The sequence below is a fragment of the Cucumis melo genome, chromosome 6 (assembly GCF_025177605.1).
Source record: "Cucumis melo cultivar AY chromosome 6, USDA_Cmelo_AY_1.0, whole genome shotgun sequence".
In the NCBI taxonomy this organism is placed as follows: Eukaryota; Viridiplantae; Streptophyta; class Magnoliopsida; order Cucurbitales; family Cucurbitaceae; genus Cucumis; species Cucumis melo.
In genome coordinates this window covers 26,056,174-26,115,503 of record NC_066862.1, presented here as the reverse complement: position 1 = coordinate 26,115,503, position 59,330 = coordinate 26,056,174, and the positions used below count along the sequence as shown (strand labels likewise).

General features: G+C 31.8%; 3 protein-coding genes across 3 annotated transcripts; 2 read left to right on the top strand and 1 right to left on the bottom strand.

The window, feature by feature from the left end:
* Positions 1 to 5,703: 5,703 nt before the first annotated feature.
* On the bottom strand, positions 5,704 to 9,588 carry LOC103500129 (chloroplastic group IIB intron splicing facilitator CRS2-B, chloroplastic). The gene is made up of 9 exons (XM_008463335.3): positions 9,397 to 9,588; positions 9,028 to 9,255; positions 8,747 to 8,831; positions 8,588 to 8,655; positions 7,223 to 7,273; positions 7,057 to 7,130; positions 6,296 to 6,354; positions 6,122 to 6,198; positions 5,704 to 5,969 (listed from the first exon to the last, which is right to left on the bottom strand). The coding sequence occupies exons 2-9, from the start codon at positions 9,247 to 9,249 to the stop codon at positions 5,853 to 5,855; spliced, it is 753 nt and encodes a 250-aa protein (XP_008461557.1). The 5' UTR covers positions 9,250 to 9,255; positions 9,397 to 9,588; the 3' UTR covers positions 5,704 to 5,852.
* A 22,344-nt stretch (positions 9,589 to 31,932) lies between these two features.
* LOC103500128 (plastidic glucose transporter 4) lies at positions 31,933 to 38,206 on the top strand. The gene is made up of 14 exons (XM_008463334.3): positions 31,933 to 32,312; positions 32,537 to 32,798; positions 33,871 to 33,985; positions 34,179 to 34,246; positions 34,502 to 34,634; positions 34,713 to 34,812; positions 34,914 to 35,026; positions 35,657 to 35,750; positions 35,869 to 36,022; positions 36,713 to 36,859; positions 36,962 to 37,035; positions 37,120 to 37,208; positions 37,305 to 37,419; positions 37,769 to 38,206. The coding sequence occupies exons 2-14, from the start codon at positions 32,552 to 32,554 to the stop codon at positions 37,949 to 37,951; spliced, it is 1,632 nt and encodes a 543-aa protein (XP_008461556.2). The 5' UTR covers positions 31,933 to 32,312; positions 32,537 to 32,551; the 3' UTR covers positions 37,952 to 38,206.
* A 6,372-nt stretch (positions 38,207 to 44,578) lies between these two features.
* LOC103500127 (glycosyltransferase BC10) lies at positions 44,579 to 47,249 on the top strand. Its single transcript, XM_008463333.2, has 2 exons — positions 44,579 to 45,270; positions 46,496 to 47,249. The coding sequence occupies exons 1-2, from the start codon at positions 44,656 to 44,658 to the stop codon at positions 47,150 to 47,152; spliced, it is 1,272 nt and encodes a 423-aa protein (XP_008461555.2). The 5' UTR covers positions 44,579 to 44,655; the 3' UTR covers positions 47,153 to 47,249.
* The last annotated feature ends 12,081 nt before the right edge of the window (positions 47,250 to 59,330 follow it).

Sequence of the window (59,330 nt, the reverse complement as noted above, 5' to 3'; positions counted from 1 at the left end):
GTTTAAATTTGATTACACGATTGTTTAGATTTGATTGTTTAGATTTAGACCCAAATCTAAACAATTGTTTTTTCAAATTTTGGTTATAGGTTTGGCTAAATGATTTTTTTTAATTCTTTTGCTACACGATCGCTTATTGTTTTCTACACGATCGTTTATATTTGTTTACACGATCGTTTAGTTTTGGCTAAATGGTTTTTTTAATTCTTTTGGTACACGATCGTTTAGATTTGTCTACCCGATGATTTATTTTTTTTTACATAATCGTTTACATTTGGTTACTCCAATCTAAATAATTTTTTTTTCAAAATTCTTTATACACGATATTTTAGGTTTTGCTATTTTGTGTACACGATCGTTTAAATTTGGTTATCTAAAGTTAAACAACGTAAAAAAGAAATCAGAAAAGAAGAAAGATGATGAAAACAAATCACTGTGGAAAAAAAAAGAAGAGGAAAAAAAAGAAAGACGATGGAAAGATTAAACGACATATAGAATACGAGAATTTCCACCTTCCGTAAAAAAGAATCATAAAAGAAGAAAGACGAAATCGCAGTAGAAAAAAAGAAAAAAGACGATGAATCGCAACGAGGAGGAAGACGATGAAAGAAGGAAAATAAGAAAGGTGGAAGAGAAAACCTGCAATATTTAAAAAATGGCTAATTTCAAAGGTTTTATTACACGGGTTGTAAATTGTTTGGCGTTTTGTTACATTTATGAAAGTTTTTCCTAATAATAATACTAATGTTGCTGTTATTGGGTTAAATATATTATTCCTATATTCCTTCAATCTAGGGCTTGTTTTTCATTATGACAGTCATCATTTTCTATATTCTTTTTCTTTTTTTCTTATTATTGCAACTTCCTCAAATTTATCATTTAATTAAACAAAATGCATTGAAAATTAAATGTATGATTCTTGAATTGCAAACAAAAAGAATAATAAAAATTATAACAACAATAACAATAACAATAGCAGTAACAACAACAATAGTAAAATTAGAAAAATAATTTACCTGGAGAGCCTACTTCAATGCTGAGAACTCTTTTTTTCTTTGTTTGCACAGAGAGAGAGGGTGTGCCTTTCCATGATTTTTTCAAAAAAAAAGAAAATGAAATGCTTCGAGAGGCATTTCTATAAGAGGAAGAAAAAGAAAGAGGTGGGAAATATTAAAATAGGTGGGAAATATTAAAATAATGTTTTATGAATTAAAAAAAGGAAAATTTTCATAAATATAACAAACTACTAGAATATTTACGATCAGATAACAAATCTCATAAAGTTAACCATTTTTTAAATATTTCAGGTTTGTCCTTTCATCTTTCTTTATTTTTTTATTGTTTTTACTCTTTTTTTTTTTCGCTGTGATTTCTTTCCATCTTTCTTCTTTTCCTCTTCGTTTTTTACGTCGTTTAGATTTGGTAACCAAATCTGATTTCTTCCTATTGTCTTTCTTCTTTTTCTCTTTTTTTCGTTCACTACATCGTCTTTCTTCTTTTCCTGCTCTTTTCTTACGTTGTTTAGAATAGGATAACCAAATCTAAAAAATCGTATATAAAGAATGTTGAAAAAAAATCGTTTAATCAAATATAAATGATCATGTGCCAAATTTTAAACAAAAAATCGTTTAAATTTAGTGTAGTTAAATCTAAACGACCAAATCTAAATGATTGTGTAACCAAATCTAAACGAATCGTGTAACCCAATTAATTAAACGATCGTGTAACCAAATTAAACGATAGAATTGAAAAAATAAATCATTTAGATTGGTTATCCAAATCTAAACGAACAAATATAAACGGTCGTGTATCAAACAATAGTCAAATCTCGTGTATCAAATATATTACGCGCGTTACCAAATATATTAAACGCATTGTTGACATGGCATTTTTTGTATTTTCTATGGTGGACCTGTGGACGTTTTCTGTTTTTAGAATTGTTATAGACAGTCAAAATATTTTGCCGCTTTATTTCATTTTTTAAAAGACCCCTAAAAAAAGTCTTTTATCTTTTTTCTTTTATTTAAAAAAATAGTCATATCATCCACATATTTTGGTTTAATATTAGTCTGGCCATGATCCTAATAAGATTTTACTCAGAATTTTGTCATCTCAAACTCAAATATTAAACTTAAACATCATTGAAATGTAGAGTGTTACATTTTGAAATATGTTTTTTCTCCTCATTTTTTTATTTTTAAAAGCTAAAAACGTGAAATTCTTAGATAACTTTAACTCTCTGTTTGTTTGTGTATATTGTTTCTAATAAACATAAACTTATGTGGTACCTATAATTGTATTTCACTTCTGGGAATTTTTTTTCCTTACATTTCTGTTATTTTATTGTTTAAATATAATTTAATTATATAAAATTAAAAAAATATCTCATGCATCAAAATAAAATAAAAGACAATTATAAAAATTTACATTATCAAATACAATTAAGTTCAATGTAAAATTAATATCAATTTCTTGTATCTTTGGATCTTGTTCAAATTTGATTTGCACTATTATTTATCACACCACTTAAATTAAATCAAACTCAATTATATTATTATATAAATATTATTGTTGTAAGATATTAAAGGTGGAGCTAAATTTACATTTAAACAAATAAAAATTTTATATGGTAAAATTTTACTTAGTTTCAAATCTACCAAAACATTCCAAATTCCAAATTAAAAATTAAAAATAATATATAAACTATTCATATTGAAAAATTCAAAAGTCTAAAATTCAAACCATATTTAACATAAACATTGAAGATTTGAAATTTAAAAAACTTGAAAATTGAAATAATGCATAAATCTAAATGTTAGAACTTTTAAATATTAAAACTAAACTAATATATAAAAGGAGTTTTGACCATTTTTTTCATTTGGTTCTGAGCTACACATGGATTTTCCTTTAATGCATTAATAGCTAAATCTCTTGTCTTAAGCATTGATTCCACCTCATTGTTTAGTGTCTTTCGATCTCCATACGATAACAGGGGAGGGGGTTCGGCCATAGACAGCTTGAAAAGGTGTGGTCTTAGTGGATGCATGGAATGTAGTGTTATACCACAGCTCAGCCCACGAAATGAACTGATCCCATTTGTGTGGCTGTTCATTACAAAAACACCTTAAGTAGGTCTCTAGACACTAATTCACCCTCTTGGTCTGTCCATCTGTCTGTGGATTGAAGGCTATACTTCATTTTAGAATGGTTCCCATTGTTGCAAAGAGTTCCTTCCAAAAATTACTAAGGAAAATCTTATCTCTATCCGAAATGATGGATTTGGGGATACCATGCATTCTGACCACTTTATCAATGAAGGCTGCAGCTACTTGCTTCGCGGAGAAGGGGTGTTTTGAGGGTAATGAAGTAGACGTACTTGCTCAAGCGATCGACTATCACCATGATTGCATTTATGCCGCCAGCCATAGGTAGTCCTTATATAAAATTCATTGTCCAGTCTTCTAAGATTCTCTCTGGAATTGGAATAGGTTGTAGTACCCCAGCCGGTTTAGTTGCTTTATATTTATTTCTTTGGCATATTTCATACTGTTCCACATATCTTTTGACATCTTTTTTCATACCCTTTCAAGTAGCTCCCCACTCATTCCCTTTAAGTTCTTAGGAACCTGAAATGGCCTTCCAATATAGAATCATGGAAAGTATGTAACAAACTGGGTATGAGGGAGGAAGTCTCTTTGATAACACCAATCTTCCATCCTTCCACTTATACTTATTCTCTTCTTCCGGGTCATTCTTCAATTTCTCGATAATTTTCTAGAGCTCCTCATCTTTTTCCACTTCCTTCCACACTGTTTCTATGTCCACAAATAGTAGTAGTCATCGCCTTTAGTTCTGGCGCTGATTCAATCCTTAAGAGAGCATTAGCAGCTTTATTTTGCAAACCCGACTGGTATAATATCTCAAAATAATAACCAAGGAGTTCGGTCAGCCATTTTTGAAACTGTGGTTGGACCTCTCTTTGTTCTAACAAGAATTTCAAAGCTTTTTGGTCTGACATGATGGCGAACTTTCTTCCTAATAGATAATGTCTCCATTTCTGCACAGACAGCACTACGACCATTAGTTCCCTTTCGTATATATATTTGGTTTGAGCTCTCTTTGATAGTTTTTTACTGAAGAAAGCTATTAAATGTCCATTTTGATTTAACACAGCTCCTAATCCACTTCCTGACGCATCAGTTTCTATAAGAAAGGGTAGAGATTGTTATGATATATGTATATTTATATTATATGTCCATTATCGTAATTGTACATACAGTCTAGGGTTTCTTTGTTCTCTCTATATATATGTAACTTTATTTTGACTCTAAATGATAATAAGAAAAATACTTTTCTCTGACTTCTTGAGTACATGGTATCAGAGCCTTTAGGATTTCGAATTTCGTAGTTGGTGGTTTTCTTCTCCATTAGGGCTTAAGTTTAGGTTATCTTTAAGTGGTCGTTTGTTGACACTGCCCAACTCAGAAGAAGGGTCATCGTCGTCCGCTGCATACTGTTGTCGATCGCTAAGAAACGCCGCATGTGAGCTTCACGCACCGTGGAAAGATTCCTGTATAGTCGCCACGCATCGGCGCGTGGGAGCGCATGGGTCGTTCGTTTTGACTTCCGTCTTCTGGGATTGCCTCAAATCTTGTTTTCCAGTCATTCTATGCAGTTGGGTCCATCAAAGATCATTCGATTTTGACGGAAATTGAGGATTACTACCTTGTTCTAAGGTTGTGGTTGGTTTTGTTCCAATCTTGCAGCTATTTGGATTGATTTGTTGTTTTGTTTGTGTGGACTACAATCAGTTTGTCTCCGATATGGCCAACATAAAGAGTATGATAGTTTCTAATGTTATTCCCCTAGCCTCTAAGATCATCGAACATAAGAACTCAAGTTTAAGGTGGGGGAAGAAGTGTACTTGAAACTGAGGCCCTATCGACAACGCTCATTGGCTAGAAAAAGATCTGAAAAGCTGGCACCAAAGTTCTATGGACCTTACAAAATCATAGAGGAAATAGGGGAAGTAGCTTACAAATTGGAACTTCCCCCAGAAGCTGCCATACACAACGTTTTTCACATATCTCAATTGAAACTGGGCAAACAACATGAGGTACAACACCAACACCCTATGCTAACTAAAGAGTTTGAGTTACAATTATGGCCAAAAACTGTCCTAGGCATTCGCTGGAGCAAGGAGTTAGGGGCCAATGAGTGGTTGATCAAATGGAAAGGATTACCCGAAAGTGAAGCGACATGGGAGTCCGTATATCAAATGAATCAACTTATCCCTTCCTTCCACCTTGAGGACAAGGAACTTGGAGCAACGGGGTATTGTAAAACCTCCTATAGTCCACATGTACAAAAGAAGGGGTAAAATGGTAAACAAACAGGATAGCAATGATGAGGGAATAAAAATCAAATGATCATGCACAGTGGCACCCACGGGAAGGACTGTTGTGAGGCCTATATATAGCATCTTATTGGGAATAGGGTAGCTAGGTTTTGTTGGATAACTTTTGGGATTGTAAAGGCTGCTGTGGCCTGGAGAATACCCAAGCTCGTAGAGGAGAGGGTGGAATGCTTTCTTGTTATCTTATTGATCTTTCCTTATTTACTAGCTTGTGACTGTTATATTTTGGCATTTATATATATAAACAGAGAGTACTATCTCTGTTTCTACCATTAACTAGAGAAATATTAGATAATACTTGTTAGAACCTTAACAAGTATTATATATGATCAAATAAAATTAACTTGATTATATATCCAGTCCTACACTTCATTTTTATCAGAGTTCATTATCACTTACTCATATGATCAAAACTACAACTTTCTTTTCCTGATGATCAAACCTTATGATACTTGTATTTCTGGGACAAATTGAATCTGTTTACTCTTTGGCTAAATCCATTCAGTGCAAGGGTTCTCACTGCCTCAACCCCTTGTTCAAGAGCTGCATCGATCTGTTGGGGTGCACAAAAAAAAGTAAAAAGAAAATGCACTAAGCAATAGAGTTCTACCACCAGGCAAGTACAGTTTCGAAGTCATCAAGTAAGGCTGTGATGTATGAAGTAATGCAGAGAGGAACTGTATAAGAATGCAAAGGCAGTCTCACCTGTTTTCGCTCAACCGAACTGAACTTCTGCAGGAGAAAAGCTTTCATGTCCATAGTCCCAGGTGGGTTTCCAATTCCTAGATATAGTAATAACAAGAGCAATGTCATTGTTTACACTTCCTGAAGTAGAAACTTGATGAACGTTTTCAAACTAATGTTAACAGAGATGCATACCAATACATAGCCGAGGAAACTCACGTCGACCATCCAGGTGTCCCATTACACTCTTCACCCTGTATAACAAATATAATCAATAACTTTTTATGCACATGCTGCCATAAATTTCTCGACTATAAAATGACAAATAAGAGAGGAACACAACTTCCCACTTGAATGGCGAATAAGCGAAGAAAAATGCATGTTCGATCAAATCAACTATAAAATGCTAATATGAAACACATTCATCAAGTCTTCAGTGGGAAGTTGTTGGGTATTCAACAAGAAATAGTCCATTGAGCTTCAATTTTCTAAATGACTTAATAAGCTTGTTAAAGAATTTCCAACACATGCCCCAATAGAATATACAATACAGCAAGGTGCTTATACTAAAAGATGTTTGAGAGTGCTTTTAAAGAAGATATTTTAATTATAAGGCCTTCAGCAGTGCTAATTTACAAACTAATTTCATTTTTAGTTCTACACTTTTAAATTTGTTGTCAAGTGTGCTTGCTGGTCTAGCAATTGGGTCAAAAGCACTCTGTAGAAACTTTTTCGTGAAGCACTTTATATACTTCTGACATTTTCCTAATGTACTTCTATGTTACTCTCAAGCATGATGTTTTAAGTGCGAAGCACTTGTGGTGACATAAAAAGTAGTTCCAAACATTACCATAGGTCCATAAGAAGGTTAGAAAAATTGAAAGTATGAGGTACCAATTAAAACTAGAACAAAAATAAAAGTGAAACCGAAATTAAATAATATTAAATAAACATACCCATTATGATGGCCATGTCCTCCTTTTGGCTGCAGCCTAAGAACGCCATTTGGCAAGCTCATTTCATCGTATGTCTACAATGGTAAGCATGTACAGAATTCCATTTCAATCTAGTCATTTTGTACGGTAACAAATAAGAATTACTAAGAGATATTGCAAATTATACCAACAAGATGTGCCGTAAAGGTATTTGGTAATGTGCAGCAAGAGGTCCAACCTATAAAGTGATGTGAAGGGAACAACTATCTCGTTATTATGACAAAATAATTCAACTGATGAAGGAAAGATTCATAGCATTAGCAGCTGTATAACAAAACATCCATATGCAGGGTTCTTAAGATATTGAGATTGACAACTCATTACATTGTCAATTGGTTTTGTGATGAAATTTCATGTATCTAATAGACTATCGTAGCTTATTTACCCAAACGAGCATTCAATATTCGATCCAAAAAACAAAACATTGAATCCAATTTATGAATGGTGAATTTAAAGATTCATCTTGAGGGGACATCTTGAGGATCCTGCATTCAACAAGTCAAGGGACACTCGCAACATTTATAAAATAAATGAACTACTTCTCTCATTACCGATTGATTTTGAGATGAAACCCCATGAATCTAATAAAATCATGTAAATTATTCATAGATGGCAACAATAACCACTTCATAGTTCAATCACAATGGCTTCCTCAACGAATTTGTTTTTATCCTTAGCTACGGAACAACAAAGCTCTACCACAAAATGCTATAGAGTGCATACCTACAAAGTGGTGCAGATAAATACAGCCAGATGTGGTAGGAATTACAATACTATAGCCTTATCCAAAATCTAATACATGAATCAGCTGAGTTTTCTAGTATATGTAACCAGTAAGGTTAGAAAAATTCAAAATCTAAGTATCTTCAGGCCATCATCACAATGAAACCTATCCAATCAAAGGTTTAGTTCACTTTGAGCAAACCACAGTTATCTTTGGGCCTCTCTCTCTCTCTCTTCCCCCTCCTCTTTTATTTCTAACAGTTTACATCTCTTATCTCTCGAACAAATGCTTTGCTCATTAAGAAAACCTTGACTAATGGGACTGAAAAGGGAATTATGTCATTTTTATGACTATTATCATAGCTGTTCTGAAACCTCCAAAACCATTAGTAATTTGAGTATTTTAACACATTTCAAACAAATCGTTCAAAGTGCAGATAAATGACTCCATAACAATCACACTCAGACAAAATTAAAGGTTAAGTAGAACATCTAAAGGCGTAAAAAATATCCAAACACACAGAACCCCTGTCCATATACTTATCTAAATGCGACATTAATGCTATGTCATTGTTTCAAATGGAAAAAAGACTAACAATCTGTCCATATGAATATAAGGTCATACAAGGAGCTCAGTGAGCTTCTTATATTTTACTTCAAACTAAGCTTTGGATCCATACACTTCAGAAATAAACAAACCATCATTCAACTGTATGCTTTGTGCCATGCTTATTGAACAACAGAAGAAAAGAGAGACGAGAAGACAAACCGATTCTCCACAGAAATTCATGTAAGTCTGAGGCTTTGCCAACAAAATTGGTACTTCTCCAATTGAACCTGTACTGATTATTCAAGAAACATAATGAACTTCAAATCCACGTAACATGGAAACCCAATTCAATAACATAGAAGGGGAAAACAAGCCAACCTATTCCAATTAGAGCTTTGGATTGTATTGTGTTCATCAAAATTCCCTGCGCTTGAGCAATGCTATCAATCATTTCAAAACCAACCTGAACAATTAAACCCAAGAGGCCAAAAAGACCAATGTTATTTAGTGTCATTGCGCGTTAAGGGTGAGTTTGGAACACTTCATAGAAAGCACTAGATAGGAAATTTGCTTGATTTAAGAGTACTACTACACTATGAAAATTCCATCCAAACTCATTCTAAAAGTTCAGTACACAGAGTTAAAGAATGTCTGATTACATTGTGCCGAGTCCCATGATACTTGTTTCCTGGGTTACCCAGTCCAACAATAAGCCAAGGAGTATACTCCACTTTAACGCCATTATTATTATCACTATCAGGCAATGAAGCTCGTACGGACAGCCTTGTAGAGACTAGAGGCTTTGTGGAAGGAGAATGGTAATGAGCAGTACTCGAATTAGAAAATAAGGAAACACTTTGGAAGGATGCTGCATATAACATTGAAACCTAAAGCAGGAAAAAAGAAAACCCATGAAGAACAATGTTGTTTCGTTGAACTTCAACGGGGAAAACCGAGAAGAAAGAAAAAGCGAAAGCAAAATTTAGGAAAGCGAAGAAGAAGAAGAAGAAGGAAATAAAATACTGAACCTGCGTGTAAATTGGATGGTTTAGTAAAAAGAAGAGTGGATTTTGGAGCAGAAGAAGTGGAGGATGTTGTTAAAGCCGTAGAAGAAAATGAAGAACCTCCCTGATGAGGAAGAAGAAGGGGGGTTTCTTGGTTGTTTGGATAGAACGTAGAACCCCACATAGAACCCAAATCGCTTCAATCAAATTTTAATTAGCCTAAACCAAAGAATAATAATTAAAAAATTTAGACGTGAGAATTTAAATTCGATTGCTTGTTGCAGTTGACATACAACATGAATAATAATGTTCAACAAATAACTTAAAACATATCAATAAGATTTGATGTCTTGCGTTGTTGTTTGTCCAAGTAATTATCATGTAGATGCACCATTTATATCCTATACAAAAATGTTGTATAAGATTGGTCTCCAAATTAATTAATCCCTCTTTATAAATTCGTTAATTGATGATATTAATATTTCATAAAATGGTTGTATGTGACTCAAATCTTAATCCTAAATTTATGAACTCTACGTGAAAGTTCGATCTGCTTATATTGATTATATCTATGAACACAGTACTTGTCCAATAGTGGATAAGAGTTCGAGTACAAGTCTATAATAGTTTACCCTGTAATTAATGAATGAAGTTTAACTTAAGAGTTTAATGAATTAATTTTAGATCATTGGATATTATAATTTATAGGTCCATAAAATTTCCTAACTAGGTTACATAGACAAACAAGAATTAACTTGAAGGAACCCAATCCAAAAAAAAAGCGATTCATCGCATGGTGCAATTAACTTTGGTCTTGAAAGAAACAATTATAAAGATACAAATAAACCTAAACCTAAACCTAAGCATATTAATTAATCTATAGATCAATAGAATAAAGAGAACAGCTGAATTATAAAGATACAAATAAATCTAAGCATGTTAATTAATATATAAATCACTATAACAAAGAGAACAACTGAATCATAAAGACACAAATAAACATTAATATATAGATCAGTAGAATAAAGAGAACAACACTCACCCTTGTAGACTATCTTCTCCTCATTTCTCCAAGCTTTAGAATCTCAGCACGAACTCTTTTCAGAGTCTCCTTGTCACCAAAGAGAACATTATATTAGGGGCTACCTTATTATTGTCTTAAGAAATATCAAAGGGTTGGTGAGAACCATTTTTGTCCTTCTGTGAAGGGAGGATAATTACCTAGATGCAAATCTTTCCTTATCGTGAAAGATTTCTTTTAACAGCAATTATACTTAAAAATAACACACACCCTTTCTTATGCAGACACACATCATATATTAGAGAGAGATGAGATGAGAGGGAAAGTCACCGCTACCCTGCACCTATTAGGAATGTAAGAATAATTCGAATAATCTGATGATTCGGACTACCCAATCCATATTATATGAGTTGGGTTGAGTTAGTTTAAAATGTAGGTTGAGTTGGATTTATAATTTTGGTTTTTTTCGGGTTGGGGTTGAAAAATTCGATTCAACACAACTCAACCCGAATTAATAATATATATATATATATATATTAGGGAAAATACACAATCGTGTAGGTAGTATCAACACGATCATGTAGTTCTTTTTAACAATCGAAAAAAATGCTTAAAATCTAAACGATCATATTGACCACGTTAAACTATCGTGTTGACTATGATAAGTGATCATTTTTAGATCATATCCACACGATCATGTAGTTCTTTTTAAACGATGGAAAAAAGATTTCAAATCTAAACGATCGTGTTGACTAGGTAAGTCATTGTTTAAATTATATCTACATGATCGTGTAGTTCTTTTTAAACGATGGCAAAAGTGCTTCAAATCTAAACGATCGTGTTGACCATGCTAAACGATAGTGTTGACTTTGTAAGCGATAGTTTAGATCATATTCACATGATCGTGTAATTCTTTGAATTTATGTATATTTGAAACTTTGAATTTATGAATATTGAATAGGTATAACAATTTTAGACTTTACAAACATTAGGAATGTAAAAAAAAAAAAACAACCTGACAACCCAACCTAACCCATATATTTACGGGTTCGGTTGGATTGGTTCGAAAAATTTATTTGTATTGTCAATCCAACAAACCCTAAAATATGGACTGGGTTGAAAATTTCTCCCAACCCAACTTGTTTACCCCTGGCACTATAGGTAGTTTTCTTTTAATTAAAATGAAATAAAATATAATTTAATTTTAATCAAATAATAATTAGTTAATTTAATTAATTAATTGAAAATATCATATATTTAAATTAATGTGCATTCGAATCATATTCAACTGTACATCTAATATGAATCTCATTCACATGAATTGAACATATAGGTTTTAATATGAATCTCATTGATATTATTTAGATATTGTTCTCTCTTTTGTAGGTTAATTTTTTAATCTCTTTGAAAATCAACTTTATAATTAATCTATCTATATATATTATAATAATTGTAGCTTATACAATTAACGTATATTCCCTTTAATTAATTTGAATAATTCAAATTTTTTTTAAAACTTCCAATCCTTGTTTTATTCCATTAGTGAACTAGTAGAAGGATCTAATAGGCCTACATATTAAAAACTTCAATGATTTGAATGTTGAATTAATGTCTTAAAACTCGTGGTTTATAAATGTTAAACATTTTATGTTATTCAGAAAAGCTATTATTGAGGTATTGTTCAATAAAGAGTTATATGAATCATATTAAAACTCGTGGTTTACTATGAATCATATTCAACATATAAAGAGTTATTGAATTTGTGGTTTGTACTTTATAATTTTGAATTCAATAAACTGAGGTTTTCTTGGACATTTAATTTGAATTAATATGGATTGAGTTTGAATTTATAGTCTAAATGGTTTATAGTATAGGAATAACCTTATTCTGAAAACATTATGAATGCAACCCACCTAGTATTTGATACAAACGATATGAATCTAAAATTGTTCATGTAAAGAAATGTAATGAGATTGTATAAGACAAGACTATGAAATAAATCACTTTTGAAGGGATTAAAGCCCTATGCAGTAGAATAATTTTACAAAATAAATTCTAAAATTAATTAGGATTTAAGAAATAACCATACAATGACAAAATTAAATACAAAGAACCTAGATTAAGCGTGTTTTTACAATAAAAAAAAATGTAGAAATACAAAGAATTCAAAACTTATGTTCATTGACATCTCTGATTTCTTCAAATCTCAAAACTGGGAGTCACGAACACCACCACTCACTTGGAGGCTTCCTTATTCTCTAAGGATTTGAGGTTGTGATTGGTTTGTGGGAACGATTTTGGAATTAGGAATTAAGAGATTTTTTTTAGATAAACTGTAAAACCAAAACCAACGAACAACTCTATCTTTCTCTTTTATGTTTTGCAAATGCCTGATATGTAAAAGACCGAAAGAGAGCAGCAGAACATGAGAATCATCCACGTTTTAAGTAATTCCCAAACAGAAGTTAATTTTAATATTATTTAATAAAATAATAATTAATTAATTTAACCATTAATAATTAATTAGATCAATAATTAATTAAATCAATTTTAATTAATAATTCATTTAAATCAAATTTAATCAACAATTTCATTTAAATCCTACTTAAAAGAACATCTCACACATAATCTATAGTTTTAATTCAACTAATTTAATTAAATCAAAGGTTAATTTTCATAAATGTAACAAAGCACAAAAATATTTACGATTCGTGTAACAAAAAGCAAAAGTCCATGAAGCCAGTACAATATTTTCATAAATTCTAGATTTGCCATTGAATATAACAGACGATTCGTCATTTCTCTTTCTTCTTCTTTTTGATTTATTTCTTTTCTCTTCTAGATTTCTTTATCTCATTTTCTATATTTTCTTTCTTCTAGTTTCTAAACGATTCATTCTTCTGTTGAAATCTCTTATTTCATCTTCACCGTTTTGGCAAGATTTTTTTGAAGATACTTCATCTTCCTCATACTCAAGAATATCAAGATCGTTTAAATATCGTTTTGACATTATCTAAACTACCATCGTCTCGTTTACCATTGTCAACACGATCGCTTGCCATGATCAACACGATCGTTTAAATTTAAAGTTTTTTCCATCGTTAAAATGATCTAAATGATCGTGTTGGCATGATCTAAACAATCTCTTACCATAGTCAACACGATTGTTTAACATGGTCAACACGATCGTTTAGCATGGTCAACACGATCGTTAGATTTGAAGTTTTTAATGATCAAACACATTGGATTACACGATTGCTTACCATAATCAAACACGATCGTTTTTCATGATCAACACGTAGATTGTTTGTCATGGTCAATGCGATAGTTTAGCATGGTCAACACGATCATTTAAACCTTTTTCCCCATCGTTAAAAGAGAACTACACGATCGTGTATCATGACCTAGAGATAGTAGATTATTCATTTAGACTATAGTACATGAGGTATATGATTGTTTAGAAGAAGATTACTCGCGTGCGTGTGGCTGATTAATCATGTGTTGACTAAGGAATTTTTGGTATTTCTCATTGTGGGCCTATGGGCTTTTTTTCATTTTTAGAATTGTTTATATAATATAAATATTTTACCAGTTTGTTATATTTTTCTTTAAAAAAATCCTAAATCAAATTTAACTTAATTTAATTTAATTAAATATTTAATTAACTTTCCAATTAAATTAATTAATTAATTAATTAAATTAATTAATTAATTAATGGGGATTTTTAAAAAATAGAACAAAATACAAAAATATTTACACCGTATAGAACAATTTTGAAAATAGAAAAAGCCTAAAAGTCCAAAAAAGGAAATAACAAAAATACTCTGCGATTAATAGGCCACACACGAATGCAAAAAGCTTGGCACATGATCGATTAGATATTGGTACACGATCATTCAGATCTTGGTAAAATGATTTTGATAAACGATCTTGTACCAAATATAAATGAAACAATCGTGTACTAATATCTAAACAATCTATTGTCAGATCTAAATGAGACGATTGTGTACTAATATCAAAAAGATCTTGTACCAAATCTAAACGATCTTGGTACATGATCTTGTACTAAATTTAAATGATCTTGTACCAAGACCGTTTAGATATTGATACACGATCATTTAGATCTTGGTAAACGATCCACTTATCTATCTAGGATAGTGATTGATCTTGGTCTATCTATCCCGGATAGACAGAGATAGATAGTGATAGTGGTCTATCTCTATCTATTTCTGTCTATCTGGAATAGATGATTGATCGTTTATATCTTGATATACGATCGTGTGGTGAAAAAAAAAAGAAGACAAAGAACACAATACCCAATAATGAAAAAAAAATAAGGAGATGACAAAGAAGGAAGAAATTCTTAAAGAGGAGATGAAGAAATTGCAAACTAGAAGAAGTGAGAATATGAAGAATGAGAAGTAATAATATGAAAAAGATGCGCAGACATTTAACAGAAATTCAAAACCAACAAGGACAAATCTAGAATTTATGAAAATATAATGATGACTTTGTAGGCTTTTAATTTTTGTTATACAGTCATAAATATTTTTTAATTTTGTTCTATATATGTAAATTAACTATTAATTAAATCTCCAATTAATTAATTACCAAGTTAAACATCACACATTCAACTTAATTTACAATTTGAATCATATTCATTTGTATCTCTCTTATAACTTATAATCTTAATGTGTATCATATACGCATTAAACTTTAACTTGTAATTTTAATATGAATTTAATTGATATTAAATTAATATTTGAACTCATTCAAATATTTTATTATCTCATAAATTAATTTTGAATCATATTTAAATTTAAATTTATTTAATAAAGTTTAATTTATATTATAATGTATTATCATATACTATATTAATTCCCTAAGTAAATTCAAACATTTCAAATTACAGTCAATATACAATAACCTCAATATCCTTTACGAATTAGGAGGGAGACCTAATTGACCTACGAATCAGAAGCTACAATGATATGAGATTAATTAGCAAAATTCACTAACTACATTAATCAATATTTGTTAACTGTGTGACACTCTACTAAAAGCTCATAGTTGAACTCTTTTTATTGTAGATATATTTAAGTATCTAGAAACATAGACCAATAGCAACAAGTTAATCCTTCATTGATCTTTTTACTGTACATTAGCAGGGTCAAATTACCGTTTTACCTCCAGGTTACTAAACTTAAGTTTGTGTACAACACATATTAATAACTAGAATTTCTTAAAACTCGAATGTTAAATATTAAAATCCAACATATCTATTACAAACTTCATAACAATATGTGTGAATTATATAAGTTATAGTATATATATTTTATTGATATTAGAAATTTGGGTTGGTTTGGGTCAACTCGAATTTTTAAAAATGTAACTTGAACCTAACACAACCCGAAAAAAACATAAAATATACAACATAACCCTTACAATTTGGGTTAGAGTTAGGTTACGTAGTATGGGTTGTCAGGCTATTTAACACCTCTACTTCTTAGTCCTTATATAACACTGTTTTTCTAATGAACAATCTGTTAATGGTCCAACTGAAGGGATGAGAGCCCTTGCACAACGGAAGAATTACAGAATCATTATTCAATTTAATTTAGAAACCTAAAAATACCAATACATTGACAAAAGAAATTACAAAACTAATTTCTATGGCTATGGCTAAGCATGCTGTATTAAAAAAAATTACATAGAAGAGGAAGAATACTTACGATCGTTGACGACTCTGGATCTACAGAACTTCAAATTAGCGCACCACCACTTGGAAACATTCCTATTCTCTGAGTTGAGATTTGGTTTGTGGGAACCAATTGAAAGAGAAATTTTTTACAGAGAAAATTTGTTTTTGGAGAGAATACGCAGAAGCAGAAGTTGTCAAACCATTCTTTCCTCTTCTGCCTTACATATTACTTTTGTTTAATAATATTTCATTTAATCATATTTAAATGAATATCTCTCACATAACCTATAATTTTAATTTAATTAAATAAAATTAAACAAAATTATTAATTGATTCTCTAATTATTAATTGCTAAATTAAGTATCATATATTTAATTTAATCCAAATTTGAATCATATTCAAATATAAATTTCTCTCGTAACCTATAGTTTTAATATGTATCATATACACATTAAATTTTAACCTATAGCTTTAATATGAGTCTAATTCACATTAAATTAATATTTGAACTCATTCAAATATTTTATTCTCTCATAAATTAATTTTGAATCATATCCAAAATTAAATTTATATAATAAAGTTTAATTAAAATATAAACTTTATATTATAATGTATCACCATACATTATATTAATTCTCAAAGTAAATTTGAACATTTCAAATTACAACCAATACAATTAAATCTCATTATTCTTTTTGAGCTAGGAAGGAGACCTAATGGATCTAAAGATCAGAAGCTACAACGATATGAGATTAATTGGCTAAACTCATTAACCACATTAATCAATATTCGTTAACTGTGTGTACACTCCACTAAAGACTCATAGCTAAACTTTTCTCACTGTAAATATATTTTTGTGCCAATGGATATAGACCAATACAGTAAGTTAGTCCTTCACAAGTGTTCGTAACACCAACTTGGTCAAATTACTATTTTACATGTAGGTTACTTTTAGTCTTTAAATACCAGTGCTCCTCTAATGAACAACATGTTTATGGTCTAACCACTAAACAGAAACTCTTATTGTGCCATAGAGAGGGTAGGATCCTTTGTTCAAGTCTCGGAGACACCATTTAAGGGAACACTTATCTACTTATCTTAAAGTCGAAAAAGAGTGAATTTCATCTTGTGTGATTATGTTCGCAGCTCTCCACTCGATATTGTCCCCAAAATGATAAGCATATTGTGTCGACAATCTGGCCACTCTCACCCATACAAATCAAAGGACAATCCTTCATGAACAGGAGTTCATAATACACTCAGGATTAAGACTAAGTTACCTAGGTCATCCTAGTGAAATAGAAACCCAATTAGTTAACGGAGTTACATCTAGTGGTTACTATTTCATAGTCCAGTCTTATGCAAACTCATTGCATAGGATACATTCACTCGCATGTCAATTACACGAATGTGTTGGATCATTGCGTTTGTATCAAATACAAAGTGAGCTGTATCCATAGTGTTTACCAGGTTAAGGTACAACCTTATCCCTATACTATAGACCCTTTAAGTTGTATCTCGAACATTGATCCATGTATGTTTCTACATACTGTTCAAGACTCATAAAACAGTTTAGGATGTTAGTTTATTGGGTTTAGGTTATTAAGACAAAACTAATAATATAATCAATAACACTGATAGAAATTATAATAATAACACTTTATTAATAACGGTCAATGGATTATATTTACTATCTATGAGTTTTAGGACATAAAATGCAACACCAACCCATAAACAGAAATCCTATATTGAAAAAATTGTTTGTTTGATATTCTATAAAGAACTTCATGAAAGATTTATTACCTTTCAGACATGGGGTTCACTTGTCTAAGGAACAGTGTCCTAAGACACCTTAAGAAGTTGAGGATATAAGATGTATGCCTTATGTCTCAACTGTGGGCAGCGTAATGTATGTTATTCTCTGCACTATGCTAGATATTTATTATGCAGTGGGAATAGTCAGCAGGTATTCGTCCAGTCTAGGATCACTGGACGGTGGTTAAAATTATTCTCAAGTATCTTAGGAAAACTAGAAACTACATCCTTGTGTATGGAGCTAAAGATTTGATCCTTACATGATACACTGACTTTGATTTCCAAACTGATAAGGATTCTAGAAAATCCAAGTTGGGATCAATATTCACCCTAAATGGGAGAGCTGTAGTATGACATAGCATTAAGCAAAGATGCATTATAGACTCTATCATAGAGGCTGAGTACGTCGCTGCTTGTGAAGCAGCAACAAAAAAAATAGTTTACCTCATGAAGTTCCTGCATGATTTGGAAGTTGTTTAAAACATGAACATTCCCATCACTTTATATTGTGACAACAATGGGGCATTAGTCAATTCTAAATAACCTTGCAGTCACAAACGAGGAAAACACTTAGAGAGGAAGTATCACCTGACACAAGAGATTGTGCAACGAGGGGATGTGATCATAACCAAGATCGCTTTAGAGCATAACATTGCCGATATGTTTACGAAGACTCTCACGACTAAAGTGTTCAAGAGTTATTTACAAAGTCTAGGTCTCTAAGATATGTATATTAGGTAATCTAGGGCAAGTAGGAGATGTGTAATGGGTATGAGGATGTCTTAGTTTATTTTATTTGTATATATACGTTTGGTGTAATATACTTGTACATTTTACCATTTCTAATGTTTGAGAATTATTTTATTATGTACATCTCATAGACTACGACTAAACTAAAGTTTTAGTTAAAGTGAGAGTTTGTTGGGTTTTATGCCCTAAAACTCATAGATAGTAAATATATTCTATTGATTGTCATTAATAAATTCTTATTCTTGTAATTTCAATAAAGAGATATTGATTATTAATTTTGTCTTAATAACCTAAATTCAACAAATTAAAATCCTAAGTTGTTTGATAAGCCTTGAAACTTATGTAGAGACATAGAGAGATCAACGTTTGAGATACAACTTATGTAATGAGAAAGGTTATCCTATGCAATGAGTTTGCATAAGACTAAACCATGAAATAGTAACCACTAGATGTAACTCCGTTAACTAGTTATGATTCTTCATTAGGATGACCTAGGTAACTTAGTCTTAATCCTGAGTATATTACGAACTCTTGTTCACGAGGGATTGTCCTTTGATTTGTATGGTTGATAGTGGTCAGATTGTCAATAAATTCTTCTTTAACATACATATAAGAAATGCAACTATGTGTGGTAATAAGGTATCGAAAGGTTGCTCGCCTTAATATAGGATAGAATATAGATAATGTTACCAAATAGGATTAGATATAAATCATATGTTAATTTCAAGTATTGGTATCTTAAAAGGTAAGCAAGTATGGTGAAGGTTTTAAGAGTATACTCATCATAATTCTAAAATTAACAGATGATTTGTATCGCTTCAATTAACTATTTAACCTTGTAACATGTCAGAATACATAGACATTCATCTTGCCTAGGTAAACTGAGTTTACATCACACATAACCATCACATCCATGTCCATCTCATTTCCCTCGCACGTAATATAATTAGTATTAGGATAGTTTATACTGTAAATATAACAATAATGTACAGTCATCACATGAAATTAACCTATGCATTAAAACCAAAGACAAACATAAGTTTCCTGTGCTCGACCCTGGCTTATGCAGGAAGCCTTTCTTTTTGCTTACACTTGAGCAAAGAGAGAGGAAAACATGTACACAATTGTCGCCTCTAGAAGTAAGCAATGGATAAGTAGATGTTAGCCCCTTTTATCGCATGACCTAGCTTAGTCGTCCAACCTAGTTGCATAATTAGAACTTCAACGCAATATCCACGATAGCATAATTTTCATCACATGCAAACAAACAAGAGCATTCCCCTTACCTATGAAAATATAAGGACAACTCGTGTGAACAGGAATTCATAACTAGTTTAGGATTAAAGTCGAGTTACCTAGGTCATCAAAAGTAGTCAATTTTAACAGTAAACAATGTTATAATGTAAACTTTCATGGTCCAATCTTATGCAAACTCTTTACGTAGGCTCCCTCTTCATATTGCCTCCACATGAACAATTTAGGATCACATTGTTTGTACAAAATACAAAGCGGGTCGCATTCATAGTGTCTCCAGAATAAGGTGTCCAACCTTAATCTTATACTGTAGACCATTTAGACTATTACTTGAACTTAATCCACATTTATGTCACTACATAAAGTTCAAGCATTCATACTATAGTCAAAGAATCTTGTTTATTAGACTTTGAGTTTATAGCGAGCAAATCTCTCATTCAATAACAATTTATGGAACAATGCTTCAATAACTACTTTATTGAATAATAAATAGTTTAACATTCATAAATCACGAGTTTTAAGACATAAAATTCAACACTTATGTAGTGTACCAGTTGTTGAAAGTTGAGATTAAATTCCATGTTCTATCAAATAGTCTTGAAATCTTAGATCCGTGTACTTTCCACCTCAATTAAACGAAGTGTTTTAATTGTTCCTAATAGATTTTTAACTTTGGCCTTATACTTCTTGAACTTTTAAAAGGCTTCAAACTTATGTTTAATTAGGTAATTAGGTATAAGTAACCATACCTTGAATAATTATAAATGAGATGAAATATTTGTACCCTACCCAAATTTTTACATTTATTGGACCACAAAGATCTGAATTTGTCGATCTAGAAATTCTTTGGCCTTATAGTCTTTTCCCAGTAAAAGGTCTTTAGTCCATTTTCCTTTAAGACATGATTCACATGAAGTAACAAATCATCTTCTAACTCACTTAGAAGTCCATTCTTTACCAATCTCCTGATTCTATCAAGATTTATGTGATTTAATCTTAGATGTCAAAGATAAGTACTATTACTAAGAGAAGTTATTTGTCTTTTTGTTTGAGTATTTAACAATTTTAAGCATCTCATGATTTAAAAGTATTTTTGCTTCAGTTGGTTTTAACACCTATAAATTGTTTTCTGATTTAGCAGAACAAACATGTACACCATTTTTAGAAATAAATGCTTCATTAGTTGAGAAAGAAATAGAATACATTTGTTCAAGTAAGCAAGAATTAGATACTAAGTTCCTCTTAATTATTGGAATTATATACAAGTTTTCCAAAAGCAAGTATCTATTTCTAAGAAACAACTTCGCCGCTCCCACAACATGAGCTGAAATTACATTCCTCGTTCCAACCTTTAACGTCATTCCATCCTCCTTAGGCTATAGGAAGGAAATAATTTCCTATAAAGAAGAGCAAATGGAATTAATGGCTCATAAATCTAATATATATTCAGGCATTATGGACATTTTTCATTAAACATGTTTCTAAAACAAGTAAGTCATATTTATCTTCTTTTTCCTTCTTCTTCTTAACAAGTTATTTGAAGCAATCGTGTTTTCAATGACCATCAACATTGTAGTGGTAGCACTTATCCTCATCGACCACTTGGTCTTACCATTGCATTTTCTAGTAGCAAGAGCCTTTCCGTTTTCCTCCCTTCTTTTTCTGGATCTTCTTAGAACTAAAAGATGAGGGATTTGACTTAGTTTCAGAGATCATGAACCTTTACGTAACTTCTTGGAATGACAACATTGTCTTCTCATGTACATGTTCTTTACTAACATAAGAGTTTAATAAATCTATAACTTATTCAAAAAGGTAATAAAGATGTACTCTATTTTAGTCATAATTGCTTTAGTGTAGAATTGGAGGAAACTCTTCAGAAGAGATTCTAGAGTAAAGGACACCTGATTTTGCACGTCAATGACCATCCCCTTCATCTTAGAGACATTAAAGTGGACCATCAAGTCAAGAACACGTTCTCTGTTGGTCTTCCTCCATGAGCATGTTAAAACTCATGATTGTCTCATGCCAGATATGTAAGGATAGTTGTTCAAACATCTCTTGGAGGGCTACCATGATCTCATGAGTAATGATCACGACTTCAAGCTTCTTACCAAGAACGTCAAAATTTTTTGCTAAAATATAAACCAGAACTTGTAATTGGTCTTTGTCTAACAGCCCTAAGGATCTCTAAATCCAAAATAACTCTAATTTCTATGCACGTTAGCTACCACTAACTTGGTCAAAAATTCATTAACTATTTTAACTCATCTCGACACTACCATTTTTGGATTCCACAGTTACGCTTCAACATGCTACTATTAGGAAAGACAATCATTGAAGATTAACCTAAGAAACCCTATTCATTACTGAAGTTTTTGTGTTTTGACCCTATGATCTAACCCTCTGAAGGAATGGTCGCTCCATGGTGACACACAGGTGAATCATAGAAATCTCACTGTGCAACCTAATGAAGGAAACAGTAGCATAAGTTGACACACGTCCTTCTCCCAATTACTATGAACATTTTCTCTATATACCTTGTTATTGACCCATACAAACATTTTTCGAAAGGAAACCTTGCCAAGGGTGACACGAAGTCGAGTATGGATCTCACAATGTGAATTCTTAATGATGTGAGAGCTAAAAAGGATATATCATATACACAATTTTTCTTCAACTAAAATGTTCTATTGGTTTAAGGTTTGTTGCACTTGGCTAAATAACGACTAAATGAACCTAGCTAAGTTTATTCCCTATTATGACTCTTATAATATAACATTACATTAAAGTTTTAGGTGTATTAAATCATTTGATTTACCTAGTGACATCTTATGTGATAACTTGTAGAAATACAAGTTATTATGGCCTTTCAGGTAGAATAATGAAGCCTTAATCCATAAGTTAGAAAGAAAACATGTAGAAAAATAGAGAAATTGATTAAGTTCGTGTTATAAATTACAAAAGAGCTTCATCCCATTTATCGTGTTTTGCATGTTTCATATGCAGAATTTTAGACGAAAAGAAGAAGAATAGCTCGATGATGGAACGTAAGGCGATGGGACAACATGACTAACAAGGCAACCAATAGAGCAAAAGTAAGGGTTTTGAAGCACTAGCAGACTAAAATGGTTGGGCAAATGTCAGAAACAGACAAAAAGGACATTTGCATCACATAAATTGTCACACCCCTCCCTGCAAGCACCTGACTCGCCATGCAAGACGCGATATTTGAGTATTTCGTATGCGCTAAACGCCAAAACAATCAGCTTGAGGTCCTTAAGCTTTGCTTAATCGCCTGACAGTTTACCCTTAAACTTAAAACACAAACTTAAGGCGATAAACCACTTAACACAAAGAAGGAACCAATTCTTAAAATTTTATTACTTAAATCATATGTTTACAACACTTTACAACACTTAGCAAAATTGCACAAACAACACTTTAACTTAAACTAAACGCCTTGACAGCCTTTTCTCGCCTAGCAAGCTTCTAAACTTTTCCTTACTTTGGCCTTAACGCCGCCCGATAACCTAGGAGTAAAACTTAAAAGCATAAGTCAAAAGACTTAGCGAGGTTTTAAGAAATCTTTTATGCAAAATACCTTTCATAAACATCATTGTTCAATTCAAATCGCTTAAATGCATCCTTTAACATAAGCATATCATTTCGCATAAATATCATTTCACATTATTACATATTAGTCATACACATTTCTTTCGACAAGGAACTGAATCATTTTTTATGTAAAGACTCATCATCTTGCGTTAAGACTAATGAGATGGCCTTTTCATCAACAGGATCCGAGAATATCTTGATTCATTCCTTGTTACTCAAGTCGAAGCGCAATACACATCTTTTATGCATCATCTTCCTTCATTCCACCATGCACGCCTTCTATACATAGCTGCCTTTACTTTTTGTGAGCACATAACAGTTAGTTTATTGATAGGAAGAAGGCTAATGGTTTGAACATCATTTCACAATCATTGGAAACACATAAATCATTCTTTGATCGTATCATAAGCTTTTGATTTGAAACACCTTGGAAACATCTATAAATCAAACATTATTTCAAATCCGTAGAAACTTTAGAAAAAGCTTTTAAACAAACTATTTTAAGAAAAGCTTAGAAAATTAATCCTTAAACTCCACTTGTTTATGATCTTCTTCTTCTCATGTAGTCTTTCCACATCAATCCAAACACTCTAACTTTTCTTTTCAAATTTTCCAGAGTAACATCCTTAATAATCTGACCTCAACCTCTATTTATACTAGTCCTAAAAAGGATTAGTCATGCTCAAACTCTTAATAAATTGCCAGCTCCTACTCTTAGTGGTGCATATAGAAGCTTAATGTTAATTTAACCATGCTTAGCTTAAACTTCTCCACGTGGCCCATTAATTAACCTTAGAAAAATTCTCTGAAATTTCCTTACCTCTTATCGCCTAGTCTTCAACCTTTGGAAAAATTTAGCCGCGTGATAACTCAACTGCATTCTGAAGTTTCCTCGCCTAACTCCTCATCTCGCAATTAACTTCAAACACTCGCTTTTTTATCTCCTAGACCATGCTAAAATGCCTTCTCTTTAATACTTAGTCAAATTTTAACCTTTCTTAGGCATGAGTCTCACAAAAACAACTTTATCAGAGAATTAAATGAAGCCTAGAATGTCCTGTCACACCACATCTCGCCTATAAATAGCAGCGTCTTCTTCATTTACAAGGGTGCAAAAATTTACATCACTAGAGATCTAGCTCATTCTTCCATCCTTTCCTTTGTCTTAGGTAAGAGTCTAGAACAAAGAGAGAAAGTTCCCAATACCGCTTTCCTTCAGTGTAAAAGGCAAAAACTAGAGCCAATGAGTATGAAAAATCATACTCCTTGGTTTGCCTATTTTTTTGTATCCCATTTTATGTTTCATTTGTATTAAGTTGTAATTAGTACTCCATGGTTACGAGGCCTAAAGTTTTAATTATAATATTAGTGAATTTCTACTTTCATTCTCTCATTTCTTTATCTTGCCATCTTTCTCACGTTTAATTGATAGTTTGAAATATGTAGGCATAATTAATGTTAGAGAATCTGGATGTTTGCGTTAGTTGTCTTGTTTAGTTAAATACGACCATCAATGCTTTGTCTTATTTGAGAGAAAAGACAAAGTATTGGATGTTGTCACTTGAAGCATAATGACTCAGATTTAGCTTAACAGACGACAAGAAGATTGTAGTAATGTGATCTTGTCGCTAAACTTATCCTTAACATGCATATTAGAAAATGCTAGTGCATACAATGAAGGCACCAAGAGGTTACTCGCCTTAATTTAGGATGAATTGCTTTTAATTCAATCAGAAAGGTTAGATACAAATCACTTCTTAACTTTAAGTATTTGGGTTCGAAAGGTGAGCAAGTATGACGAAAGCACCGAGAGGTTGCTCATCTTAATTCTGGAGTTAATAAATGCTTTGTATTGCCTCAACATGTTAATTTCCCATTTAAACGTCGGGAGAAAGGAAGTCATGCCCCCCTCAAATTCAATATAACAAATTCAAATTCAATCACAATCTCAATAATCTCAGATTAATTCTTAAATCCTAAAAACACTATAAAGTCAAATTCAATATTAAAACCTAAAACTAATTCAAAATCTAAATCCTAAAACTAATTCTAAATCTAAACCAAACTATAAACCAAAACTAAAACTAAACAAAAACTAACCCAAAACTAAAACTAACTAAACCAGAATTAAGAGTGGTGGCAATAGACGATGACAAAGAGCTGGAAGAGAACGATGGCGGGTGACGACGAGCACGGTGCAACAGTGAACGTCTCTCCTTCTTGGTCTCTCTCTCTTGCAAATTTTTCCTGTCCTTTAGTTTTGTGAATTATAGAACTAAAAAGTGTTTTTTTATAGGGGAACTCTTGACGCATAACGAAAATGTCGGGAGAACCCCCTATGCCCAACTCCATCAGTAATGCGTTGGGATTTAAAATCCATATTACTAACACATTACTAATGGTGTCTGGGATAAATATTCATTTTCTCAACGCTATGCAATGAACGTCCGGGGAAAAGGGAATTATTATTTAATTGCTCCATTTTCCCAACGCCAAGAACGGACATGTCGAGACTCTTCGACACATTTCCAACATACCTATGCAAGCAGGAAAGGAAAACAATTAAATAATAATTTTCTTTCCCCTCGATGCCATAAAGGCCCACGTAGGAAATATGGAAGCCATGCCTGACGTTTGTCTGCATGGCGTCGAGAAAAAGAAAATTATTATTTTATCGTTTTCCTTTCTCCAACGTTGTTTTGTATGTCATAGAGGATGGTCAAGATTTGCTCGACATCAGGAGCCAAACATCGGGACAGATTCACTCTTCCGATGAACAGCTTACAACATCGATGGAAATCCTATTTCCCGACGTCTCTTATCCCAATGGAGTTTTGTGCATCGGAAGAACCTCTATTTCTTGTAGTGCTCATTGTTCAAGACTCAAAATCAACTATTAAGGGAACAATTTATCTACATTTTCTAATAGTAGAAATTAGTGAATTTCATCTTATGTAGTTGTGTTCTCAACTCTTTACTAAACAAATTCGGAAAATGGTAGATTTATTGAGTTAACAAAATCGGTCACTTTCAACCTACAAATTAAGAGATTGTCCTCATAAACAAAAGTTCACAACTCACCCAAGATTAAAGTCAAGTCACCTATGGTCATTCTAGTGAAACGTTGGTCTCTTTAAGTAACAGTGTTATAAAGACAAACCAATCATTTTTCAGTCTAGTTTTGTATAAGCTCTTTATATTGGATACTTCAACTCTCATGTCTCCACATGAGCAAAACATATCATATTGTCTGTAACACTTAGAACTCCTTTGATAGTTACAAAGTAGGTCGTATCCATTGTGTCACCAAGATAAGACACCTAATCTCATCCACGTATTGAAGATCTTTTAGGTTATTACTTGAACATAAATCACTTGTATGTCTACCACATACTACTCAAATTAAATTAACCTTGGACCAGAGTTTATTGGATTGAATTATGCAATCTAAATGTCAAATAAAAATCTTTCTCATTTTATTAAATAAATAATTTGTATTTACAAATTACAAACTATAAGATCCATGAGATTTAGGACACTAATTCCATCAGATCATATGTGACTTGATCTTAATCCCTAATGAGTTATGAAGTCATGTTTGTGAAGGTTTTGTGGTAAGAACAGTAAATGTCTCTAACTCAATATTCTTACCATGGAGACTTGACTAAATATGAAACTGAAAATGTAATGCTGCAAAATGGAATTCACTTCTGAAAAAGTAAAATAGTTTATTTTACTTTAATTGCCTGTTACTTTTGTTAATGATTGGAGAAATAGGTAAAAGAACACAAAGGCAAAAGAACACTGCAACTTTGATAACCTAGTTTGGTGAAAACCCAATTACTTTTAGAGAGCTTTAACAGCTCAGATAAGAATATTTTATTAAGATTTTAATGAGTAACAATGAACACGCTTCAACAATCTAGAATACACCCCCTCTAGATTTAGCATTCTTTTTAGTTTTTCAACTAACTAAAAATAATCAGGCTCCTTTGAATAATGATTTGATCAATTTAATAAGATGGTCAGACTCTCCCTGAAAAAGTAATTGAACCTATTCATTTAACTAGGTCTTCTTTGAATCTCTTATCATCAATGTACCTTGACTTATCTTTGAAGATATTAAATAATCTTCATAAAAAATATCTAAGAAGGTAAAGACTTACCTTTCTAAAGGTTCTTCAATGAATAGTAGCTTGAAGGTGTCTTGAACGAATACCTTGAAGAAGAATGGTCTTCCCTTTTTACAAGAAGAAAGAACTTCGAAATGAACTAGGAAAGAGATATTTTAAAGATTTATAGTTAAAAGATCTTGTTTATTAAAAGCATTACTGATAAAGGAACTTAAAATATGTTCTAAAAACATCCTCTTGTGAGAGGGAGACATCAACTAGGGAACAATAAAAATCCCTAAAAACTTGGAAGATATTTATCTTTTTTAAAAGAAATCAATAAAAATAAACTAAATATTATATTTGTCAAAAAAAGGTAACAACTTGAACTTCTTTACGGATAAGATAAATAGATGAGTAGTTCTATTAAGCCACAATGGGTAGGGGTGAGCATCGGGCGGTCGGGGTCGATTTTCCGACCAAACCACCCCGAACCGACTACAAGTCGGCACGGAAGTATGAAAACCGGCCTCAACCGTCGGTTCTAACAAAACCGGCCGGTCCAACTGTCGGTCGGGTCGGTCGGTTTTTTTTCCTCTCCTTCTTTCTTTCTTTCCTGTTTCTTCTCCTCCTCCTCCTTCCTTTTCTATGTTTTTTGTTTTCTTTTTTATAAACAAACGATTTTAAAAACTAAGAATGACGTTATTATGTTTTATTTCACTTTTTAATTTCAATAAAAAAGTCTACGATATATATTCTATATTGTCTTAAAATCATATAATTGTGATTAAAAAATAAAATCAAGTTCTATTAATTTCAATACTTAGTTCATAGGTATTACACAAATTAATAAAATAAACAACATAAAAATAAGAATCTAAACATACTACCAAAATGAATTATATATCAAATATTATAGGGTTAGAAACATCCAAGTTCAATTCAGTTCACCACATTACTATTAATAGTCACAAATACAACCAAAGTATGAAACAAAAACACTATGATAATCTAGTCAATAGAAATATTACAAGTCTTGGATCAGTATTAGTTAATAATCGGTAATTGACAACTTATCAAAATCTGGAAGGTCTTCAAGCTCCTTTTCATTCTCCATAACCACCCGAAATCCTACGTAATCAATATGAAGAATTTACTAAATAATTTAAGATTTCACTAAAGTTACACATTACAACTACAAAAGATATCATGTAAAGATTTGAAAATACCTTCTTCAAATTTTGTCCAATTCATGTTGAAATTGAAGATGTATTGGATTATAATTTAGCCAATTTTGAGTACATATGAGAGCCTCCACTGTTTTAGGAGCCAATGAGCAGTGTGATGAGTCAATAACACGTCCTCCAGTACTAAAAGCCGACTCAGACGCTACAGTAGAAACTGGAATAGCCAAAATATCTCTAGCCATTTGACCAAGAACCTCAAATCGATCACTGTTCATCTTCCACCACTGTAGTATGTCAAAATCACCTTCGGTTCTAACATTGGCTTCCAACAAATAGATATCAATCTCCGATGATCCCTATTCGAAAGGTGTAGTAGAATCATCTTCAAATTCCTCAACAATCGTGTCGTAGACAAAATCTTCACCCACATTTTCATTTGAATCAAAATCAATATTAGCATCCAAGCCTGAAATAGTTTGTGTACTAGTTGTACTAGTACTACTACATCCTTGTCTACTCCCACTTCGAGTAGTACTATACTCATGAAAGAGACGTCTACAACATTGTTCCACTACATTTCCCATGGATTCAGCAACCTCGGGACCAAAAAAATTTTTGAAACAAAAAGATACAAATCTTAATTTCTTTCGAGGATCCAACACAATAGCAACATACAACAACAAATTATTCTTTTCATTGTTTCCCCAATATTTCTCGAATTTTTCCTTCATGTTATTAAATCTCTTACCGTCCACAAACTTAAAGGGCAATTCATCAACTATTATCATCTCAACCAAAGCATCCTGACAACCATCTAAACTAAATGATTCACATACAAGTTGTGAAGAATTATCTCCAACTTTGTCTTTAGGTTTAAAAGCTAATGTCATTTGAGTTTGGTCTCTCTTTTTTTGGTAAGGGTACTTTTTGCAATTTTCTAAATGATGCTTCATAGTTCCAGTACCATTACGTTTAGAATGACATGCATAAACAACTCCACAATATTTACATTTAGCACGAGGGTCATTAGGATCACCTTTAAGCCTCTCAAAGTGGTCCCAAACCATTGATTGTTTGACATTCTTCCTTATTTTTGGGGGATTTGGAACATCTTCTCTCCCATATGAATCAAGATCAACATCAGTTTACCAAGCCTATATATATATATTTTTAAAGAGGGAGTCGGTTAGGTCGATTTACCAAACCGATCGACCTCCTATCTTGAACCGACCATTCAAAGTCGGTTTTCAAATTACAAAACCCAAAACCCGACCGCCCATATTATTTTCCGCCCGCCCGACATCGGTTCGTTCGGTCGTTTCGATTTTTCGGCCCACCATGCTTACCCCTAATAATGGGTGGGAGGGAGTTGGAAAGCACGTCGCGAATTAATTTTACTATGAAAGTGAAATTACATAATCTGTTAGGGATAGCATACCAAGTTTGAAGCGCTTGAAAGGTTTCCACGTGGACTGGAAGTGAAGTTGTCAGAAGTATGACGTGGATCCACGAAGGCACAACACACATACACTTTGTCTCATTCATTTACTTCCATCACCAAATTTATTAAGTCTCCCTTCCTCTTTTTTCTTTTTTCAAAAAATCCAATTTCCCTACCTACCAGAATTCCAAGTCATTATCCAAATCTTTAATTTTTCAATTTTATACTTTAGATTCCAATATTCCTATTTACTTCAATTTTAATTAGTAACTCCTTAAATAGTAGGTTGATCCTAATTTGAAATCAATATCCTAATATTCATGTCTTATTCAAAGGTTTTCTGAATCTCCACCCATATTCTTACTATAAAAGAATCCTTTGACTCACATTATCATACTTAAAAAGAAATATATTATTTTTTAACTTGTATTCAATCTTTTTAACTAAATATCTTTTTAAGTAACTTACAGTAGATTATACCTTTTATCACTAAAATTTAGATTTGGTATTTATACCATTCTTGAAATTTCAAAAGCAATACTTTTCTTATGAAAATTGAAAAATAAATTAAATAACTATTAAATCTAAACTTTGAGGATCAAGAGTATAAGTTATTCTCATGCTTCTCTCAATTTCATAAAGAAGGAAACAAATGTTAAATTGAAAGGTGTTATGATTGTTGACTAAAGTTTATTTATACTAATATATTGCTTGTATAAATAAAATTTATGTGGACCAATTTGTTTTATAATATTTTAATTCTTTTCTTGAAAGTTGTAATAATAACTTATTAGTCAAATATATATTATTATAAAATATCAAAAAAATAAGATAGAAAGATGAGAGTTTTTTTTTAATCAAATCCAACGTATCTATTTTAAGGAATCAAAATTAGTCAAAATGAACATAGTTTAATAGTAATTGACATGATTGATTTCATCCGCAACTTTGTAATTATTGTATTGAAAATTAATTAGTATAGTTGATTTACTAATTTACATTTTTAATGGAAAACGATTCAAATCTTTATGTTATCGTACAAGAGTATTAAAAATTGACAGCATGAAAAAAAAACAATAAAACCGGTATAGTATGAAAAGTTTTATGTTGTATAATAGAATGAAATTTTAGTACTAAAAACATTTTCTATACTACATTCTGTTTAGATACGAAAGTAAAAATTTAATAATTAAGCAAAGTCTACAAAATAAATGAATAGTAATTAATATATAATTTGATTAGGAATGAAATTTAACAGGTACTCTTAAATTTTCTAAACATAAACCTTCATCAAATCACATGAACTTAAATTAATAACCTCTGGCTTTAGAATTTGATCTCTGAACCATGGTATTAAATGTTTTTCAACATGTGGACATTTTTATCAACGTTTTTGCAATTTTATAGATTGAATAAAGCATGAATTGTAAATCAATATTTTCATTTTATTTTAAAAGAATTATAAGATAAAAATAAATACAATGTCACTAATATGAATATAATATAAGTAATCAACCCTTTTAACTTGTTGGAAAAGAATAAATCATTTATCTATAAATTTAAATTTATTTGAACTTTTTTAAAATAATTATTTTCTCAATAAGTTTCTAAAAAAAAATCAACAGTTTGTTGCGAATTGCGATGGCTCAGCGTGGACTCAACTGTCGAGTAAGCAACGGGATCCTCATCTTTTCGAATTATGGAAAGGTTAACTTAATCGATGCATTTCATCGAACAAAACATTTTATGAGCAATCCAATCCAATCCAATTGATAGAATATAGAAAGCTTAATAAAGAACCAAAGTGGAAATCGGATTCTTCTGTTTGGTTTACTTTCATTTCATTTTTCTTATCGGTCCTGTTCTTAGTAAAACACCCTTCACTCTCTCTTTTCTCTCTCTTTTTTCTTCTTTCGGATTCTTCAAAGCATTTCTTCGCTGTCACTGATAAAACCAACTACGGATAAGGAAAAACAGATTGGATTTTGCAGTCTCCAATCAGAATTCTACTAAATCATTTGCTTTGTGGGTTTCATTTCGGGTATGTGCATTTCTCCCTGTTTAATTTTTCTCCCTTAACATTGAAGATCAAACCATTTGATTGATCGATCTAAAAGATATCAACATTTTTGCTTTCTATACACACAGAGTAGTAAGTACCCACTTGGGTTTTGGCGGTAATTCATTAATTTAGTTTTGAGTTCCTTAATGGGGTTTCATTAATTTATGGATTTTGACTTTTTGGGGTGTGTGGAATTTTCTCAGTGGGGCTAAGAAAGAATGCAAGCTTCGGCGTTGGTCAAAAGTGGGGTAAGTTGTTCTTCTGGGTTTCAAAACCGAAGGGTTTTAGGGGAATCTGGAAGGCGTTTGGCTTTGAGAAGCCTTCGAATGACTAAAAGAAGTGGTTGCTGTGGTTTAAGCTTCGGCTCTGAAACCATGGAAACTGAGATGAGACGTATTCGACATGGATTTGATGGCATTTCTCGTTCTTCTGCTAAATATAAGTCACTCAAGATCCACGCTCATGGTACTCTGTCTTTCTTTACAGTGATTGATTCAATTGGGTTTTGAGTTTTTTATTCACTCTGCTAGAATGATGTGATGAATCTCAATGTCGCTTGAGGAATTGACTTTGACCAAACTGGTTGCCACTTTTGGTTCACTTTGTCCAATCTTTGTTCTGCGTCTGCTTCCTTCTTAATGGTTTTCTGAACTTGTTTTGTTTTGCTGAAAGTTGGTATATAATTGTTTGTTGAAGTGTGTTCTCATGTCTCCAATCTTACGGTTTAGATTTCATCCATAGGTCCATGTACAATGTATGCGAGTTTGGTGTGACTTTTGAATTGGTGTTGAGTAATTAAAAAACATGCTGTTTGGCGTGCATGGCCAAAACTGATTTTGAAGTTTCTAATAACACTAAAACAGCATTTTAAAGTGGATTTAGAATGCTTCTTCAAGTTCGAAGGTACTCTTATGGTCAGAAGCGATTCTTAAATTTCTAGAAGTACTTTAAAGTGCATTTATACTGCTTCTTCCAAAATGCCTATTGAGAAGTGTTTTACCTATATTGTGTTTGGAATGACTTTTGCGAAAGGCGATTTTGAAAGTGAAGATGCTTCTGTAAATTTTATTCACATCTTTGTTTGACTTCAATCAAACACACCTGTTCTTCAAAAGGTGGAAATTCATGATCTTGTCCTGATTTCATGGCCCATGGGATTATGCAATAATGATTTCTTCGCAAAGACGTTGTCACTCATCCTATCTTTTTTCTATTTCCTATGAAATGGCATGTGCATTCTTCGTTGGGAAGGAATAAGATTACTGTAATATCTTTGGATATGTGTTCAGTTGTTGGAGGTTGTTAGCTGGTTGCTTTTGCTTCTTGTGTTATGGGAGTTGTTTATGTGGCATGGAATTTTTTTTCTTTTCCTTACTACAATGGTATGAGAATTTGAACCTCCAAGTTCAAGGGAAGAAGTATATGACAATTACTTCCAAATATGAAGATGTATGTTTGGTTTAAGTTTGTAAGTAAGACTTTGCCTTTTAATGAGCAGGCATATTCTTGCCACTAACTTGCTGGTAATGTATTTCAGATGAGGATATGGAGGGTGTTGTACCTGCCAAGCCTACTGGCAAATCTTCTGGAACTGTTCTGCCATTTGTTGGTGTTGCTTGTTTAGGAGCCATTTTATTTGGTTACCATCTCGGGTACCATTTTCATCGAGTAAATATGTTTGCAGCCGAGCCCCCTCCCTCCCTAAAGAGAAAAAAAAAAAAAAAAAAACAGAGAGAGAAGAACAAAATAATAAAAAAGAGAAATGAGAGGATAAAAGGCCGGTGCATAACTTGTAAAATTATTATTCTGTTTAAGGTTTACAGTTATGTTATTTGCTTGTTTCAGGGTGGTAAATGGTGCCCTTGAGTACCTCTCAAAGGATCTTGGAATTTTGGAAAATACTGTTGTACAAGGCAAGGATTGTACTTTATTTAAGATATGCTCTTTTTTTCTATCTCACATCCACAATTTATGTATGTAATAGTTTTAAGTACATTTTCAGTTACATCACGTGCTTGGTTCTCTTACTACTATTTTCTTTTCAAGAAATTCTAGGAAGCTATTATTACGCTATTAAGTGTTTTTTGTGAATTTCAGAAATTAAATTTTATGCTGAGCTCTAATGTCTATCAAGCTCAGATTTGTACGATTCTGACATATTTTTGTAGGATGGATTGTCAGTACACTTCTTATTGGTGCCACAATTGGATCTTTTGTTGGCGGAACATTGGCTGACAAGTTTGGCAGAACTAGGAGTTTTCAGTTGGATGCAATCCCACTTGCAGTAGGAGCAATTTTATGGTTGGTATCTTATGTAACCATACTAAAGTGTTCTTTTCTTTAGGGAGCAAATGCTTAAAGTGATATAAAAAACTGCAGTGCTACTGCCCAGAGTGTGCAAACTATGATAATTGGTCGCCTACTCACAGGCCTTGGGATTGGTATATCATCAGCTATTGTCCCACTTTACATATCTGAGGTACCTTTTTTTAGAAGTTATCATTACACAAGTTTCAATACTATGATCCAAATGTCCATTGTTTGAGTTTGTTTTCATCTTTTGTTGAAAAAAAAATGTAGATCTCTCCCACTGAAATTCGTGGAACACTGGGATCTGTGAATCAACTTTTTATATGTGTTGGAATCCTTACAGCATTGGTAGCTGGATTACCTTTGGTAGGAAACCCTGCTTGGTATGTGTGGCTCTTATCTACTATTTTCCCTAATTTTTTTTAGTGAAAAAATTTAATGTTACAATTTTACATATTCTTATTATTTATGGTTGTAAATTACAAAGTCAGTTTATTTTATTTGTTCCTCATAAATGAGGTTTCATGAGCGGTAAATTATGGTAAACTATGGTGCTACTCTTTGAGTAGACTCTAATCCTTTAAATTTTTCGAATCATCAATCATTTTTAGTTACATTCACAGAAAAATTATTACTTTCTTAACGCTGGTGAACTACTTGCTTGCATGTAAGATCAAAAAATTGAATGAGAAGATAGTAGCATTTATATATATGTGTGTGTATATATTTTTGTGTTTCATGTTTTGTACTTGAATTAAGCAAGGATTGCGCCAACATGTTGATTCATTGAAAAGTTGGTAGGAAGTTATTCTACGTAAAAATACAACTAGTGAGAACTCACTTTTAGTATGGTTGTGATCAATTGTTCAATGAATCTCTTTGCTCTGAAGAGTCTGCATAGGTGAACTGAATTCATTTAACTAAGGAATCCCACGCGGGCGCACACACACCAAAAAAAAAAATTCATATTTACCCCTTTCAGATTATTATCGTATGAGAGTTCTTTTAAACAGGTGGAGGACGATGTTTGGTATTTCTATGGTTCCATCCATTTTATTGGCAGTTGGGATGGCAATATCTCCAGAAAGTCCACGTTGGCTTTATCAGGTTACCTACCGTAAATCACAAATTACTTTGTTGGAACAATACATTATTTTCTAGTTATAGACAGTTGCCTGTACTCCGTAATAAAGCATGAAGTGGTTTCGCTTATCATCTTGTGCAGCAAGGAAAACTTCCAGAGGCTGAGAGAGCTATTAAAACACTCTATGGAAAAGAGAGAGTAGCAGAAGTTATTCAAGACTTCACAGCGGCAAGTCAAGGTTCTGTAGAACCTGAAGCAGGGTGGCCTGATTTGTTTAGTAGCCGCTATTGGAAGGGTAATCTCAATAACCGGTCAAATTTCACTTATCCAACTATATTTTGTGTTCTTTTATGCTTCTTTTGTCCAAGTACTCAGCCTCTTGTGTCACATCCCACCCTGCATATGCCCTTGCTTGCCATGCGAGACATGGAAACCTGATGGTTTGAAGTGCTGTTCTTGTACTTTGGGCTAAGTGTTGTAAAGTATTTTAATCGCATAATTTAAGTAATAAAGGCTAAGTTTGGCTTACTCCTTGTGTTAAGTGTTTATATCGCCTAAAGAGTAATATTTATGTTAAGTATAAGAGCTTAGGCGATTAAGCAAGGCTTAAGAACCTCAAGACTGAGTGTCCTTGGCGTTTAGAATGTCAAGGATACTCAAGCCATGCCATGTCTTGCATGCCAAGCAAGGGTGTGTCCAGAGTGGGGTGTGACACTTGGGTTGTCTTTAATCACTCCACTCGATTTACATTTAAGGTTCTCAAGACTGCTTCATAAAACTGAATTGGATGGTTCATTACGGTTTGACTGTACTTCATAGTAGAGATAAAGTCTGAATCGTTATATTTACAGAGTTTAGCCTCTTCCCAAACTTTTCGGGTTACTGCTTTTACATTGCAGTTTGGGTTGATATGGGATGTGATTTAATGCACTCATATCCAATGATATACCCTATTTTCAATTCTTACTAACATATTTTGTTGCAGTTGTTAGCATTGGTGCTGCACTTTTCTTGTTCCAGCAGTTATCTGGGATTAATGCTGTGGTATATTACTCGACTTCAGTATTTCGTAGTGCTGGAGTTGCTTCTGACATTGCAGCTAGTGCTCTTGTTGCAGCGGCAAATGTCTTTGGTTAGTTCTTACCTCTTAGTCAGTTTTAAGCCTTGGGATGCTAGTGTTCATGTATCAACATGTTCTTTTGTAAATTGAGATGAGTAATATTCTTCCTTCCAGGTACAACTATCGCATCGTCTTTGATGGACCGCCAGGGTCGGAAAAGTCTTTTGACCATTAGCTTTTGTGGAATGGTATGTTTTTTATTTAAGTCTTTGCGCAAGCAATTAATCCGAATATCTCTTGGGAGGTGACATTATCCTTGGTGACATTTTTAGGCTGCATCTATGTGGCTGCTCTCTCTTACCTTCAGTTGGAGTGCGTTGGCTCCCTATTCCGGCACGCTAGCGGTCCTTGGGACTGTGCTGTAAGACTTGCAGACACTATTTGTGTTCTCTGAGATGAATAACTTGCATCTTTCTTTATCATGTTTAGATGATGAAATTTGAACTTCATTTTGCAGCTACGTATTATCATTCTCACTTGGGGCAGGTCCAGTCCCTGGTCTTCTTTTACCAGAAATATTTGCTTCGAGAATCAGGGCGAAAGCTGTTGCTTTATCTTTAGGAACTCATTGGGTAAGTTTTCCAAAATATGCCTGTTAATATCAGTTACCCACTTGAAAGAGTTCTCAATCACACTTCCTTTGTGTTTTATTTCATGGCACATTGGTAAACAGTAGGATTAAACCAAGAGGTATGATAGGAACTAGATCATTAAGATTCTCAAAGTTTGCTTTGCACCATCATTTTCTCCCTCGTCCAAAAAATTAAAGGAAATATGATAATGAGAATGAGAAGAATAAGCTGATATAGCCGTGCACACACAACACTAGGGATTGGCTACACGGATATTCGAAACAATAACGCTTAAATTATATGCTATCATTTTGTTTGTGAATTTTATTGTTTACTGCTCCCCCATCAGATCTCAAACTTCTTCATCGGCCTCTATTTCCTGAGCTTTGTAAACAAGTTTGGAATCAGTACAGTGTACTTCGGATTTGGCTTCGTCTGTTTGCTTGCTGTGTTGTATGTAGCTCGTAATATTGTTGAGACGAAGGGGCGGTCGCTGGAGGAAATAGAGCAAATTCTTAGTGCCACAGCTTGAAGGATTTAAACTAGAAAACGCTTGGCAACAAGTTCGAGCCTAGCTTTGAGTTTCCATCCACCCACCGTCTGATGGTATGGTATGCCCTTTTGTCTCTGATTTGTACCATCAAATTTCATTTCTTTTTTTCCTTTTGTGAATGCTGATTGTTCATATTTGTAGCATTAGCTGGAAGGAATTTAGGGACATTAATAAAGAACCTTGGGACTTTGTCTTTTTGAACTATATAATTGAATAAGTTGTGATTTTGGACAAGTAGAGTGCTCAGAATTGAAGTTCTATCCAATTCTCAGATCTCAAGCAAACGTGCAAAGAAACATTCTAGCTAAAATCTTGGGTTTATGATAATGGTGTATTTTAACATTTGTGGTAGTTGATGCGTTTGGCCCTAATTAGTGGGTTTAATGTGTTTCTAGTTTTTACATTAAAATGTTTTTTCAGAAAATTAATGTTTTTCTAGTTTTGTTTTTGTTGTTAGTTGGGTTATCAAATGTTGGTTCTCTATTTTAAAGTCATGATCAAGTCCCTAAAAAAAAAAATGATGAACGGAAAAGTAGCTGGTTTATTATGAGTTAGGTCATGTTTATACTAATTAATAGGGGAATTGTGTCGGATGATAAAAAAATTTAGAAAAAAAACCGTTCATACAATTTTCTTTTTGCATATTGCGAATATGAAAGATATGACAATTAATTAATGATATCATACGGTTATTGGAGGGTTATCCGCTTTTAAATTTGCTACTTTTGCAATTTAGAAAATGTAATGACATGTGTCTTATTATCATGATTTTTTTTTTCTATTTTTGCCGATGTCTCAATTTAATATTAAAAATCATACAATCGTAATGGATTTACATATGGGTGAGATTCCTTTGACTGTGTTTACATATGGGTGAGATTTCTTTGATTGTGTTCACTACAAATTCATGCGATCTAAATAAAAATTCACTTTTCATATAAAAACGTAATCAAATACTAATGATTACCATGATGCAATCTTAATAAAAATTCACTTTTCGATTGATGTTTTGTCATCATTGTTTTGAGAAAAAAATTGACAATAAACTTTACTAACTAATGAAACAATAATTTGTTTGACTGATTGGATGCAAACTTCATCTTTAAGGCCATGTTTACTATGTGTAAACGCGATAGATCAATGAAAGAAAAAATAATACATTTAATTACTTTTGGGATTGTTTATTTTAGGTTTTATGTCTTAGAACTCATGGTTTGTAAACGTTAAACATATTTCTACTTACAAAAAAGTTTTTATTGAGGTTTATTCAATATAATTTGCTATTGAATATTGAATTGCTTTTTTCATATTAAAAAACTTTAAAATTCAATAAACTAAGATCTAGAGCTGGAAGCACAAGTACTTGAACTTTATTTAGAGGCATAAAATGATCAAGTTTGAGTAGATAACCAAAACGATTTATATTATTAAATCAATGTAATCATGAATTGTTTATGTAGAGACATGCGAGTAGTACACCCTTATGCAAAAGAGTGTATAAACCAGACCAAAAAATCAACCACTCTTACTTTGTAATGTCCTTTACTATTTAAGACTCACTATTTGAACACGATGAGTAGGTGCTTTTGGAAAAAGAAAAATGTACTATGCATAGTTTCTTTCTTGTCTTAAAACAAGAAATTTAATCCTTAATTAATCTTCTTTGGCGTAGAAAATATCCAAAAACCATCTTAGAGACCTTAGAATACTAAAATGTAACAATGTCAATGTTTAGCATAAAAAGGCACAATCAACGCTTAGACATGACTAAACTCTTTTAACCGAGTTAATCAATATTCGTTAACTAATTGGGATTGTCCACTATAGCACGTAGTTGTATTCTTCTCATTGTAGATATATTTGTGTTCACCCGATAAGAAGAATAATTAATCTTTCAGAGGTTGTTCATAATCTTGGTTGGGTCAATTTACTGTTTTACTTTCGAGATTACATCTTTCCTTAAGCATCAACGAATCCTCTAATGAACAATTGATTTAAATTCCTAACCTATAAACTAAGTCTCTCACGGGCCAATGATAGAGTGAGGTCCCTTTGTTCAAGACTTGGAGTCAGCACTTAAGGGACAACCTCTCTACTATCCCTAAAAACGGGCATAAGTGAATTTTGTCTTACACCTCACATCTCCAGCTATCCACTCGGTTTTACCTTAGAAATGAAAGGTCTATTAAGTTGGCATTGATGAGCTGCCTTCACCTATGCAGATCCAGATCTAAGGATAATCTCGTGTGAATAGGAGTTCATCGTCAACTCAGAATTAAGGTTGATTACCTAGGTCATCTATAATTGAAATAGTTAGGTTTAATTATTTAATGGTGTTTTATTGTAAATGTGATTATTTCATGGTCCGGTCTTATATAATCTCATTGCATAAGATGCCTCCACTTGCATGTCTCTATATGAGCATCTTGAGATCACTTTGCTTGTACTAACTACAAAGTGGGTTGCATCCTAGATGTCTCCAAAAATAAAGCGCCCTTATTCCTATATTATAGATCACTTAGACTATTACTTGAACTTGATCCACGTTTATCTCTTTACATAAAATTCAAGTACAAATATTATGGTCAAGGAACCTTATTTATTGGATTTTGAGTTTTATCATAAACAATTTTCTTATTTCATAACAATTTATTGAACAATACTTGAACAACTTTATTGGATCCAAATCTAAATGATTTATTTTTTCAATTTCTTCGCTTAATTTGCTTACACGATCATTTAATTTGGTTACACGATCATTTAGATTTGGTTACATGATTATTTAGATTTGATCGTTTAGATTTGGGTCAAATCTAAATGATTTTTTTCAAAATTTTATACACGATCGTTTATATTTGGCTAAACGAATTTTTTCAAGATTCTTTTGGTATTACACTATTGTTTATTTTTTTTAAGATTATTTGATACGCGATCGTTTAAATTTGCTAAACGATTTTTTAAATTCTTTTTTTGATCGTTTAGATTTGACTAATCTAATCCAAATGATTTTTTTCAAGATTCTTTTTACACCATTTTTAGATTTGGTTACCCTAATCTAAACGATGTAAGAAAACAAGAGGAAAAGAAGAAAGACGAAGAAAAGAAATTGTAACGAAAAAAGAAAAGAAAAAGAAAAAGACGATATAAAGAAATCAAAGAAGAAAGACGATAGAAAGAAATTAGATTTGGTTACCAAAATCTAGACGATATAAAAAAAAAGAAGAAGAGGAAAATAAGAAAAACGATGGAAAAAAATCGCAACAAAAAAGGAAAAAAGAAGAGAAAAGAAAGAAAGACGATGGAAAAAATCACATTGAAGAAGAGAAAAAAGACGGAAAGATAAACTTAGAATATTTAAGAAATAGCTAAGTTCATATGCTTTCCTATTGGACCATAAATATTTAAATATTTCAGTAGTTTATTATTTTTATGAAAATTTTTCTAAAATTATGTGTTTCTAAATGATAAAATATGGCATAAAATGTTGGTAATTCAACCGCATTTAAAATTAACTAATAATGCTTTAAATTACAAGCGATAATTTAGCAGATTTCATGACTTAACACAGCTGTGATGGATTACAAGTATAGCAATAACTTTGAGACTTCCAACTTATGTGCAGAACTTATTTATATCTCTCAATAAATTAAGATTTTTTTTTTCTAAAAAAAAAAAATCATATGCCTAAGTTGTTAATATATATTAGGGTTTTTTTTTTTTGTCCAAAAAAAAAACCTTCTCGCTTGATTGACATGGTATATGGGGTGGTACATATAAAACAAAATAAAGCTAATTAAGGACTTAAAATGGAATTAAGAAACATATGAATATGGTTGACTTCACTCAAGATTATTTGAAGAATATATCAAGACTTTGAGAGGGGAAAGTTAAATTCAGTAGGCAATGGAATTATCAGAATCCCTACCTATCCATCTAACTGAAATCACTATTCTCTTTTTAAATTGGGAGAATTCTATAAATTCTTTACAACATATTATTATAATAGTGGAGTAGCCATGAACTCGAACCTATAGTCATTGTGAGGACGAAAAATCAAACCTCCCACCTCTAACTACCATAAAATATCATGTCAAGCCTAGTTAAACACTTAAATCTTTTTTAAAATACATTATTACGATTATATGGTCGATACTTGAAATTTGCTGACACACAGTAACTTTAATCTTGACTTTAACCTAAATGATATCAACATTTATTGCAAAAGTAAGAGGGAAAAAAATTAAAAGAACTAAAATGTAGAATAAGTGAGTGAGTTAAAAGTAATAGATAATTAACTTCTTCTAAATAAATGGAAGAATCCAAATTTAAAACTAAAAGCATATTGGCTTAATTAGAAGTTTGTTTGAATAGGTTTTAAAAGTCAATGAATAGGGAAAGGAAGGGTTTTTTGTTTGAATAACCTAACTTCAATTTTACTCTAATTGAATGTTGGAGATTGCTTGGAGGACCACTTTTCTTGCCATTTTTGATTGACCTAACTCTATTATTATTATTATTATTATTATTTTTTATCATGTGAAGTCTATTTAATTCATATTAAGGGATCCATAAAAACTAGGGGCCATGGCTATGAAAATATTATTGCATACGTATTCATCTACCTAATGTTCTTTTAAAATAAACGATAAAAGAGTTTTCTTACCTTTAAAAACACATTGATTTTTTTGAGATCATTGAATTAAATTTTCATGAACAAATCAATATTTCGGTCAACATTTTTAGGTCTCCATGAGTTTAATATTGATGTAAGAAGTGATGATTATCATAGTACACACCACAAAAAATAAAAAATAGAAAATAAACGTCCAATGTCACTAATATAAATATATATAACAATAAACTGTTTACTTATTTCAAAATAATAAAATGTTTATTTACTAATTTAAAATTATATTTTAAATTTATTTTATAATTCTTTTAGAAATATCCATCGAGGTCTATCGAAATTCGATTTTAATAAAGTTATGTTCTCTATAAAATCTGTGCATCAATATATCAATATCCTAAATATAGGATGAAATTAATGATAAAGTAACCCATTCAAAATCACTTTTTAAAACATGTTTATCATTCGTACAATTTATTTCTTATTAGCATTTTAAAATAGGCTCCTTACCACCTAACCAATTTTAAGACTTCCATTTTATCCTCCAAGAAATCAGGATTAAGTTTTTGTAAAAAAATCAACTTGAATGGTCAACGGAAGTAACTCAACTGTTATGATTACTTACATTTTCAATTTCAAAATTAAAGGTTTGATTCCTCCCAACATATTTTAATCAAAAAACAATTTAAACTCTAAACTTATTAAATTGTATCAATTTTCACATTAAGCTTTTGATTTCATTAATTGAATTCTAAACTTAAACAAGATTTCATTAGTTGAATTCTAAACTTAAACAAGGATTCAATGATCTTTACCTTCTATTGGATGTCAGCTAATTAGAATCATTTTCTCATTATCAAAATCACTAAAACTATTTTTAATAATTTAAAATTAATATTATGAATTAAAATGTGTTTACAAGAGCAAAATTAAACATTAAATTGATTTTGAAGGGTTAAAAATATGTTTCAGAATGATTTTATACATTTAAGGTTGAAATTATACGTAAACATGCATTATGTTTGGACCAACATACTTGGTAACTGTCAACTATTTTTTCGAAATACACAAACTTTGACAATTTTCTTTTTCTTTTTTTTCTCTTAGTTTAAGGTTATTAAGATTGCAACATTGATTTAGGTTTGATGTGCAATTTGAATTAAATTGAAATTTTGATTAAGGTAGGTGTTATGGGTAAATTTTAGCCTACTAATTAAAAGAACCCAATGAACTCACGAGGTGATCTTAATGGAACTCAAAAGGAACCTAAAAGAGAGCTCAGAAATCGACTTGTAGAGGTAAGCTTAAAGAAGGTCTAAAAAAGAGTTTAGACGTTCAGTTATAAAGGTGAGCTCAGAAGAGCTTGAAAGAAAGCTGAGAGGTTGATCTATAGAGAATAGCTAAAGAGCTATAGTTGAAGAACGTTTTGATATCATTTTTATCATGTTTTAATTCCAAATATAATTTTGAAATGTTTATATAAGATAAGCGGTAATATTATTATTGTAAAACTTTCAAAAGAATATTATACAGATATTTTAAACACAAATAGGACAAAACTTAATAAAGTATATGAACTTAACGAGAAAACACTAATTATTTAATTTAGGTATTCACCTCGCATTTTTTTAGTTTTTATCTTATCCAAAAATTACTTTGATAAGTTGGAGCTACTCCCCCCCCCCCCCCCCCCCCCCCCCCCCAAATATTTATAATCCTTCCACTTTAAAGTCAATTCAACACCTATATTTCTAAACCCTCGCCCACATGCAATACAAAGTCAGAATAAAATAAACAAAAACAAAAACAAATGACAAACTTGCCTTAGTTAAATGTCATGAATTCTATAATATATAATGTGTGTAAATCATGCCAAGTTTGAAGTTTTTTTCATGACTTCAACTTCAAGACACAGTACTCTCTCTAATTTCTAAAGAAGCAACCTCTAGCTCCTCTCCCCTATATCAACATAACACAAATACAAAACAAAAGCTCCACATCTTCCTCACCCTCTAAACCCTGACTGATCTCTCACTACATTGATGAAATTTCAAATATGGGGTTTGAGCAAAAGCAATCCCAAAAATCCCACAATCTCCATTTTCAACTCAAACATGTCTTCCATTTCCTCTTCTTTCTTGTTGGATTTTCCCTTGGAATCATCCTTTGCTTATACTCCAAAAGCAGCTTCTTTCTCACTAATCCAACCCCTAATTCTTCTTCTTCCTTCTCCGCTCCCCCACCATCGTCTTTGTTTGAAACCGTTAGCCCTCCACCACCGCTACCATTGCCTGACGATCAGCCTCAATCTCCGTCTCGTCCTCTTCTAGTTTTAACGATCCCAAGAAGTAATGGGACCTCCTCCTCCAATTCTTCAAAGGTTGTTGTTTCCCTTGAAGAACACAAGTCATTGGTTCATAACATGAGTGATGAGGAGCTGTTTTGGAGAGCCAGCATGGTTCCAAGGATTGTGGAGGGTAATTACAAGACAGTCCCAAAAAAGGTGGCTTTCATGTTTTTGACAGCTGGACCTTTGCCATTGGCAACTCTTTGGGAAAAGTTTTTTGAAGGCCACAATGGGTTATACTCCATTTATGTTCATTCACATCCTTCATATGTTGATGAAATCCCTCAAACTTCTGTTTTCTATGGTAGAAGGATCCCTAGTCAGGTTAGTATAAGTGTTTTCTTTTTAATTATTATTATTTCTTTTCTAAAATATTGAGTATTGGAATTTGAAAGTGGTCAAAAAGTTATTAGTTAGTTATTACCATTGAGTTTACGACTATTGAAAAAAAATTATGAAACTTTACCTTTCTAAGTTTTGACGAATTAATATGTTTCTTATTTATTTTTTATCAATATAGTTTCGTTTAAACTAAAAGGCCTTTATTTGAAAATTAAAAGGAAAAAAAAAAATAACATAAAGAAATTTTGTTTTTTTTTTCTTTCAAAATTTGGTTAAGAATTTAATACTCATCAAGGATGACGCAGGCATGGAAAAAACCCAAAGGATATAGCTAAACTTAATTTTAAAAAGAACAAATAACAAAAAATAGAGTGGCTAAAATGCTCCTAAATTAATATTTGATTTTGAATTTTAAAATAATTTTTGTTAGTTTTTGAATTTTTAAGAATTAGGTTATTTAATTCTATATACTCAATGTTTTTTAAGGAATTACTTTAGAAATCTTTTAAAACCTATTCATACAAATTCGGGACTAGAAGAAGTGCACATCTTAAAAATTGAAGATTAAAAAAATATATTTTGAAAATTCATCGTCCAAATCAATATATTCTACCAAATTTGGAGACTAAGAAAGTAATTCGAATATAATGATGATTTGACCCTTAAAAAATGAAGCCGTAAGTAACTGAGTTAGAAAGAAATTAGTAAATTAATTGATTTAATTTGTGTTAATGAACAATATTTGTTTGTTGTCTTTTCTTACATTTTACTCAAATTTAATTTGAAAAACACTGTAGCACATTGATTCTAACACTTTGTCTTTCCAAATTCAGCTCATTATCTCCAAGAACAAAAGAAAAATGTTCATAAACAATCTCATTAATTTTTCAAAAGTTATAAAAGAGAAAGTTAAAAGCAACTTATAGTTTACCGTTCCGTAATTTTTGGTAATATGTATTTATAAGTAAGAAAAGAAAAAAATATATAGATTTTTCTTAAAGTGAAGCGTGAGAATAGAAGTAATTTCAAAGTTGAAAGTATAAGTTTTACATGTGTTAATTGATTTATACTCATATTAACGAAAGTATACATATGAAAAATTAAAAAACGTTTGTTTAGAGAGGTTATTGTATAGCAAAATTAAAAAACGTTTGTTTAGAGAGGTTATTGTATAGCATAACTAACATAATTCTAAACTACTGTGTAGGCCGTGTATTGGGGGACAGCAAGCATGATTGATGCTGAAAGACGCCTTCTAGCAAATGCTCTTTTAGACTTATCAAACCAAAGATTTGTTCTTCTCTCAGACACTTGCATCCCATTGTTCAACTTCAACACCATTTACAATCATCTCATGACATCAAACCTAAGCTTTATCAGCTCGTTCTATGACCCAAGAAAGTCTTGTGGAGGCCGTTACAACCCCCAAATGTCGCCAGAGATAAACATCACCAATTGGCGAAAGGGTTCCCAATGGTTCGAGGTACATCGAGAGCTTGCTCTTCGCATTGTCTCGGACACAAAGTACTATCCAATATTTAAGAAGTATTGCCTCCCACCTTGCTATATGGATGAGCATTACATACCAACTTTGGTGCATTTGTTGCAGCCTGAACTAAATTCTAATAGGAGCATCACTTGGGTTGATTGGTCTAGGGGAGGCCCTCATCCAAGTAAGTTTGGATGGAATGATATTGGTGATGAGTTCTTGAATAAGATAAGGTTTGAATCGACATGTGATAATGAGAATTATCAAAACTATTCAACTTCTTCCATTTGTTTTCTTTTTGCTAGAAAATTTTTGCCAAATACTTTGGAGCCTTTGTTGAGAGTCACTCCTCTATTGCTTGGTATTGATCCATAGGAAAAAAATATGTGCTTGTAAAATGAATATTACTCCATTTCTGAATTCAAATTTATATTTAATTAATCTCAATAAATGTTTGATAGTGATTTAAAATTGTTATTAATTATTAATGGTCAGATTGGATAAATAACTCTAAAACATACATACATTTGATCCTAAGTAAATCTTGTTTAAAAGTTTAACACCAATCATCAATATGGTTTTGGATCAACAAACTTTGGAAATTGCCAAAAATATCCATTTTGTACGGGTTGTGAGGTCTTAGGATGGTTCGAAAAAAAGACTTTTATGACAGAGTATAAGTAAAAAGTCATCCAATTTACCCTTCAATGAAATTTCTCCCTCTCTTTCGCATAAATCACAACCTTAAACTCACTCCTCCCCTTGTTATATCTTCTTTCTTCTTATCTTCTCTCTCTCTGTTTTCACCTCTTTCAAACTCCCTTTCTCTTGATCTCTCTTGCTATTTCATAAAATCTTTAGTTAATCTTGATCAAGTTCTTGCGTGCTATTCAGTAAGTTTTTATGTTTTTTTGATATTTTTTATTTTATTTTATACAAATTGTTATATATATAGGTTTTTTTTGTTTTCCTCTTTTGGTGAAACCTTTCACTACTATAAAATCTGCTTTACTTGACACTAGGTATTTTAACATACTTGACGTTTTTGTTAAAAAAACCATCAAATATTTACCATTTTAAAGAAAAAACGTCAAGTATATAGTCTAAAAAAAGTGGAGTTTTCACAAAAAATTTTAAACTATTTATGTTAACCTTTACTTGGTTTTTTTTTTTTTCGTGTCAAGTATAAGGAAGATTTTACTTAACGTTTTATTCGCGTCAAGTATAACGAACATTTACTTGACGCGATCATGTCAAGTATAGTTTGAAGAAGACAAAATTTTCACCAAAATTTTCAAATTATTTTACGTTAGCTTTTACTTGACGTTTTTTTTTTTGCGTTAAGTATAGTAGAGATTTTACATGACGGATTTTTAGCGTTAAGTATAGTGTAGATTTTACTTGACATTTGTTTCGTGTCATGTATAGTTAACATTTACTTCACATGGAAACAACGTCAAGTATAGTTAACATTTTTATTTGACACTTTGAAATTTTTTTAAAAATGTCAAGAAAGTTTTTTAAAAATGTCAAGTACAAAAATATAAAAATATTTTTTATTTACCTTCTTTCATTAAATAAACTTATTAAAATAAATTTGTTAAAATAAACTTATTAAAAATAAACTTGTTAAAATAAAATTATTGAAATAACCTTGTTAAAATAAACACATTGAAAATACACTTATTAAAATAAACTTACTAAAAATTATTTTATTAAAATAAATTTATTAAAGGTTTCCTTCCAAACCCTTCGTTTTCTCCTTTCATCTCCTCCTTTCTCTCCTAAAACCCTCACCATGCGTTCTCTCCATCTCCGTCTCCACGACTCTCTATCTCCACTCTCTACCGACCACAACCCACACCATCTCCAACGACCACGCCATTCTCTCCATTTTCAGACAACCAACCACATAGACTCCTATGATGACCCACAACACTCCAACTCTTACATGGATCCTCTAAACACCATTCTCTCCCCAAATCTTCTCTTCAACCTACGCTCGAATCTTCACCTTCCTCGCTGGTACTTCTCTTCTCTTCTGTGAATTTTGAGTTTGTTGCTTTCTCTCCTACAATTGTTCATTGATTGCGATCCCTTCATTTTTATGGTGTTTCCATCAAAAAGTCTTTTGCCTAATCGATTTTTTTCTTTCTTCCCCCGTGTGATGCTCCTCTTTTCTAAAAAAAACTAGGATTTTGAAAATTGTCAAAAAACATACTTCCTTTAGAAGATTAAAAACCTTGTTCTTTATCCAAAGAATCTGTGTGTGAGTCTGCCTTAGAAGATTTTTTCTTTCTAGTACAACCACGATATGAGGCCTTGTTTGGGGGAAGGAAGTTGTTATTTTTATTTTTGGTAAGAAATTTTCAGTTGCAAGTTGTTATTTCGATCTTGTCTTAGAAATTGTTTAGGGAAAGGGAGTTGGGTTGGGTGGAGTTGTTGACTTGAATTTTTGTTAAGTTCGTTTATGTTTTATGTTAGGATCCTTGATTTGAGACTACTCTAAGCCTTAACGAAGAGTAAATTACTTGTTAATTTGCGCTTTAATTTCAATGTAAATGATCTTACTACTAGATCACTTAGGCTAGATCGAGATTTGTTTGTTGGTAGGATAGACTACTTTGCATGAATTTTAATGTGATGTTTGACTAATGTATGTGAGATTTGTATGCATGATGAATGGTTGAATGTTATAGAAACCACGAATCTATCTATTGTATAACCATGATTTAAAGTTCGAGAGGAGGGGACTATTCTTAAATCACTATTTGCCCAAGTCTGGTTTTACGAGATGTTCAATGAGTGTTACTAACTCTTACGTAATTTTGAGCATAGTTTAGGTCACAAGTACTTCAGTTCTATAGAAATACTAGTTTTATGCGATATTTATAAGTTGCATGACTCACCTAATGTTGAATATTGTAAATTTTTCTATAGCTCCAAGATTAGTATTATAAAGTATGGATAAATCATAGATGTCAAAGAGTAGATTATCTAAAGATCAGTTTGAGTTAGGTGTAGAGAACTTCATCATATTTGGATTTTCCAATACAAATAATATTTCTATACATTGCCTTTGTTTAAACCGTGGAAATTGTCAAAAACATAAAGCTAATGATATTAGAGATCATTTAAATTTTAATGGCATTGGTGAAAGTTATAAGATTTGGTTTTGACATGGTGAAGAACTTCCTAGTTCAATCCTTCCATGAAGAATCCTTTAAGTGTATGTATGAAGAGAATGATGTTGGAAATATAAAGGAAATGGTTGAAAATGCTCGTGAGCAATATTCAAAGGATCCAAGTGGTTTCGAGAAATTACTTAATGATGCTGAAAAGATGGTGAAAAGCCGTTATACGAAGGATGCAAAAAATTCACCAAATTGTCTACATTAGTGAAGTTGTATAACTTAAAAGTTAGACATGGATGGAGTAACATTAGTTTCTCAAAACTACTAAAAACGTTAAAAGACATCTTACCTTCTACTAATGACCTCCCTACATCAATGTATGAAACAATGAAAATGTTAGGTGCACTAGGAATGGAATATGAAAAGTTTCATGCATGCCCCAATGATTGTTGCTTGTATTGAAAGGAACATGCCAACACAATAGTGTGGCCTAAATGCGGTGAGTCTAGGTGAAAATATGGTAAAGATGCAAATAAGAAAAAGAAAATCTCTATTAAAATAATGTGGTACTTTCCAGCTATTCCATGATTTCAACGGATGTTTAGAAGTGTTTAATGTGCTAAAAACTTAACTTGACATGCTAATGAAAGAGAAATTGACGAAAAATTACGGCACTCTGTTGACTCTCTAGCTTGGAAGTTAGTCGATACCATGTTGCCAAATTTTAGTTCTAAACCTAGGAATCTTCGTTTAGCATTGTCAGTATATGGAATAAATTCGCATAGAGATATAAGCTTTGGCCAGTTGTGATGGTGATTTATAATATTCCTTCATGGTTAGGTATGAAATGAAAGTTCATGATGTTATCAATATTGATTTTGGGTCTAAAGTAACCAGGGGATGATATTGGGATATACTTAAAACCATTGATTGATGATTTAAAACTTTTGTGGAAAAGTGGTGTGCAATGTTATGATGCCTATAATGAGGAACTATTCAACTTAAGAATAGTTCTATTATGGACGATTAATGATTTTCCAGCATATGCAAACCTTAGTGGATGTAGTGTGAAAGGGTACAAGGCATGTCCAATTTGTGGAGATAACACATCTTTAATATGATTGCAATATGGAAAAAAATGGCATACATTAGGCACCAAAAAATTCTACCACATAATCATCCTTTTCGTCGTAAAAGAAATTGTTTAATGGTCAGTGAGAACTTGAAAGTATTCTCGAACCTTTTTCTGGGGAGGTTGTATTTGAAAAAACAAAATATCTTGACTTTCAAAGAGGAAAAATAAACAAGAAAAGAAAACACTTTAAAGGAAGCACCAAGAGTTGTTGGAATAGGAGGTCTGCCATTTTGGAGCTCTCCTATTGAAAGCATCTTCATGTTAGACGTTGTTTAGATGTGATGCATGTTATGAAAAACGTTTCCATGAATATTTTAGGTACACTTCTCGATATTTTAGGAAAAAACTAAGGACGATTTGAATGCTAGATGTGATTTAGCTGATTTGAAGATTCGACCTAAACTTACTTCCTATTAATGGGGATAAAAGAATATTCATTCCCCCTACTTGTTATACTTTTACTAAGAAAGAAGAACGTTTTCTTTTGAAGACGTTATCAGAAATGAAAGTTCCTCGAGGTTACTCTTCCAATGTTAGGAATTTTATGTCAATAGAAGATTCAAAACTAAATGGTCTAAAATCTCATGATTTCCATGTCCTCTTACAATAATTGCTCCCCGTTGCCACCAGATCTATGCTTTCAAAACATTGTCGATATGCTATAACTCATCTGTGTCTTTTTTTCAATTCTATATGTAACAAAGTCATAGATGTTACCCAAGTACGGAAGCTGAAGAAGACATTGCGATTAAATTATGTTTACTAGAGAAGTACTTCCCTCATTTATTCTTCACGATAATGGTCAATCTCACTGTACACCTTGTTAGAAAAGTAAAACTTTGTGGGCCCATTTATTTGCGATGGATGTATCCATTTGAAAGGCTTATGAAGGTTATAAAAAATAGTGTGAGGAATCGACATCGTCCAGAGGGTTGTATTGCTAAAGGTTGTCTATTAGAAGAAGCTGTTGAATTTTGTTCAAAATTTTTATGTGGAGTAAATCCTATTGGACTTGATTGTCAAAAGTTAGGAGAAAATTCTAACAATTAAGAAATTGGTAGACCATTGTCAAGTGGAGTTACTAGCATACCTAAACGTGAGCTTTTACATCAAGCTCATTGATATGTTTTGGCCATATATAGAGTAAGTTCTTCTATGTATAATCCATTTATTTGATTGAAATTCATGAAATTGAAAGTAATTACATTTCAACATCTTGTTGTACTTCACAAGGAAGCATTTGATCACATTGCAACAACAACACCGAAGTAGATAAAAAAACTAGAAATGGATTTAAGATGAACACAATCGAACCTTCATATCTTGGCTACGAGAAAAGGTATAACATGAAATTAGTTATATAACATTATCCTTTCTCATTTATATTCTAATTGTCCAAGTCGTTGTCACTTAGGTTGGAAAGAAACTTACAACTGGAGACGTTGAGGTTTCGGATAACTTGCGGTGGATTGCTCATGGCCCTCATCTAGTTGTGACTACTTACAATAGTTACGCTATTAATGGATGTCACTACCAACAAAGTCGCAGGATAAAAACAAAACTGTATAGAATAGTGGAGTCAGTTTAGTTGCAAAAACAATGGAATGTAGCTCAAAAGATAAAACTCCTATAATCGGATAAATGTCCATTTATGGTGTGATAGAAGAGATTCAAGAACTTAATTATAATACGTTCAAGGTTGCCATTTTTAAATGTAATTGGGTTAAAAATAGTGGTGGTATCAAAACCAACAAGCTTGGATTTGTGTTAGTTGATCTAAGTAGAGTAGGACATAAGAATGATTTTTTCATACTTGTAATCGAGACAAAATAAGTGTTTTCTGTTGAGGATCCAAGTGATAGTTTGTGGTCTATTGTTCTTACTCCACCACAAAGAGATTTCGAGGATCAATACAATGATGATGAACTTAGAGATAAAGTTTTAAATTGTCAAGGAACGCCTCAAGCTACATTAGATATCAATGGTGGCTTATATTACGTAAGTAAATGTTATTTTTTTTAATGATATATATATATATATATATATATATATATATATATATATATATATATATATATATTCACACTTTTTAATTAACAATAAGTTGATGTGTGCAATTAATTTATTGTAGGTACTTATACTCACTCATTATTGATTTGAAGTAGGTTTCGAAGTATGTTGTTGTAGATCCATCTCTTATTTCAAGTAGCCATAGTACTCGAGAGATTAGAGCTCGAAACTTTTGTAGTAGATTACTGACGTCTGAACAAGATTAATTGGTTGTTGCTCCTTATAATTCTGGGTAAGTATAATTTTTATCAATTCCAACTTGCATTAGTAGCAAAATACTAATTACTTGCATGCATATATATTTCATTTAGTGATTATTGGTCATTAGTAGTCATTAATGCATATGATGATGTGGTGTACCATCTTGACTCATTGATAACAAGCTCCCGAGAAGATATCAAATATATAACGAATATGTAAGCTAAGTCTGTTTATGTTTCTTCTTCTTCTTTTTTTTTTTTATCGTTAAAAGGTTTAGTTCATTTTGATTTATACTATACTTTGAGAAATGTAGGGCCTTGATGATTTCCCAATCTTAGAAGGTTTTTTAAAAGACCAGAAAAACAACATTCTAGAAAGCGGTAAAGGTAAATATATTTATAAAATAATTTATAATTTAATTTAGCACATAATCTAATATGCATTGTTATTTGGTTTTGTGTTATAGTGTCCTTTACACGTAGATACTGTTGAATGTGGATATTATGTCATGAGATACATGCACAAAATTGTGAGTAAGGACACAAGCATTATTACTGATGTTGTATGTTTTTAAACTACTTACATTGTAACGTTATAAATAGTATAACATGACTAATTTTTATTTTTAACAAAGTGTCTACTTGATTTTTTATGTTTTTTAGATTGATATAAGAAGCTCGTACTCATAGCTTGAATTGGATGAAGTATGAGCGGAGTGAGCTGAATTTTTAGCTCGATACATATGATAGACACATCTAGATATGATCTAGTTAATTTTGTAAATGAATGGCTAACATATGAGAATGCCCATAACTTTTTTGTGTAATTGTTTTGTTCATAGTCATTATGCTTATATACATGAGGCAATAGAAGTAAGGGGATAAACTTTAGTTTAGGTATACAACATATGTTTTTATTTATATAAGATAGCTATTATTATTATTGATTTTGGAATAGGCTACATATAGGAAATTTTAGTTGGCTATATTGAATTGAAATTGTGTAATTGTTGATGACATTGTTGAGAAGAATGAAATTATAGTTGGTTTACTTATTACACTAAATTATTTGTCATTTTTTTGTTGTGTAACTATTGGTTGGAAAGTTTATTTTGTTGATGGATATGTTTTATTGAAACGAATGTACGTAATGCAATAAACAACAAATGAAAAATTTTGTATATTTAATATATTAATAAACAATATACATGACGTTAAATACATGTCAAGTATACTATCTTACTTTAATCAAATATACTATTTTACTTGAAGTGTAAATATTGTCAAGTATACTATCTTACTTGACGGGTAAATAGTTTCAAGTATATTATCTTACTTGACGTGTAAAAAATGTCAAGTATACGATTTTACTTGACGTGCAAAAATCATCAAACACAACATCTTACTTGACACGTAAAAGGCATCAAGTATACGGCCTTACTTGACATGTAAAAAGCGTCAAGTGCGATAGATTACTTGACGTTAATACAATGTCAAGTAAACGTATAATTGATGTCTTTTACGTGTCAAGTAATGTGACTATACTTGACAATCAATTACTTGACGCTTTTAAAAACGTCGTCAAGTATAGATTTACTTGACACCATATTAACGTAAAGTAATCCAACTGTAGTAGTGAATTTAAATCTTAAATGTATAAACCTAAATCAATTTTTTAATTGTTCCAAGTGATTTAGGGTTAGTTTCAAACTTCTTAGCAAGTTTTTTTTTTCATCTTGCAAATATCTCGCAGTTTCTAAAGTTCAAATGCTCAATCTCAAATAAATTATATACTTGTGTTTGTGTGATTTAGGGTGCTTCTAGACATGTTGATTCAGTTTTTAGTTACTGTTTTTGTATCTGGACATAAGTATCTCACAACTTCCAAACTTATAATGTCTAATCTCCAAATAACTATTTACTTCTATGTGATGAGTTCTTCTACACATGTCATATGACGTTTTTGGCTATTGTTTTTGCATCTCGCACATCTCGCAATTTCTAAACTAATTTAAATTTCCAATGTCAAATCAATCATATACTTGTTTAGGGTGATTTATGGTGCTTTCTATGCATGTTTTATTTACTTGTTAACTACTATTTTTGTGTCTCACACAAACATTTCACAACTTTCAAATTTTAATGCCCAATACCAAAGGAATCATATATTTGTTTAGGGTGATTTAAGGTGCAACTATGCAGTGTTTTATTTAGTTTTTAGCTATTGTTTTTGAATCTCGCAAACATTTCATAACCTCCAAACTTGTAATGTCTAATCCCCAATTAATTAATACTTGTTTTATGTGATTTATAGTACTTCTACACATGTTTTAGAAAGTTTTACCTGCTTATTTCATATCTTGCATGTATCTTACAACTTTCAAACTTCATATGTTCAATCTCAAATAAGTTATATACTTTGTTTTATATGATATGTCAACTTGTAACTTCAAATCAATTTTTGCAGGAACTAAAAAGTTTAAGGTGGTTTAAGATGACACATGTTCATATTCTAGTGTGTACGATATTGTATATGAGATGAGGGACAAAGAAAATATGAAGGAGACATGTCAAAAGGCATTATTGTCAGTAAAGAAATAACACACAGATATTTATTGGTTGAATTATACGATCTTGCAGAACTTGACCCCTATAGTGTTTGACATAGCTAGAGATAAGATGCATATATAAGATAAAAATGAAAAATGAAGCTCCTCGATTTGAGTTAAGCAATGACCGTGATTTGAAAATTTATATTCTTAGTGAAAGTTCGTTGGAGGCCTCCCTATATGTTTCATTTGAGCCAGAAGCAATCAAAGTAAGAAAGGGTTAAATATGTGTTACAATTCAGTATCCTAGGACCAACCAAGTTCATAACTTAAACTCCTATCCTTCAATTGCAATGGATGCATTAGACGAGAATGAAGTTCATATTGGTGAAGCTTAGGTTGGTTTGTGTGATAACATGGTAGGGACCACTCGAGCTATATGGAAATCATATGATTCAAAAGATGACAATTTTATATGGGAGCCATTTGAGATGAATTATGTATCGTTTGATAACCCACAACAAGGAGATGCTTCTACAAAAGATTGCAAAGGAAAATCTAAAGTTCACTACGGCTCCACTAGCCGATAGTAACTTGTAGAAATATAAATTATTGTAGCCTTTTAGGTAGAATAATGAAGTCTCAACACGAGAAAAATGAAGAAAATGTATAGTTAAATAGATAAAATAAGTCAGTTACGTGTTACAAGTGACAAAAGAACTTTATGTTTGTTAATCACATTTTTCATGATGCCAAATCCTTTTTTATGCTCTATGGGAAATGTTGATATGGGTATCATCTTAATGACTAACCACAGTTAACCTTTTCTAGATTTTATATAGGTGGTTTCGTTATCCAATTCATTTATATCCAATTTGCATTACATGAAATGATTGGTAGTGGAAAATATTTAGCCATCATTTTGTGCTTATACTAGTGGAAAATATTTAGCCAATATGAGAAATGGGAAAACCAACTGGAAAATTAAGCTACTTGTCAATTTTGTCCAATCTAAAAACTCTCAGCATTGGTGATGCGGTACTGACCAACAAGGCATTTGATACACTTAAAACTGTATTGATAAATTATCGACAAAAAAGATATTTGATACACTTAAACCTATATTGACTAATTATTGACCAACAATGCAACTTTATATAAATTCAACAAGGCAGTACTGACCAACAAGGAAACTTTACAAAATATTGATAAATACAGAAATTGTATTCCATAGAAGATTTTCGCAAATTGAAGTTTGACATGAACTTTTGCACAAATACAGAATTTGTATTTCAAATATATAAATTCACAATATATTCTCCAAATTTCCAAATTTATAACCCAGGAACATAAATTCGTGGAAATCTTCAAATTTCAAATTTAAAAAGATTCATAAATCTGTTCTCCAAGCTTCAAATCTCTAAATTTACAATGATATTCATTTCATAATTATACGTATTCAATCCAAAAGAAAAAAACATAATAAAATACATCATATGTCACACCCCCTCCCGAACTACTTGCTAGCTAAGTCCAAAAGACCACATGAAGCCGACCATAACAAAAAACATAACCAACAAAGATTTACACAAGTGCAACACCTAGAACTTACACAAAGTGTAGAGTATCTATATCTTACAAAGCCATAGATAACATAACAAAACAAACTTTATGTACAACTTCAACCACATACTGGCAATCGATCTGGGAGCTTTCAACAGACTCATGCAGTCTATTAAGCACTGGGAGCTCGATCTCTACCTGGAAGTGGAAAAAACATTTTGGAAGGGTAAGCTATAAAGCTCAGTGAGCGACTCAGTTTAAAATTTTAAATCTAGAGATTATAGCATGTGAAATTTTATGCATATAAATTTGTTTAATCAAACCATAAATATAAATGAATAATAATAATAACAGGTTTCTCAAATACTCAACATGTACGTCATTGAAATCTAGTAAGACATATCAAATATATGAAAACATTTTAACTAACATGACAAATCTACGTTGTGTAGGGCATGTCCAGTACAACCAACGTTTACTAGCTATACGATGTAGTGGGACCCGTCCACCAGTCCCATCGTCTTTGTCGTAGTGGACCCTACGATGCTTTCAAGAACGAAATCTAACCTGTGTGCATACGGTACCATATAGCCTCGGGCTCAATATCTCAGTCATGTAGTTAACAAAAATCTCAGGAAGTCATATGAAAACATTATAACATGCATCCTATCTTTATCTTTCGTAAAAATCAAGCTTAATCAGATTGTTTGTAGAAAATTGAATATCTAAAAACAGTACTTGCTTAAAATGATATTGTTTCAACTACTTTTCAGAAAAATAATAATAACGTGCTTATATTTAAATTTCATCATATAACCTAAGCTTGAAACTTATGCTTGAAACAATTCATATAAATCATGTGTTATTCCTAAAATTAGATTCAAACATAGAAACACAATCATAAATAACAGTTTAGAAATCAGTTTTGAAATTTGTTTGTCACTCACAGCCTTAGGCTAGTTCCTTGGTTTGTAGACTTGTGTTATTTCTTCTTGATCTGTCAAACAAACCAAAACCGAGCGTCAAAACCTTATATAGTCTTGTATCTTTATACTAACTTAAGATGACATGCAAAATATGACAATCAACAATTCCAAACTTAGACATAAAAGAATATTTCACCTATTTCCTCAGAATTTTTCAGATTCAACAACTTAACTTCAAATATTCATAACTTCCTCAATACTTCACCACAATTAATGTACTTTGTATCAAACTCTTCATTTTGAACACCTATACAAATTAATTGAAGGAAAGAGAAGAGATTCCCAACAGATTGCTACAAAAATGATCCGAAACAGAGATAGTCCAAAATCGAGTCTTTTGTTAATCCCTAACTTGCTTCTGAATTTAAGCTTACTTTCAATCATTTTGGGCTTACAATTTCTTCATAAAAGTTGTAGGAAATTTCATAAGCTTTTCAAATATACCTAATAGAGCTTCCAACTCTCTTTGTATGGTATGAAAAACTTAAAAAAACAAGAGGCTTCACGATTTCGCACATCAAACTGTGACCTAAATGTCTCTTCGAAAAACACTAATCTAACATCAGAATTTGCTCATGCTTCCTTCACAAAACATGTTAGAAATTGATAAAAATTTCCAAAAAAAGAAAAAACAAACCTTACCTTTTAATTCCACTTGAGCAGTTCAAATTAACTTAAAAATCAGAGAATGTTTGTGTGAATTCAATTTGTCTTTTCAACCTCTAAACTGCAGAACCTTTGCTTCCAATTTTCTCAAACCCTCCCTTAACACAACTCTGAAGTTGAAGAATCCAAAAGTGATGAGAAATGGGAGAAGAAATGTGTGTGTGTGTGGATGTGTGTGTGTGCGTGTGTGCTTGTGTGTGTGCGTGCATGCGTGTGTTTGTGTTTGTGTGTGTGTGTGTGTGTGTTATCT

Coding starts and splice junctions, on each gene's coding strand:
- LOC103500129 (XM_008463335.3), bottom strand. CDS start 9,249: ATGTTATATGCAGCATCCTTCCAAAGTGTTTCCTTATTTTCTAATTCG. Junction 8,832..9,027: donor ATCATGGGACTCGGCACAAT/GTAATCAGACAT, acceptor TTAATTGTTCAG/GTTGGTTTTGAAATGATTGA. Junction 6,355..7,056: donor GGACATGGCCATCATAATGG/GTATGTTTATTT, acceptor TTTGTTATACAG/GGTGAAGAGTGTAATGGGAC.
- LOC103500127 (XM_008463333.2), top strand. CDS start 44,656: ATGGGGTTTGAGCAAAAGCAATCCCAAAAATCCCACAATCTCCATTTT. Junction 45,271..46,495: donor GTAGAAGGATCCCTAGTCAG/GTTAGTATAAGT, acceptor ACTACTGTGTAG/GCCGTGTATTGGGGGACAGC.
- LOC103500128 (XM_008463334.3), top strand. CDS start 32,552: ATGCAAGCTTCGGCGTTGGTCAAAAGTGGGGTAAGTTGTTCTTCTGGG. Junction 33,986..34,178: donor TTATTTGGTTACCATCTCGG/GTACCATTTTCA, acceptor TGCTTGTTTCAG/GGTGGTAAATGGTGCCCTTG. Junction 34,813..34,913: donor TCCCACTTTACATATCTGAG/GTACCTTTTTTT, acceptor AAAAAAATGTAG/ATCTCTCCCACTGAAATTCG.